The sequence below is a fragment of the Phoenix dactylifera genome, chromosome 4, assembly GCF_051530095.1.
Source record: "Phoenix dactylifera cultivar Ajwa chromosome 4, Ajwa_hap1_PhDact_Kaust_v1.1, whole genome shotgun sequence".
NCBI lineage: Eukaryota > Viridiplantae > Streptophyta > Magnoliopsida > Arecales > Arecaceae > Phoenix > Phoenix dactylifera.
Genome location: NC_143193.1, coordinates 26,106,711 through 26,178,799, shown reverse-complemented (window position 1 = coordinate 26,178,799; position 72,089 = coordinate 26,106,711). Strand labels below are relative to the sequence as shown.

Here is a 72,089-nt window from a genome sequence, read left to right as displayed (position 1 = left end):
GTGGTTCAGTGCACCCCAAGGCACCTACGTCCACTCCTCAAGCGTTCCCTTGGAAATTTTACTATAACTCCTCGGATTACAGTAGGATTGTTTTCTGGGTTCACAATCCAAAACCTTTACAATTGGTTTTCCAGGATCACCAATAAACCTAATTGTTGGTTTTACAGGCTCACCAACAACCAACGTTGGTTTTACGGGCTGACCAACAACCTACGTTGGTTTTACGGGCTGACGAACAACCTACGTTGATTTTACGGGCTGACCAACAACCTACATTGGTTTTACGGGCTTACCAACAACCTACGTTGGTTTTACGGGCTTACCAACAACCTACAATGTTGGTTTTATGGGCTTACCAACAAACCTTACAACAAGAATAAAGAACAAGGATCTAAAGCTCCTAAATGAGCAAATAAAACAATTATAAGCTACAAAGAAGAGTTTAGAATATAGTTATCGCTTTAATAAGGCTCTTTTCTTTTTTGTCAAGATTGCTTCACTCTACAAGAATTGGTGGAGCTCTTAATGTCTCTTGGAATCTGCTCAACCACTTTCTTTTGGCTCTTGAATGAAGCAATTGAATGAAGCTTGCCTTGCTAGGATTTTCTCTTGAGTGGACTTGATGATTTTCAAAAGATTGCTTCCTCTGATGAATACTCCCTCTTAAATACTTCTCCAACCTCCAAATAGACCTTCCTATTTGTTGGATTGAAGAAATTAGCCGTTTATAGCCGTTGGGAGTCCAAAAAATATTTCTGCACAACTAGCCGTTATGCTGTCAGTCGTACTCAGGTCGACCCCAATTCTGCTCGGGTCGACCCCACCTTCACTGGGGTCGACCCCTACTCTTTTGGGGTCGGCTCAACAGTGCTGGGGTCGGCCCTGACAGAAAATCCAGAGAGTATGTTTTTTTGCATTGCAGCTACAGTGTCTCGGGTCGACCCCAGCTTTTCTCGGGTCGACCCCGCTACAGTATTTTTAGGGAATACATTTTCTGCATTGCAAGCTTGGGATCGGCTCTGACTTTTCTGGAGTCGGCTCCATTGGGGTTGGCTCCAACATTCTTGGGGTCGACCCAAAACCTGTGCCAATGACTCAAAATATACCATTTGAGTGTCAACATGCTCTGAATGTTTCGGGATTGACTCCACTCCTCCTGGGGTCGACTTCAACTCTATCCCAAGTATTTTTGACTCAAGTTCAAGCTTCATGCCAAGTGTCCCACTTCGTGCCATTTCGTGCCAAACGTATCAGGGTCGGCTCCAAACCTCTTGGGGTCGACTCTAGCTATGATTCTCTGCATCTAAAAGTTAGACATGCACAAGGAATCCACAGAGAAATAATTTCAAGTAAAATAGAATGCATGGCACAATAATGTTTCATATTCTTAATAGTAAAAATTACAGAATTTCCCTTTTAGATATTCTTAACTTGAAACTTTGTCAAAATGAATATTTAATCTTTCTACCATTCTTTATTACAAATTTTATTTCGTTATTAATTCTTGAAAGTTGTTTTGACCTTATATTCATAATGTATCGTGAATGTATCGAGGGTGTGTCATTTATTAATGATGTATCGAGTTAATTTACATTTCTAATTTGATATGGCCTCAATGGTTATGTTAATCATCAAAATAACACTATCGTCCTCATCCTTCCACTATTTCTCAGATCTCTCACACTCCCCTTGTAAAGATACAGAAACCTGCGACTTAGGGTTTCGAGTGGGGTGCTGCGGTTCCACCAATCTACATGTCACCTCACCTAACAGTTATTGGAGACACATAGACGATGAGTGTACAACTCTTGTACAATGCTTCGTATGCAAATTGAGCTAACCTAGTCTCCAAGTCATAAGTGTAGGGTTCTAGCATGTTATAATGGGCAGCGGAAGCTAGGGATTTTAAAAATTTCTTAATAAAGTCTCCTAACATTAAACTCTTATAAGCCTAGATCACCTTAATACAAGAAATCAAATAATATAATATAAATATAGAAATAGAAGAGTACCTCTAACGCTAATCCAATGTGCATAATTTCCACTAGGTGCCCAAATGTTCACCCTCCAACGTTGATCCACATGAAAACTTAATTCAATTATTAAGCTCCAAAGACTTTGATCCTTAATGCAGAATTCTTCTAAAGAACTCTAATGACTTGCTTTCCTTCCTTTCTATTTTTCTTTAACCTTCTAAAATCACTTCTAATTCTTTTATCCTAAAGAAGACCACCTTGCCTTGGATTAAGACACCCTAGAAGCAATCCTAGAAAGAAGGAAACTAATGTAAGAAAGAAGAGATATGAGAGAGAGAGAGTTGGATTGATTTCCGATTATTAGAAAACACCGGGAGCATTCCCTATTTATAGATGGCGTATGGATGCATTGTAGCCATCCATTCATGCATGAAGAGGGGCGTGAGATCAAGGGAGGCATCATTTGATGTGAGGGCATATCAAATGTGGTTAGGATAAGATCAAGCGCTTATGATATGGCGCTTCATTCCCTAAGCACCTCTTCATGAAATGCGCCGTACTCTTCCCTTTCTTCACTTTTTCTCACGCATGAAAAATAGGAACCAACCTTATCCATTCATCAAGGGTTGATGATGATCCAAAGTCCATGAAAGAGGGTGCCATATATCCCCTAGGCGTGATGAAGAGAGAGAGAGTTCAAATGGATACAATCAAAGGAAGATTCATCCTTATCCATTTAAAATCTCATGCTATCCTCTCTTTTCCCTTCACGTATTTTTTATCATCACGCCTCCAGATGAGATCCATCACGCCATCATGATCTCCCATCATCCCATGATGAAGATCCAATGGCTCCAATCCATGGCGCCATCCATTTGATCCTTCTCTTCATCCAATGTTGATCCAACGGTCAAAATTAAATGATTTATCAAATCTAATCCAATTAAACTCAAACCAAGCCAATTAGGTGCCAACTCTTGGCTAACCCATATTAGAATATGATCTAATCAAATTAGATCAATTAAGAATTAGATTCGAATCCAATTCAAATCAGATTCGAATCCAATTTGAATCAGGAGCTAAGGTTTGCAACACCTGCTAGGATGTTTATCTTGCAAACATGATCTAATCCAATTAGATCCTTGATAAGTTTTCTTGTGTGTGACCCATTGGGTTCCATACTTAGCCAGCAATAGGTGTGAGTGCGAGTTGACCCAACTTGATTAGAACTCTTCTAATCGATTTAAGTCCAAACTGCGCGAACCCGAACTTAACAATTAGAATCCTTTCTAATTTGTGATCGAATTAAACTCTTTAATTCAATCAAATCTATAAGACAAGATTGACGTCTAGCAACGTGTCATATCTACCCGAAAAATATGGAATTTGGTGAAAATACCAAAAATACCCTTCAGTGGCAAGTTACCGTGCAATTCAATCCTTTAATCAAACTGCATCCCAAATATGTATATGAGTATGAATATATGTCAAACTCAATTTCATATTCATATTTTTCTCAATCTTTTAATGATAATTCAAATAATGAAACATTAGAAAATCTTTCTAATTTTCATTCTGCTTTGATCAAAGGCTTTCTGAATTATCATATGATTAGAATAAATAGGATGTTATCTTCTCTTACTAGAAGTGATTAATTCCTTGTTGACCTACTCATAATCTTCGTACACAATTCACCATATCCAGAAGACCTCGTACACAACTTATTATCATGAATGAGTGTAAACCAAAACATGAGTTCATGTGCACAAGATACCATGGTGATCTCAGGTCATAGGATTAGTTGCACAACTCCCACTAAGAGAATCATCCTTTGACATGTAAGTAAGACTTCATAAGATTTCTCTTTGTAGGTCAATTCAGTGAACTCTTTCTTCTAATAAGCACCCACATTTTTGTATTAGTGTCTCTACATAAATGATTGTGAGATCAATTACCCTCTGCATCGAGCATACATAAGACGTACCAGTCTTTCCGGTAATCATTGATCCCCGACTCAATGTACCAATGACTGGAAATATTTAAGATTAGGATTTTAGCATTTTAGGTCTCACTAGTATGATCTCATCATAGCCTCAAAACCATTGCTCTAATCTAAGGAGTTTATCACAAATATAATCAACAGCATATGATAAAACACAATGCCTTTATTCTTATTTAAATGTCATGTACATGATTTGGACAAATCAAAAGAAAAACCCTTCGCAATACATATTGCGATTGGCTTGTAGGGCATCTACTCTTTCAATCTCCCACTTGCACTAAAGCCAATCGCTCTTATATTTCATCTCCATACAATCAAGGTGGCGATCGAACTGCTGTTGTGGCAGAGCTTTAGTGAACGGGTCTGCTAAGTTGTTCTTTGTGTCTACTCGTTCAATGACTATGTCTTGTCTCTCGACAATCTCTCGAACAAGATGGAAGCGTCTTAGAATGTGCTTGGATTTGTGATGAGACCTTGGTTCCTTCGCTTGAGCAATAGCTCCAGTGTTATCACAATAAACTGGGACTGGTCCAGCAATCTCAGGAATTACTCCTAACTCAGAGATGAACTTCTTCATCCAGACAGCTTCCTTAGCGGCTTCACTTACAGCAATGTATTCTGCCTCAGTAGTTGAGTCAGCTACAGTTTGCTGTTTGGAACTCTTCCAGCTCACTACACCACCATTTAGGGTAAAGACATACCCTAAAGTGGACTTGCTATCATCTGGGTCTGATTGAAAACTAGAATCAGAAAATCCTTCTAGTTTCAACTCAGATCCTCCATAAACTAGAAAAATATCTTTAATCCTTCTCAAGTACTTAAGAATATTTTTCACAGCTATCCAATGATCCTCTCTTGGATCAGCCTGGAATCTGCTTGTTATGCCTAAGGCATAAGCAACATCAGGCCTAGTACATAGCATAGCATACATAATCGATCCTACTACCGAAGCATAGGAATTAGAATTCATTCTATTTCTCTCTTCAGATGTCTCCTAAGACATCTTCTTAGAGAGACGTATGCCATGACTCATAGGCAAGTAACCTCTTTTACTTCCTTACATGCTGAATCTTTTCAGTACATGATCTATGTACCTAGACTGGGATAAGCCTATCATCCTTTTAGATCTATCCCTATAGATCTTTATACCAAGTATATAGGATGCTTCTTCCAAGTCTTTCATGGAAAAGTTTTTTGACAGCCAAGTCTTGACTGATTGTAACATTGGAATATCATTTTCAATGATCAGTATGTCATCTACATACAATATTAAGAAGACAATGGCACTCCCACTAGTCTTCTTGTACACACATGGTTTATCCACATTTTTGATAAAACCAAACTCTTTGACTATTGTATCAAAATGGATGTTCCAACTCCTCGATGCTTGTTTTAATCCATAAATGGATCTCTTAAGCTTGCATACTTGATTTGCTCTCTTACTTGAGATAAATCCTTCTGGCTGTGTCATGTAAACCTCTTCCTCAAGATGACCATTAAGGAAGACGGTTTTGACATCCATCTGCCAGATTTCATAATCATAGTATGCAGCTATTGCAAGCAAAATCCGAATAGATTTGAGCATAGCTACTAGTGAAAAAGTTTCATCATAGTCAATTCCTTGCTTTTGCCTGAAACCTTTTGCCACCAATCTAGCCTTGTAGATTTCTACTTGGCCATCTGCTCCAATCTTTTTCTTATAGACCCATTTGCAACCTATAAGGTTTACACCCTCTGGTGCATCAACCAAAGTCCATACTTGGTTGGTATACATAAAATCTATTTCTGATTTCATGGCTTCTAGCCATTTGTCAGAGTTACTACTCATGACAGCTTTCGAATAGGTCATAGGATCATTATTCTGAACAATGTGGGCTTCATCATTCTCAATGATGAACCTATATCTCTTAGGTGCTCTTCGCACTCTATCTGACCATCAGAGAGGAGATGTGTGTTGTGGTTGTACCTTATTTATGGGTACATTTGGTTGAAGAATTTCTTATGTTTCTATTTGTAGGTCTTGAACTTTATTAAGTTCAATTCTTCTTTCACTGCCCTTTTCTAAGATAAACTCTTTTTCTAAGAAAGTGGCATGCTTACTAACAAATACCTTTTGTTCAGTAGGGTGATAGAAGAATCCAATACTTTCTTTGGAATAACCTACAAATGTACATTTATCTGATCTAGCACTTAGCTTATGTCCAAAATTTCTTTTGACATATGCTTGGCAGCCCCATATTTTAAAATATTTAAGATTGGGCTTTCTACCTCTCCATATCTCATATGGAGTACTAGATACAGATTTTGAAGGTATCCTGTTTAGCACATATGTGGCAGATTCTAAGGCAAAATCCCATAAAGAAATAGGAAGATCTGTAAAGCACATCATGGACCTTACCATATCTAATAGAGTACGATTCTTCCGTTCAGCTACACCATTTAATTGTGGCGTATACGGAGGTGTCCATTCAGAGAGAATGTCATTTTCTTTAAGATGATTTAAAAACTCACTAGAAAGGTATTCACCTTCTCGATCAGATCGAAGGATTTTAATACACTTTCCAGTTTGTTTTTCAACAATACTTTGATACTCTTTAAACTTATCAAAGGCTTCGGATTTATGTTTCATAAGATACACAAATCCGAACCTTGATAAATCATCAGTGAATGTGATGAAGTAAGAGTATCCACCTGTAGCTGGAGTTGTCATAGGACCACATACATCTGTATGTATAAGTCCTAATAACTCACTTGCCCTTTCTCCATGTCCAGTGAATGGAGACTTAGTCATTTTTTCCATAAGACAAGATTCACAAGTTCCTAATGATTCATAATCATAAGGATCAAAGAACTTTTCTTTGTATAACTTGTTGATTCTTGATTCACTTATGTGACCAAGTCGGCAATGCCAAAGGAGGGTATTATTCACTTCCTCTCTATTTCTTTTATTGCTTTTATTAATATGAAAGACATTGTCATTAAGTAATAAAACAAGAAGACCATTTTTCATAATGCCATTGCAAAGATGCTTATTAGAAAAATAAATAAAGCAACCATTGCCCTTTCTATTAATTTCAAAACCTTTCTTTAATAACAAAGGAATGAAAATTATATTTCTAATAATTTTGGGTATATAATAACAATCTTCTAATTGTAGGAGTTCTTCCGAAGGCAACTCCAAGTTGTAGGTTCTAACAACTTCAGCCTGGATGGACTCTCCTCCAGCGCCATACAGCTCGAAGTCACCTTTTTTCAAAATTTTAATTTTCTGTAGTTCGCGCAAAGATTTGCAAATATGAAAACTACAGCCGGTATCCAATACCCATGAATTTGAATTTGAAGAACTTAATGACAAGTTGGCATGTAACATAAACATACCTTTCGATGCAACTATTGCATCGGTCTTCATACTTGCAAAAAAACTCTTGCAATTTCTTTTCCAGTAGCCAGCTTTGCCGCAATGAAAATAGGTACTTGATCCGGAGTTTTTCTTTCCTTTTTTCTTTTTGATGCTACTCTTAGGGTTCAATCTTTTCTTAGAACCCTTATTTCCCGATTTCCTCTTAGAGGTGCTATCTATAAGAAGGAGTGAACCTTTATCCTTCTTAATATGGCCTTCAGCTATTTTGAGCATATTTAACAGCTCGGGCAGGGAGGTGTTCAACTTGTTCATGTGAAAGTTCACAACAAACTGAGAGAATGAATCAGGCAGTGATTGCAGGATCAAATCCTGACTGAGCTCACTATCCATAGCAAAACCTAATTGACTTAATCTGGTGATTAAGTCTATAACCATAAGAACATGGTTTTGCATTGGAGTTCCTTCATTCATTCTAGCACGGAACAACTGCTTAGATATCTCATACCTAGCAGTCCTGCTTTGTTCTCCATACAACTCTTTTAAATAGAGAAGTATGGATTGAGTGTCCATGCTTTCATGTTGCCTCTGTAATTCATTGCTCATAGAGGCAAGTATGATACATTTGACAGTCAAACCGTCATTTTTCCACATCTTATGTGTGGCAACCTACTCTTCTGTAGCATCATCCCCTAGATCTCCAAGATCAAGGGTTTCAAGTATATAGGAAATTTTCTCCTGAGTGAGTACTATCTTTAAATTCCTCAACCAATCCACATAGTTTGGACCGATCAACTTGTTGGCATCTAAGATGCCTCTTAGTGAAAGTGAAGAAGCCATTTAATAATTCTACATATGCAAGAACAAAACTAACATAAGCAGACCAATCATGATGACATGTTTGCAACTAGATAAGAACTTTAATCTAATTTGTCTCCTACTATTTTTATCGAATATCATAGCCCTCTCCTATGATAAACGTGAAAATATAATTTTTCTTAGTAGGGTTGAGATCCTAATTCATCATAAAAAGCCTTGTGGTTACACAACAAACCCTTATGAGTTCAAAGGTAGGAAACTCTTTCCAATTGCATCTCATGCAATTCTCAACTTTATCTTGTCCTCTTAAAACACTTATTGCCTTGTGTTAGCACAGCAAACAATAATATTTTAGTTAAGTCAAACCCTTCATTTCCATATAGTCATATTCGAATAATATTGCCCTTGTGGTTGCACAACAAAGCAATATATTAAAATATGCCATAAGCATCTTAATGCACCAAGACAATATAAAATCAGTTCCCATAACAAGCCTTGTGTTAGCACAACAAACTAGCATGGATCTTGACATAATAATATCGAGGCATGAAGGAAGGCTATCAATAGTGTTATATCAATATTAAGCTTATCCATAATAGGCAATCAAACAATTGGCCAGATAAGCAGGTGGGAAGCTCCCCTTACTTAGAGAGTAAAGTCCTAATTAGAGAACCACCTTTAGTGCTTTCCTTAGACACCAATTAGATTAATTGTTCTAGAATGGGTTAGCCCAAAGTTTTTCAACACTATGACTTAATATAATTTTTATTGAGAGCTTACTAGTCTCTAGCACATTCTTTAATTATAACATATATTTAACATGTCTAAAATAAACTATTATGCATCATGGCTATCTCATAGCATGTATAAATCATAAGCAATTAATTAACATGCTTCAACATATCTTCATATGGAAAATTTCATATCATGACATTTTATTACATATCATATCATATATGAATTATACATTTTAGCATTTCTCTAAGCATATGACATTACTATCTCATAGTAAATTAATAATCATACATCATGCATAATTATTTGATTGAACCAATTAAGGACGGCTCTGATACTACTGTAGGGGGAGTCTCCACTCCTACATAGGTTCGGTCCTATTAAAAATAGGGTGACACCCATGTATACCTATCAGAGCACGTATCTCTATATGCCTTCGGACGGAGAGCCATGCTTTGTCACACGATCATGCGTGAGAGTTCCCGGAGATCGGTCACAACTCTTGGACCTTTGCTCTGATACTACTGTAGGGTTCTAGCATGTTATAATGGGCAGCGGAAGCTAGGAATTTTAAAAATTTCTTAATAAAGTCTCCTAACATTAAACCCTTATAAGCCTAGATCACCTTAATAGAAGCAATCAAATAATATAATATAAATACAGAAATAGAAGAATACCTCTAACGCTAATCCAATGTATAGAATTTTCACTAGGTGCCCAAATGTTCACCCTCCAACATTGATCCACACGAAAACTTAATTCAAGTCTTAAGCTCTAAAGACTTTGATCCTTAATGCAGAATTCTTCTAAAGAACTCTAATGGCTTGCTTTCCTTGCTTTCTATTTTTCTTTAACCTTCTAAAATCACTTCTAATTCTTTTGTCCTAAAGAAGATCACCTTGCCTTGGATTAGGACAGCCTAGAAGCTATCCTAGAAAGAAGGAAACTAATGTAAAAAAGAAGGGATATGAGAGAGAGAGAGAGTTGGATTGATTTCCGATTATTAGAAAACATCGGGAGCATTCCCTATTTATAGATGGCGTATGGATGCATTGTAGCCATCCATTCATGCATGAAGAGGGGCGTGAGATCAAAGGAGGCGTCATTTGATGAGAGGGCATATCAAAAGTGGTTAGGATAAGATCAAGCGCTTATGATATGGCGCTTCATTCCCTAAGCACCTCTTCATGAAATGCGTCGTACTCTTCCCTTTCTTCACTTTTTCTCATGCATGAAAAATAAGAACCAACCTTATCCATTCATCAAGGGTTGATGATGATCCAAAGGCCATGAAAGAGGGCACCATATATCCCTTAGGCGTGATGAAGAGAGAGAGAGTTCAAATGGATAAGATCAAAGGAAGATTCATCCTTATCCATTTAAAATCTCACGCTATCCTCTCTCTTCCCTTCACGTATTTTTCATCATCACGCCTCCAGATGAGATCCATCATGCCATCATGATCTCCCATCATCCCATGATGAAGATCCAATGGCTCCAATCCATGGCGCCATCCATTTGATCCTTCTCTTCATCCAATGTTGATCCAACGGTCAAAATTAAATGATTTATCAAATCTAATCCAATTAGACTCAAACCAAGCCAATTAGGTGCCAACTCTTGGCTAACCCATATTAGAATATGATCTAATCAAATTAGATCAATTAAGAATCAGATTCGAATCCAATTCGAATCAGATTCGAATCCAATTCGAATTAGGAGCTAAGGTTTGCAACACCTGGTAGGATGTTTATCTTGCAAACATGATCTAATCCAATTAGATCCTTGATAAGTTTTCTTGTATGTGACCCATTGGGTTCCATACTTAGCCAGCAATTGGTGTGAGTGCGAGTTGCCCCAACTTGATTAGAACTCTTCTAATCGATTTAAGTCCAAACTGTGCGAACCCGAACTTAACAATTAGAATCCTTTCTAATTGGTGATCGAATTAAACTCTTTAATTCGATCAAACCTATAAGACAAGATTGACGTCTAGCAACGTGTCATGTCTATCCAGAAAATATGAAATTTGGTGGAAATACCAAAAAAACCCTTCAGTGGCAAGTTACCGTGCAATTCAATTCTTTAATCAAACTGCATCCCAAATATGTATATGAGTATGAATATATGTCAAACTCAATTTCATATTCATATTTTTCTCAATCTTTTAATGATAATTCAAATAATAAAACATTAAAAAATCTTTCTAATTTTCATTCTGCTTTGATCAAAGGCTTTCTGAATTATCATATGATTAGAATAAATAGGATGCTATCTTCTCTTACTAGAAGTGATTAATTCCTTGTTGACCTACTCATAATCTTCGTACATAACTCACCATATCCAGAAGACCTTGTACACAACTTGTTGTCATGAATGAGTGTAAACCAAAACATGGGTTCATGTGCACAAGATACCATGGTGATCTCAGGTCATAGGATCAGTTGCACAACTTCCACTAAGAGAATCATCTTTTGACATGTAAGTAAGACTTCATAAGATTTCTCTTTATAGGTCAATTCAGTGAACTCATTCTTCTAATGAGCACCCACATCTTTGTATTAGTGTCTCCACATAAATGATTGTGAGATCAATCATCCTCTACATCGAGCATACATAAGACGTACCAGTCTTTCCGGTAATCATTGATCCCCGACTCAATGTACCAATGACTGGAAATATTTAAGATTAGAATTTTAGGTCTCACTAGTATGATCTCATCATAGCCTCAAAATCATTGCCCTAATCTAAGGGGTTTATCATAAATATAATCAACAGCATATGATAAAACACAATGCCTTTATTCATATTTAAATGTCATGTACATGATTTGGACAAATCAAAAGAAAAACCCTTCGCAATACATATTGCGATTGGCTTGTAGGGCATCTACTCTTTCAATAAGGACCTTACCTAACAGTTATTGGACCCGTTCCTTGGTTAAGTCATACCCACCGTATATCCCACGAAAATAAAGCTGTGATTGGGTCCTCACCTAACAGTTATTGGAGCCCAACCCCACCTTTACCCCGTAACATCTCATGTTAATAGAGAGGTCCAATCCCCCGATGCAACTAGTCCACTGTATCCAGCCGAGACTAATCAACATCGGAAAGATCTTAGCAACTCTACTACGGTGGAAGACCAATCGATTTAATATTGGGTAATCAGATCTTAGTGATTCCAACTTTGAGCTTTCCACAGGAGGTAATCGATCAATTGGCCAGGTAAGCAGGTGGGAGGCTCTCCTTACTCAGAGAGTAAGGTCCTAATTAAGTAATCACCTTTGAGCTTTCCTAGACACCAATTAGATCAATTAATCAAATATGGCTAGCTCAATGTATCGTTCACTTTCGATTGATTTAGAAAAGTTTTAGGTCTCTTGGGATTTACATCTAATGTAACAATCTACCCCATACCATATGTCATTCGACTTACATCTTATGTAAATGTCATATTGGTTCAAGTTTACATCCTATGTAATTATGAAACCCTTTCATATATTATGTGATTACATCTTATGTAAATGACAATTGTTTCAGTTTACATCTTATGTAAATGTCCTATTGTTTAAGGGTTTTATTTACATCTCATGCAAATAAATTTTGTTTAACTAATACGTACATCTCATGCAAACATTGTTTTAAACATAACCTTAAACAAGTATGAACATTATGATTACATGCATCTTATGTATATTTTCAGATATGAAACTTTAAACTTATTATGCTATTCTCTGGATTTCAGATCATGCATTACTTGATTTAAAACATTGTAATCTAATTGCAATTCTAAAATAATTTGCAAGATCATAGCAAATAAAAATCTGCATGCTGAAATTTTCAGCAACCTGAAATTTTAGCACGCAGAAAATCCAGCAAGCATAATTTCTTTAAAAATCAGATTAAAAATATGGTAATCAATCCTTAAGTCCTAATCATGCTCCCTAGAACCTTGGATCTGATACCACTGCTGAATTATACTCCGTTCGATGCAACGTTCGCAGCGGAATTCGAACGAGACGTCGTTCATCGTATGAACGTACCTCGGATTGTGGAATTCAAAAAAAATTTTGGATCCAAATCCAGAAGATATTTGAACTCATTAGGAAGGGAAGATTAGGATCTGAGGAGAGTTGATTAAGATTTATAAAACTGAAACGAAATTAGAAGTTATTAGATTTGAAGATCTCATCTTCAAAAATTCTGCAGGTGTAGAACACCGTAACCTGATAATCTATTCTAGGTTCCTGTTTGAGCCACACTGTTGGCGGAGGCCTGAGGGGCCGAGTCAACGTTGGCGGAGGCCTGGAGGGCCGAGTCAGTCCTGCCGCCTGCCAACGTGGATGCGCTGGAGGAGTAGGGTGGGTTATACCACTAGGGGGTCCCTGAACCCACTGGCGAGGCCCTGTCGGAGTCCGGAGTTGGGCGAGGCTTGGTCGGAGTCGACTCGTGGCGCTATGGGCCCCTGCGCTAGTTTAAGGAAATAAAGTTGCGCCTTCACTAACACTTGCGGATTTTGGTGTAATGGTAGCGCTTGATCCTGACAATTGGTATCAGAGCCATAGGTCTCGAGTTCGAAATCCAGGCATCACGTTGGGGGGGAGGATTGTTGGCGGAGGCCTGAGGGGCCGAGTCAACGTTGGCGGAGGCCTGGAGGGCCGAGTCAGTCCTGCCGCCTGCCAACGTGGATGCGCTGGAGGAGTAGGGTGGGTTATACCACTAGGAGGTCCCTGAACCCACTGGCGAGGCCCTGTCGGAGTCCGAAGTTGGGCGAGGCTTGGTCGGAGTCGACTCGTGGCGCTATGGGCCCCTGCGCTAGTTTAAGGAAATAAAGTTGCGCCTTCACTAACACCTGCGGGTTTTGGTGTAATGGTAGCACTTGATCCTGACACACACAATTATCCGGCCTCTACAGGTATCCACACGAGGATCTAATCATCTGAGAATAGGTCTTACCGGAGTGCTAGCTCCTTGCAAAGATCTCTCATGACTATCATAATATTGGAAGATAAAAATCTGCAGCATACCTCTTTGAAGAAGAACGCTTTCTTCTTCAACCTTGCTCGCAATGGAGGAAGATGAGGGATGAAGCTTTAAGCGTGAATCTTCCTTGCCTTGCCCCCGTGGATGAAGAGGAAGATGAGGTCCCCTTGCTGCCGTGGAGAAGGAAGGAAGAAGAGAGGGAGAGAGGAGATGTGGGGAGGAAGAGGAGAGAATTGATTCATAATGTCTTCCTTGCTACCCTTTTATAGATTGGGTTTAGGGCCTCTACTAATCTTATTAGGAGTATGGGACTATAATCCACCCTTGGATTAATGCCAAGTGTCCAATCCTTGTGCTCATAGATGCATGACATGTGTCCACTTAATCAACTGATTAATTTTCTAATCATATTAGGATTCCTAATCTCATTAGAAGAATTAATTGATTTGGGAGCATGTATCCTACGATGCTATGTGGACTTTAAAGTCCGCACAATGTGAACATGACTTAAGTCATATTCATCCAACGATGATATGTGGTCTTTAAAATCCGCATAAATCTTGGTTTAATCAAATTGACCCAATCATGAACCCAAATCAATTTGGATTGAACCCAATTTAATTTGGCTCATTAAATCAGCCCAATTACAATCCAATTGCAATCAATTCCATTTAATTCTTCTTCCATTAACTCACTAACACTTAGTGGGTTAATTCAATCACCAATCATATTGATGATTGATTTCTATTATGATTCCAAATCATAATTATGATAGTCCGACTAATTAAATCCTCTATGTGTGTGACCTCGTAGGTTCTATTCTGACTGGTAGTGAGACATATTGAGATCTCCATCTCAATATCACTGAAACTTCTTTTAGTGGACTGAAACGATTTTAGTTCTACTCTCAGGGTTCACTGATTACCAAGTGAATGCCTTCGAGTCTCACAATCCACTAGTGACACCTAGCAGTATGTGGTGGCAACCAAACAGAATGAAATGTTTGAACCTCTAGGTGCAGTTAGTGTATGATACAGTCCCTCTATCATGGATCCCGACGTGGCGGAGGTTATGGATATCTCGTCAAACCCCATCATCCGTCATGTGTCAAATTTATACGACTTCCAGTTCGAGATATAAAAAAATCTTTTTCCAAAATACCTGGCCAGAAATTTATCGAACTCAGTCTCATAAATCACATAGGATCACTCCTAATCTATCAAGGTCGATAGATCCCTTCTAGATGTAACTCTATTCCAAAATGAACCTACTGTAGCCAATCCGCACTACAAGAATCCGAATGGCTAGGGCCCAAGTTCACATGCTCGTCAAACTATAGCAACCTCATACTGAATAGCTGAGGCATCGCAGGTCAAAGGACCAGTCATGCAACTGCAACATAAGTAGTCACTGGCGAGTGGATAGACATCCATGTGACTACTATCTTTGGTCACGCTCAGTACTTTGTTCTCTAACAAGTACTTGCATAATCACTTCAGTGTCTCTACACTGTTGACTCGAGACTCGTCCATCTGACTAAGTGATTTGTGCACTAATCTCAGCGGATCGATCACCGTCCCTCATGATGGATCCATCGATCAGAAGCATTTAGAAATTAATCCCTAATGACATATGCCTCAAATTCTCAACTCCTTGAGAATATGTGTCATCATCTATTAATTTCTTGGATGATTCGTGGACACATACAAACATGAATGAAAAACAAATTACCCAATCTTATTTATTAATAAGAGTCAAATTACAAATTTGTACCCCATATTACAAATATGCGTCAGCCACGTTGGCTTATAGGGCATACTTCTAACAGTGACCATCTAGCAATGGTACCCGACGTCCGGATAGGCCGAATTATTACGAAGCAATATTCTGGAACCTTGGACTATGGTTACCGTATAATTCATCCCTATAACTCCTAATGCCAGGATGACATCAGAGTTCTATCAACTCTGTAATAGTACATCCACTCTGTGATTCAATTTTTACAAATCTTGTGACACCTCACAAGGATTACTCTAGCCAAGGTTTTGCTAAATTGAACATAAGGGTATTATCTCCTATCACCAGGAGGTATCAATTCCATCTTGACTCACACACCGACTTTGCAAATACTTGACCGCACCCAGTGACCTTCCGTCCTTGAATTAGAAATTCAGTTAGTCCGGTATCAAAGTACAGTGAGTTGCTTATTAATCACCATGGTGATCTCAGGTCTGAGGGATACATGTACCCATATCCACTTGGAACATCTTTTGACAGCAGAGCATTCCGAAATTAGTCACGTTCAGTGAAATGTACTCCTACACTTCATTTGTGCGACATATTAGTGTCTCCACACTTCTTGGTTAAGAAGACAACCAACGTATATGTCACACAACGACCTAAACTCGATAATGCTGTTATCTTATTAACAGCATATCATTTGGTCGTGAACTGGTTTAAGGACTCACAGATAAATCCTCCTTTATCATAAAAGAATTCTAAGGATTTCATCATACTACAAGAGTTCATTTTAAAGATGTACAAAAAAAATGATGAATAATGCCAAAATAATACTTTATTAATTTGTTAATTCATTTACAAAATCGATCATCAACATGCTGATGATTGACTCTTAGGGTACAATTCCCAACAAGTACAATTCCCAATATTTTGTTCTTCAGCAAGGTAGAAATAATATCCTTTAGTTTCTTTAGGGTAACCGATAAAGAAACATTTGTCAGACTTAGCTTCAGGTTTGTCTGCTTTCAAACATTTGACATAAGCCGGACACCCCGAAATCATAAGGTGAGAAAGTACCGGTTTCCACCCCGTTCACATCTCATGTGGTATTTTATTCATAGATTTACTTAGAACCTTATTAAGAATATAACAGGCTGACTCAAGTGCATACCTCCAAAAGGATATGGGCAGATCAGCAAACCCCATCATGGATTGAACCAAGTCTAATAGAGTTCGATTTCTCCTTTCTGACACACCGTTATATTGCGGTGTACCAGGAGAAGTCCATTGGGAGAGAATGCCATTTTCTCCTAGATATGTCAAAAACTCACTGGAGAGGTATTCACCTCCTCGATTTGATCGAAAAATTTTAATACTCTTTCTAGTTTGCTTTTCTACTTCATTACGATATAATTTGAACATTGCAAATGATTCAGATTTATGTCTCATTAAATAGACATAACCATACCTAGCTAGAAAGGTCGTCTGTAAATATAATGAAATATAAATATCCATCTCTTGCATTTGTGCTCATTGGCCCACATACATTAGAATGTACAAGGGTCAACAAGTCACTTGCTCGTTTACCTTTTCTGGTAAAAGGTGATTTGGTCATCTTACCAAGAAGACATGACTCGCATGTTGTCAATGATTCACAATCATTAACATTGAGGATTTCCTCTTTAATTAACCTGTTCATCATGTTCTTGTTAATATGACCTAGCCTATGATGCTAAAGGTAGACATCCGTGACATTATCTATTATAGGGTGCTTGCTTGACTTGTACCTTACATTAACAGGCTGTGACAATATATAAATTTCATTGCTCAAATGTCCATGCATTACAGTAGACCATTCATAATGATATCACAATAATTTTTTTTATTGAAATCTCATAACCTTTCATGGCCAAAAAGCCTACAAAAATTATGCTCAATAGGAAAGAAGGACAAAAATGACAATCATCTAAGATAATTTCTTGAGAATTAAATACAAGTTTCAGACTTCCTAAAGCTAGAACTGGAACTGATCTTCCATCTCCAATATTTAGGAATCTTTCGCTTTCTCCAAATCTCTCAATGACTTGCAGTCTCTGCAACGAATTGCAAATGTTAAAAGGACTACTGATATCCAATACCCAAGTCAAATTATCACAAATGAAAAAATTACTAGGCGTTATCATATAAGTACATTGATTTGCAACAGATTGCACATTTCTCCTAAGCCTGTTTGGATCAAGTGTGGCAATGTATTGAGAATAATTCTATTAGATATATGCCCTAGAAGCCATCTGGCTGACACATTATTAATTTTGGAACATAGTTTTGTACTTGACTTTTTTATTATTGATTAATAAATGGGCATTCTTTTTTATTCATATTGTTTATGTGTCTATGAATCGCTCAAGAAATTAATAAGATGATGATACATATTCTCAAGATTTGAGCCATGTATCATTAGTGATTAATTTCTAAATGCTCCTGATTAATGGATCATCACCAGGACGGTGATCGATCCGATGAGATCAGTGCACAGATTGCTTTTCTTATGGATGGATGAGACTCGAGTCCACAGTGTAGGGATACTGAAGTGATAGTGCAGGTGCTTGTTAGAGAATAAGGGTACTGAGCATGACCAATACCCTATATAAAGGCTTGATGTAATCAGTTTTAGGAGTATCACTTGTATTATTTTCTGGAGAAATAAGAGCCACCAGAAAACTTTCTCCCACGTTCTCTCTTCTCTTCCTCTTCTTCTTCATGAAAACCCTAATTTGTGATTGTGGTTCTTCATCTCTTCTTTCTTCTTTCTCCACGCGGCCTGATGCCCTAGGGGATGCTCTAGGTTAGCGGTTATCAGGGATACACACGCTTTCGCACAGCGCCAACAATTGGTATCAGAGCGAGGTTTTGGCGTGGGAAAGAAGAAACGAAGGAAAGACATCAAGAGAAAAGCAGTCCGCTCATCTCCTTTCAAGGTAATTTCTCAAACCACTGTAGGGTTCGGATCATGTATAATGGGCAGTGAAAGCTAGGGATTTTAAAAAAATTTCTTAATAAAGTTCCTTAACATGAAACCCTTATAAGCCTAGATCACCTTAATGGTAACAATCAAACAATATAAATATAAATACTGAAATAGAAAAATACCTGTAACGCTAAATTCAAGTTTGTAGAATCTCCATGAGGTGTCCAAGTGTCCACCCTCCAACGGTGATCCACACGAAAACTCGATCAAGATTTTAGCCCCAAAGATTTTTGATCCTTAATGCTGAATCCTTTCAAAGGATTTAAATTGGCTTGCTTTCTCTCCTCTCGTATTTTTCTTTCACCTTTCTAAATTACTTCTAATCTTTTTGTCTTAAAGAAGACCTCCTTGTCTTGGCTTAGGACACTCTAGAAGCAATGCTACAAAAAGACAAAGGCTTGTAAGAAAGAAGGGATAAGGGAGAGAGAATGCGGTGGAGTTGGAATGAAGAATGCGGTGGAGTTGGAATGAAGTCTCTAGAAGCAATGCTACAAAAAGACAAAGGCTTGTAAGAAAAAAGGGATAAGGGAGAGAGAATGCGGTGGAGTTGGAATGAAGAATACGGTGGAATGGCTCCCTATTTATAGATGTGAAGGGATGCATCCTAGCCATCCCTTTATGCATCAAAGGGTGTGATAAGAAGGCGCCAACAAGAGGGGAGGCCTATCTAGAATGGGGCGCAAGCAAGAGAGAGAGGGAGGCGTATCAAATAAGGATTCATCCTTATCCATCCAAGAGACGTATTTACGATACGTCTCTTCATACTTTGAGCCGTACTCTTCCCTTATTTTCTTTCTTCTCACGCATGAAATGTAGGAGCCATTCCCATCCATTGATCAAGCCTTGATGATGATCCAAAGGCTATGAAAGAGGGCACCACATTCACCTTAGCCGTGATGAAGAGAGGAGAGAGAGAATGGATAAGATCAAATAAATGGTTCATCCTTATCCATTCAATTTTCATGTATTCTCTCTCTCTTTCCTTCATGTATTTTTCATCATCACGCCTCCTGATGTAATCCATCATGCCATCATGATCTCTCATTATCCTATGATGAAGATCTAATGGCTCCAATCCATGGCGCCATCAATTTATCAATTAAGTCTTCATCCAACGGCTTGAGGAAGATCCAACGGACTAAATTGAATGATTAATCAAATCTAATTCAATTAGGCTGAAACCAAGCCAATTAGGTGCCAACTCTTGGCTAACCCATATCATGATATGATCTAATTAAATTAGATCAATTAAGAATCAGATTTGAATCGAATTCGAATCAGATTCGAATTCAATTCGAATCAGGAGCTAAGGTTTGCAACACCTGCTAGGATGTTTATTTTGCAAACATGATCTATTCCAATTAGACCTTTGATAAGTTTTCTTGTGTGTGACCCATTGGGTTCCATACTTAGCCAGCAATATGTGTGAGTGCGAGTTGACCTAACTTGATTAGAACTCTTCTAATCGACTTAAGTCCAAACTGCGTGAACTCGAACTTAACAATTGGAATCCTTTCTAATTGGTGATCGAATTAAACTCTTTAATTCGATCAAAAAATATGCAATTTGGTAGAAATACCAAAAATATCCTTCAGTGGCAAGTTACCGTGTAATTCAATCCTTCAATCAAACTGCATCACGAATATGTATATGAGTATGAATATATATTAAACTCAATTTCATATTCATATATTTCTCAATCTTCTAATGATAATTCTATTATAAGTATGCCCTAGAAGCCAATGTGGCTGATGCATATTTGTAATTTGGGGCACAAATTTGTAATTTGACTCTTATAAAAAAATAAGATTGGGCAATTTATTTTTCATTCATGTTTGTATGTGTCCATGAATCATCCAAGAAATTAATATATGATGACACATATTCTCAAGGAGTTAAGAATTTGAGGCATGTGTCATTAGGAATTAATTTCTAAATGCTCCTGATCGATGGATCCATCACGAGGGACGGTGATCGATCCTCTGAGATTAGTACACAGATCACTTAGTCAGATGGACGAGTCTCGAGTCCACGGTGTAATGACACTGGAGTGATTATGCAAGTACTTGTTAGAGAACAAGGTACTGAGCATGACCAAAGATAGTAGTCACATGGATGTCTATCCACTCGTCAGTGACTATTTATGCTGCAGTTGTATGACTGGTCCTTTGACCTGCGATGCCTCAGCTATTCACTGTGAGGTTGCTGTAGTTTGACGAGCATGTGAGCTTGGGCCCTAGCTATTCGGGTTCTTGTAGTGCGGATTGGCTACAGTAGGTTCATTTTGGAATAGGGTTGCATCTAGATGGGATCTATCGACCTTGATAGAATAGGAGTGATCCTATGTAATTTATGAGACTGAGTTCGATAAATTTCTTTCCAGGTATTTTGGAAAAAGAGTTTTCCATATCTCGAACTGAAAGTCATATAAATTTGACATATGACAGACGATGAGGTTTGACGAGATATCTATAACCTCGTCATGTCGGGATCCATGATAGAGGGACTGTATCATACGCTAACTGTACCTAAAGGTTCAGACATTCCATTCTGCTGGGTTGCCACCACATACTGCTAGGTGTCACTAGTGGATTGTGAGACTTAAAGGCATTCACTTGGTGATCAGTGAACCCTGAGAGTAGAACTGAAATCATTTCAATCCACTGAAAGAAGTTTCAGTGATATTGAGATGGAGATCTCAATATGTCTCACTACCAGTCAGAATAGAACCTACGGGGTCACACACATAGAGAATTTAATTAGTCAGACTATCATAATTGTAATTTGGAATCACAATAGAAATCAATCATCAATATGATTGGTGATTGAATTAACCCACTAAGTGTTAGTGAATTAATAGAAGAAGAATTAAGTAGAATTGATTGCAATTGGATTGCAATTGGGCTGATTTAACGAGCCAAATCAAATTGGGTTCGACCCAAATTGATTTGGATTCATGATTGGGTCAATTTGATTAAACCAAGGATTGTGCGGATTTTAAAGAGTACATGTCGTCATAGGATGAATATGATTTAAGTCGTGTTCACACTATGCCAACTTTAAAGTCCACATGGCATCGTAGGATGCATGCTCCCAAATCAATTAATTCTCCTAATAAGATTAGGAATCCTAATGTAATTGAAAAATTAATCAATTGATTAAGTGGACACATGTCATGCATCTATGAGCACAAGGATTGGACACTTGGCATTAATGCAAGGGTGGGTTATAGTCCCATACTCCCAATAAGATTAGAAGAAGCCCTAAACCCAATCTATAAAAGGGTAGCAAGGGAGATATTATGAATCAATTCTCTCCTCTTCCTCTCCACGCCTCCCTTTCTCTTTTCTTCTCCCTTCCCATGGCAGCAAGAGGCTTCCCTTCTTCTTCCCACGGCAGCAAGGGAGATCAAGTTCATCTTCTTCCAAGTGTTGGAAAGAAAGAAAGAAGAAGAACCTAGGAAGAGATCAATTCGCCCAAGGAAAGAAGGAGTTCTTTCCTCCACGCCCAAGCCCATTCTTCCTCCTTCTCCACGACAGCAAGGGGGTCCTCTGCATTCTCTTCTTCCACGGCATCAAGGCAAGGAAGATCCACGCGCAAAGGTTCCTCCTTCCTCTTCCTCCGTTGTGAGTAAGATCAAAGAATAAAGGTTTTTTCTTCAAGGAGATATGTTGCAGATTTCTTCCAATTTATTTGATAGTCATGAGAGGTCTTTGCAAGGAGCTAGCACTCTGGTAAGACCCTATCTCATATGATTAGATCCTCGTGTGGATACCTGTAGAGGCCGGTGATAGTCAACTTTAAAGACCACGCAATTGCACGTATCTGGTAGGATAGTGATTAGATCCATAGGGATTGGGGTACAGTTGTTTTCTTAAAAAAAATATTTAAAAAGAAAGTTTGGGAAGACTATTGAACTAAATAATTTAAGAAAAATGCAATTAAAAAAATATCAGTTTGGAAGAACCTAGGGCAAGAAATTCACCACTAACAAAACGACAAGGATTAATTGTATTTTAATTTATTCTTGGATTAACATGCAAATTGGCTACAAGCCTAATAACCATTCAAAAAAAGTTTCACAAAAATAATTTAGGAACATCCATCTTCGGTTGGCATGAAATGTTAACCCTAAACTAATGTGGTAGGACACTGCATCTTTCCTAAGCATGGATGATCTTTTATTAACTTAGTGATCATGAAAAACGGTTGTATAAACGTCACATTTAAAATCACAGAAATTAAACATGAGATAAAAGAAAATATTCATTAAGAACAAAATAAAGTTTATACAACTCCAAGAATAGAAATCAAAAATACAAAATCCTTGACCCTTCATTAGGGCTGCATCTAGCCCTAGTGAAGAGCTCAGCCCTGCATGATATGGGAGGTGATAGCGGCGACGCATAAGGCTTCCATCTCTTCGACGTCTCCTTCCCTCCTAGGCATCTATGGGATCTCCCTTCCGGTGAAGCGTCTCCCAGATAAGAGAATGATGGATGGGAACCTCGGGTGAGTGGAATGGGTGAGAAGAATGCCTCCTCCCCTTCACATCTTGACTCCTTTTATAGGCTGCCCCCCCTCCCCCTGTTCCGAGTGCAGATAAGGATCAACGGCTGCGGGATAAGGCCGATATCTCTTGATCCTTGAACGCGGAAGATATGCTGTTAGGAGCGGGAATGATGCGGAAGAAGGTGATGATCTCGATCATATCTCGATGCAGTTGGCTTTGGAGCTTATCCCGTGTGACTCTGTTCTGCTGGGAGAAGGTGATCCGGAATGCTGGGATGCTGGGATTAATCCAGAACACTGGCTGGTTCGGAAGTAGTGGATAGGCTGGGATCTGGGGTGAATCCGTAGATGAGATGAGCTGGGCACTGCTTTGGAAGGAACTCACGGATGCTGGGATGAATCCGTGGGCACTAAAGGATTGGATATGGCTAAGAGAAGATGCTCGTGATGGTTCTATTCCGCTGAAACAGGGGATGCGCGGGTGGATGAAGGCCATTACGAATGGGAGACACACGTAACAGGGGATTATCTTGGATGAAGTTACGAAATAAGGATGTAATCCGAGATGCAGGGGATTTGATGCGGTCGTGGGATGAAGATAGATCACGAACACATCCGGAGGGAGGCTGGGATGGGCTCTGGATTTGGTTTGCAAGAAGGATACGGCTGGAATGCTCATCCTTGGAGCTCGGGGATGTTGCTGTTGGCTGGATGTGGATGCAGTGGGCGAGAAGAAGATGGGATTCGAAGCAGGGGATAAGCTTGTATTTGCTGGGATTGGAGTGGTTAATTGCAAACGGGATAAGAAAGCAAGCTGGGTGCCCAAACGCGGAAGGAGCTGGGAGCGTGGAGTTGGGATTAATTCGGAAGAAGTGGGTTTTGATTTTATCCCACGGGTCATGTGACTTTATTCCATAACAGGGGAAGAAAAATGACGTGGAAGGAGCTTTGGATGTGGAAGGGAAGAAATCCGGAAGAAAAGCTCTTCCGTGGTGCTCGGGGAGGAAGGTTGCTCGATTGGTTTTGTTCATGGGATATGGGAGGAAAGGAAGTGCTCTATTTTGTTTCCGTGAAGATGAACGGTTGGGATGCTGGGTTTATCCGTGGGAGGATGGAGCTAGATCCTACGCGAACAGTGAAGTGATGCTGGATTCGAACTGATCTTGAAGCAGGGGATGTTTGGATGAAGCTCACGGCTGAGAAGAGGTGAGGCTTTGGGATCCGTGCAACTATAGATGGTATGCTTTGAGATCTGAGAGACAAATAATTGAAGGGATTTGATTGTTTTTGAGATTAAAATAGGGGAATTGGATCATGTGGAAAAAGAGTTGGAACGATTGGGAAGAAATTTAGGTGAACTTGTGAAAAGTCAGAAATTAATGGGAAGCACTGGGTTTTGGAGAAGAGTTCTTGGAGTCGACTCCGGAGGATATGAAATTGTGAAATGATGCAGTGTCAGTTTAGGCTTTACCTAATTAAGCTTGACTCGACCTGCATACATTAAGCTTAATCAGTAAATAAATAAGTAAAACTCGAATTACCTTTAATAATTTATTAAAATGCAATGATGAAGGTAACATAATTTTTTTAGTTGAATTTACAAAATATGTGAATTAAAATAATGATAAGTGCTATGAATAAGATATTAATTTATGCATTATTTAGCACTTATCACACCCTCCAACCTACATTTTGCTAGTCCTCGAGCAAAATAAAACTAACTCACTTTTGTAGGAATCGCGATTGCATTTACCATATGCGATTAGGCTTTAAACCTCTAGGTGGCCCTAGTGGACGAGTTTTGTCTTGTGAGGGTTTCCGGCGCAGATACCCACAAACTGCTGTCTCTACCTAAAGAATTTGTTTTATTACTTTATAAAATCTAATTTCAAATACATAAGTGCTAAAAATTTCAAAAGCACACAAAGTTTTAATTACTAAGTCAGCCCAAATTCTAGGTCAGTATGCAATTTAAGTTGAAGTTATTAAGTTTCCGTTAGGAAGTTGTAAGGCTCATTTATACTTGGGTGCTCGGTGATATCTGGACCATACACAAGCTAAGGCTTTAGATTCCCAAGATACTGCTAAAGCTAGTAGTTTCCAAGAATTTGTCAGATAAGACCTATTCACTGATTCAAAATCATCCTATCTTGCAGGATTTCAAGAGTTGTGGATGTTTACTTTAATACCTCATGGGCTTTATCTATAATATTCCAGTTTACTCGAATTTTTACAACGACGGCTTTCACACTATTGTCTTTTTTCAAGGTCAATATTATTTTCTCTTTTTTTTAAAATTTATAAATAAACTACGCACTTTTACTCTTGTAATGATTTCTCCGTGTAGCGAGCATTCAGTCAACACTCCCACACCAGATGGTATAAGGTGTTGGGCATCAAGACTCCCCTACGGACCTATGCTCGTGTTCCTCATGCAAGTCCGCTGATCTTTGACAATAGCTAGCCCTTTTCGATGTACCTGACTAAATTCACTCTTTTTTTAAAATAAATATGGGAAAGTAGCGAATTAGATAGGTATGATTCATCAGGACTCAAGGTTGCTACCAGACTTAACAATATAATGTTGAACCTAACCCTTAGAAGTGCAGGCCATGTGTGTTATGAAATTCCAAAGTAAAAATTATCTTACAACTCACTAAAATTTTTTTTAATGAAAAGAACTCAAATTGACTTACTCCTGACTAATCATTAGGCTTTTAGATTTTATATACTTTGTGTATTTATCATTTCAGCAATAAGGCATAGAAATTAGGATTTTTTTTTTTAGAAATGAAAAATTTATTCGAAAATGTGAAAAATTTCTGCAAAAATTCGAATCCTATACCCCCCAACCTAGATCAAACATTGTCCTCAATATTTATTATTATTATTATTATTATTATATTATTTTATTTTGAATGAAAATATGATGCATATGGAGGATAGAAGCATTTTACCTTAGTTGCATCAGCAATATGAGGATTCCTGTTAAAAAAATGCGACAAGAAAATGTGAAAAAATAACCTATGAGAATTGGGTTGCCTCCCAACAAGCGCTAGGTTTAACGTCTTCAGCCAGACGCAGTGCATCCTTAATCATCCTGATAAATAGGATCCGTCAAATCAAGGGATTCAATCAACTGTCCATCTGCAACACACTCTATATAAAGTTTCAATCTTTGACCATTTAAGTCAGGACACGACCATCACTGATGTTCTGAATTTCTACTGCACCATGAGGAAAAACCTTTCTAACTAAAAAGGGACCATCCCACCTAGAGCGAAGTTTACCAGGGAAGAGACGCATTTTATAATGGAATAGCCAAACCTTTTGATTAGGCTCGAAAGACTTATGCTTAATGTATTTGTCATGAAAAGCCTTAGTCCTTGCCTTGTAAATTTTGGCATTTTCATATGCTTCATTGCGTAACTCTTCAAGCTCATTGAGTTGAAGTTTCCGATTAGAACTAGCTGCTGCCATATCAAAGTTAAACTTTTTAATAGCCCAAAAAGCTCTATGCTCGAGTTCTACGGATAAGTGGCAAGCTTTTCCAAAAATCAGTCGATAAGGAGATATGCCAATAGGAGTCTTATAGGCAGTACGATAAGCCTAGAGAGAATCGTTTAATCTTTGAGACCAATCTTTCCTATCAGGGCATATTGTTTTCTCTAAGATGTGTTTTATCTCCCTATTGGAAACTTCAACTTTTCTGCTTGTTTGGGGATGGTACGGGGTGGCAACTTTGTGGGTGATTGAATATTTACGAACCAAAACTTCGAAAGATCGGTTGCAGAAATGTGATCCCCCATCACTAATGATAGCTCGGGGTGTGCCAAAGCGACTAAATATATTGGTTTGTAAGAACAACCTTGTGATCATTAGTCCTAGTGGCAACAGCTTCTACCCACTTCGAGACATAATCTACCCCGACAAGAATGTACTCAAAACCAAAAGAATGCGGGAAAGGACCCATGAAGTCAATACCCCAGACATCAAAAATTTCTATAATTAAAATGGGGTTGAGTGGCATCATATCTCTACGGATGATTGTACCCATTTGCTGGCATCGCTCACAAGTCTGGCAAAAATTATGAGCATCAATGAACAATGAGGGCCAATAAAATCCACTTTGTAAGACTTTAACTGCAGTTTTTCTATCCCCAAAATATCCCCCGTAGGCTTGGGTATGACAAAAATCAAGAATACTCTAAAATTCACATTCAGGCACACATCGACGGATTACTTGATCAGGGCAATACTTAAAAAGATCGGGGTCATCCCAAAAGTAGAACTTAACTTGCGAAAAGAATCGATCCTTGTCCTGCTTGGACCAATGATCGGGAATTTATCATATGGCAAGATAGTTCACTATATTGGCAAAGGCTACCTGAACTGAAGGAGTTCCCGCAATACCTGTGAACACTCGCCAGGTAGGCCTTCGGCTCACCAATAGTTCAAATTCCTCAAGCTACCAAGGTGTTTTCACTTGTTGTACCTCAAACAATTGTTCATCTGGAAAGGAGTCATGAAGTGGTGAAATGTTATGAGGAGGTTCGAGAAGGATTCTAGATAAATGGTCCGCTACAACATTTGTGGTGCCTTTCTTATCACGAATTTCTAGATTAAATTCTTGTAACAATAGGATCCATCGAATTAGGTGAGACTTGGTGCCCTTCTTTGAAAGGAGGTATCGGAGAGCAGAATGATTAGTGAACACAATAACCTTGGACCCTAAGAGATAGGACCAAAATTTGTCCAGAGCAAATACTACTGCTAGTAATTCTTTTTCAATAGTAGTGCAGTTCAATTGTGCAATGAGAGTGTTTTACTAGCGTAGTAGATGACATGAGGTAACTTATCTAGTCGTTGCCCTAAAACCGCCCCAATGGCATAGTCAGAAGCGTCACACATAAGTTCGAATGGAAGGGTCCAATTGGGAGGTTGTATGATAGGTGCTGTAGATAACTTAGATCGGAGCTTTTCAAAGGCTCCTTTACATGCTTCATCAAAGACAAAGGGTATATCCTTGGCAAGGAGATTGCACAAGGGCCTAGAGATTTTGCTGAAATCCTTAATGAAACGACGGTAAAAACCAGCATGGCCAAGAAAAGAACGGATTTGTTTCACAGATTTGGATGGAGGAAGATTAGAAATAAGATCAACGTTTGCTTTATCTACCTCAATACCCCTTCTGGACATAATGTGTCCCAAGACTATACCCTCTTGAACCATGAAATGGCTCTTTTTCCAACTTAGCACTAGATTGGTCTCCTTACATCTTTTTAGAACCAGGGCTAAATTATTGAGACAGTCAACAAATGAGGGGCCAAAAACTGAAAAATCATCCATGAATACTTCGAGAAATTTTTCTACGATGTCAGAAAAAATTGCTATCATGCATCGTTGAAATGTCGCGGGTGCATTGCAGAGTCCAAATGGCATTCTTCTATACGCAAATGTCCCAAATGAACATGTGAAAGTGGTTTTCTCTTAATCATCGGAATACCCGGCCACTTGGTTATACCCAGAATAACCATCTAAGAAACAGTAGAAACCCTGACAGGCTAGCCTTTCTAATATTTGGTCAATAAAAGGCAAAGAAAAATGATCCTTCCTAATCATGGAGTTAAGCTTTCTATAATCAATGCAAACACACCAGCTAGTGGTCGTGCGTGTGGGCATCAACTCTCCTTCTATATTTTCAACCACAGTAATGCCCGACTTCTTTGGTACTACTTGAGTAGGACTCACCCAGTTGCTATCAGAGATAGGGTAAATGATTCCGGCATCCAACAGCTTTACTACTTCTTTCTTGACTACCTCTTTCGTGTTAGGATTGAGTCTCCTTTGCATTTCATGGGTAGGTTTCGCATCTTCTTCTAGGTGAATTTGATGCATGCAAATGGAAGGGTCAATCCCCTTCAGATCGGTTACGGACCATCCAATTGCATGTTTGTGTTCCCCTAGCACACTCAAAAGTTGACTTTCCTGGTTGTCCGACAAGTCAACCGCGATGATTACAGGTAGGGTGTCTTCGGATCCTAGAAAAGCATACTTAAGGGTTACCGAAAGTGGCTTTAACTCAAGTTTGGAAGGAGACTCGATGGAGGAGCACTGTGGCGTACTAGAAAGGGTAGGAAGAGGTTCATATCGGATTCGCCAAAGATGAGAATTTGTGGGAGATGGATTGTCAAGTAGGACATTGACTTCTTCTATGGCCTTGTTTAAATTAAAGTTATCAATGTCAAAATGGGCTAAACATGCTTCCAAAGGGTCATCTGCCAGAATATAGGGAAGGGCTTCTTCTATAAGATCGTCCATTTTGTCTACTAGGAAGCACTCATCTTCCCTTGCGGGTTGATCGGAGGCGTGGAATACATTCAGTTTGACTTTCATGTTTCCAAAAGATAAATCCATTACCCCAGTTCTACAGTTAATACATGCATTGGCTGTAGCGAGGAAGGGATGACCAAGAATCATAGGGATCTGTTTCTTAAGGTTCGGCACAGGTTCCATATCAAGGACGATAAAATCAACTGGAAAATAAAATTTATCTACCTTGACTAGGACATTTTCAATTGTTCCTCATGGTATTTTAACAGATCGATCAGCCAATTGCAGGGACACCGAAGTAGGCTTTAATTCACCTAATCCGAACTTTTCATAGACTGAATAAGGAAGAAGATTAACACTTGCCCCTAAACTAATAGTGCACGATCAATCGAATTGTCTCCTACCACACAAGAGATGGTAGGGGCACCAGGATCTTTGAACTTGGGAGGAGTTTTGTGCTGGAGGATGGAGCTCACTTGTTCAGTTAGGAAGACCTTTTTAGGCACATGTGTCCTAGATTTTCGTTTCTGGGTGCAAAGGTCTTTGAGAAATTTGGCATAAGATGGAACTTGTTTTATAGCATCAAGGAGAGGGAGGTTGATTTTGACTTGTTTGAATACCTCCATTATTTCTTCCAACGAAGTTCCTTTCTTGCCAAAGGAAGAAGGTGCATTCAGACACTGAGGGAAAGGAGCCTTCGGTGTAAAAAGTGTGGTCGATACTGGACTAGATGGAGACAAGAAAGTGTTTGGATTCTCGTTAGGCACAGTCATACTCTTGTCTTCATTTTTCTTATGTTCTTTTTCTCCAACCTTATTATCCACTACACGTCTGCTTCTTAAAGTAGTCATGGCATTAGCTTGTTCATGGTGAACATCATTCGGGTGAGTCTCTTGAGCCATGTACTGCCCTCTCGGGTTACTCACTGGTTGGCTTGGAAGCTTGCCTTCCTCTCTTTTATTTAGTGCACTCGCTAGCTGCCCTAGCTGGATTTCTAATTTGGCAATAGACTGGGTGTGGAAGTGCAATAATTGTGTATTAGCTTCGAATCCTTGAAGGGCAGTCAAAATTTTTTGCTCAAAAGCCATATCTCTTTGGGATGCTGGAGGAGGGACATGTTGAAATTGTGAATAGTGAGTTCGGATGAACATTCTAGAATGGTTGAAAGTTTTGGGAATAAAGTTGGGAAGTATTGGGAGTCTGCTGCTTTCAAGAGAAATTCAGATGGTTGCGCCATCCCGGATTGTAAGTGGTAGAATATGGATCATTACCGGGTCGGGATTGTGTTTGGGCAGCATTTACTTGTTCTTGCACAAATTCAGGAAATTGTGCTGCCGAAGGGCACTCAAAAACAGTATGAGACGGACTAGAACAGAGAGCACACACTTGTGCTTGGGAAAGTTTGGAAGCTGTTCTCTAGACATTAGCTGGTCCAACTTGCGGGATAGTGCATCTACTTTGTCAGATAGACCTATGGACGGGCTAACTTCATATATGGTTCATTTTCTTTGAGAACTCGGGGGTGCTTGACGAGTGGAGGAGGCATGGTGGAGGGAGTTTTCATTAAGATTTTCAAATAATTGCCATGCCTCATATTCACTCTTAAGCATGAAAGTTTCCCTACAAGAAGCATCAACCATCTGACGGTTTCGTTCAGACAACCCGTCATAAAAGCATTGCACTAATTGCCACTTGGGTATTTAATGATGCGGGCATTTTCGGATTAGGTTTCGAAATCTTTTCCAAGTTTCATGAAATTCTTCTTCCTCAGTTTGGGAGAAGCTTGTGATGGCACGTCTAAACTGGTTCGTTCTTCCTATAGGAAAGTATTTTTTAAGGAATTTTTGTTGCATTTGATCCCAGGAACGAATCGAATCGGCTTCTAAAGAATTCAGCCATTGCTTGGCTCTGTCTTTAAGGAAGAAGGAGAATAATCTAAGTTTTAGAGTATCATCAGTGAAGTTCTGAATCTTGACAGTGGTGCAGATTTCAAGAATTCATCTAGGTGTTTATATGGGTCTTCGTTGGTGAGCCCATAAAAAGATGGGAGCATTTGGATCACACTAGACTTTATTTCATATTGTACAGCTGCTACTTCAGGTAATCGAATGCAAGATGGGAAAGTATAAATGGTGGGAGTAAAGTACTCCCTCAGGAGTTTGGGTTGTTCTTCAGCCATCTGAGGAGATGGGGATGATTCTAATGTTCTGATCTCAGCTCGAATATTCCTAAGGGTCCGTTCTATTTCAGAGTCTAAAGGTAATAGGTCACGCACTCTAGAACGACTCCCTTGCATAAACTAGTACTTGATCAGTCAAGCATGCAATAAGAGAAAAACACATCAAATCCTTATATTTGCCCTAAAATCACTAGACAGCTCCTAACTGGTTTGAAGAGGGCACCTAAGCCTCCAATCCGGTCTAATGAAATGAGTTGACCAGGTAAGCTCCCAAGTAAGTGGGGGGGTCACGATGCATTCGCAAAGGTCCCACTTAAAAACCACTTGCCTTGAGCAGATGAACTATTTCCCTTATAGGGACAAAGCTTGCCTAGACATCAACTGAGCCACAGAGCGAAATTGGTGCAACTTTCGGTGATCTTCGTCCTATTGAGCTCGAATGTTCCTAAGGGCCAATATCTAATTGATTTTAATTAAAATGATAGCTATGTAAGAATTGATTCATCTAATTTGGGCAAGAATCTGGTGATGAAATCCAGTTCTTATCTTGTTGGGATGATTGCTCTTACTATGTGCGGATTAATTGGTGTAGGTGTATGAAGCATGCATTCACACTTTTGCTGAAATTAAAATCAAACAATCACCATAAAATTTCAAGCTAATTTGAAATCAATTTAAATAAGAAAGGTTCAGATGTTACCAAAGGAAATTTTTCCAGCAATTTTTTTTATTTTAAAGCAAACCTCTACAACATTCCTTTTCCAGCGATTTTCTTTTTGATCGTCCTAGATTTTCTCTTCAATTCCTGATCAAATAATACCAAGAGAAAAATCAAAAATTAGTAAGAGAGAAAAAAGAGATAAGGAAAGTAACAAAAATATAAAATATTTGTATATATATATGTATATTTTGAAAGTTTAATTTATGAAAAAAAATAACTATGCTGGCAATTCTCGGCAACGGCGCCAAAAATTGATAGTCAACTTTAAAGACCATGCAATAGCACGTATCTGGTAGGATAGTGATTACGGGTATCGATCCACAGAGATTGGGGTACAGTTATTTTCTTAAAAAAAATATTTAAAAAGAAAGTTTAAGAAGACTATTGAACTAAATAATTTAAGGGAAATGCAATTAAAAAAATATCAGTTTGGAAGAACCTAGGGCAAGGAATTCACCACTAACAAAGTGACAAGGATTAATTGTATTTTAATTTATTCTTGGATTAACATGCAAATTGGCTACAAGCCTAATAAGCATTCAAATAAAATTTTACAAAAGTATTTTAGGAACATCCATCTTCGGTTGGCATGAAATGTCTACCCTAAACTAATGTGGTAGGACACTGCATCTTTCCTAAGCATGGGTGATCTTTTATTAACTTAGTGATCATGAAAAACGGTTGTATAAACGTCACATTTAAAATCACAGAAATTAAACATGAGATAAAAGAAAATATTCATTAAGAACAAAATAAGGTTTATACAACTTCAAGAATAGAAATCAAAAATACAAAATCCTTGGCCCTTCGTTAGGGCTGCATCCAGCCCTAGTGAAGAGCTCAGCCCTGCATGATATGGGAGGTGATAGCGGCGACGCAGAAGGCTTCCATCTCTTCGACGTCTCCTTCCCTCCCAGGCATCTATGGGATCTCCCTTCCGGTGAAGCCTCTCCCAGATAAGAGAATGATGGATGGAAACCTTGGGTGAGTGGAATGGGTGAGAAGAATGCCTCCTCCCCTTCACATCTTGACTCCTTTTATAGGCTTCCCCCCTCCCCTTGTTCCGAGTGCAGATAAGGATCGATGGTTGTAGGATAAGGCCGACATCTCTTGATCCTTGAACGCGGAAGATATGCCGTTAGGAGCGGGAACGATGCGGAAGAAGGTGATGATCTCGATCATATTCCGATGCAGTTGGATTTGGAGCTTACCCTATGTGACTCTGTTCTGCTGGGAGAAGGTGATCCGGAATGCTGGGATGTTGGGATTAATCCGGAACACTGGCTAGTTCGGAAGTAGTGGATAGGCTGGGATCTGGGGTGAATCTGCAGATGAGATGAGCTGGGCTCTGCTCTGGGAGGAACTCACGGATGCTGGGATGAATCCGTGGGCGCTAAAGGATTGGATATGGCTGAGAGAAGATGCTCCTGATGGTTCTGTTCCGCTGAAATAGGGGATGCGTGGGTGGATGAAGGCTATGTTGGGTTGTGGAGCCTGATCCATTCCCTTTTTTTCTAGACCCCTATGTGCGCTATGGTGGTGGAGGATCAAGGGAAGACAAGCCGGAAAGAGTTCGAGAAGATTCAGAGTTGAATCAGCAAAGAAAAAATCTTCAGCAAGGTTTGGAGTCGACTCTGGCACGCAGGTAGACTTGGCACAGCTTTTGGAGTCGACTCCAGCAGACTTGGAGTCGACTACCTAATGTTGGAGTCGACTCGAGAACTCCAGGAGTCGACTCCCACAGGCAGACAGAGAGGCATTTTCTGTGGACTGTTGCTGAGTCGACTCGCAGAATTGTGGGAGTCGACTCGAGCACGATTTTCACGCGAGGCTGAGTTATGAACCGGGTCCAAGCCAAGGTTTTTTGAGCCCTAATCAAAGTAAGAGATTGGGAGGTATATATAGACTTCTTGAGGGACACGAGAGGTATGTTGCAACCTAGAGAAACTCTAGAACTCATCAACGAGAGGTTCCAAAAGTAGATCCTTTGTGTGCATCAGGAAGACGACGTGTTGCTCGTCTTGAGAGAGATTGTTTGCTGTGAGAAAGAGAGTTTGTTCTCTTCTCTTAAATCTCTGTAACTTTCTTTGATCATATAGTGAAATATTGGTCTGTGCGGCTGTGGACGTAGGAGCAAGTGACTCCGAACCACATAAACTTGAGTGTCTTATGCGTTTGCTATTGTTTTTTACCGTGTTCTTCTTTCTCCTACTATCCTTTATATTCCGCAATCGTAGGGTTGATCCCTAACAACTGGTATCAGAGCTATCTGGTTCGAAGGAAAAAGTGGGAGCAATGGCGGCTGAAGAAGGCAAGGTCAAGATTGACAGATTTGACGGCAAAGACTTTGGTTTCTGGAAGATGCAGATCGAAGATTATCTGTATCAGAAGAAACTTCATCTACCTCTTGAAGTTATGAAACCGACAGATATGTCACAGGCCGACTGGGATTTAATGGATCGCCAGGCTTTGGAAGTTGTTTGCTTGACATTGGCTCGAAACGTTGCGTTCAACATTTTGGAAGAGAAGACAACAACAGGTTTGCTGAAAGCACTGTCAAATATGTACGAAAAACCCTCGGCCTCCAATAAGGTGTACCTGATGCGCCGTTTATTCAATCTGAAGATGAGTGAAGGTTCCTCAGTTACAGATCATATCAATGAGTTCAATCTGATTACGAGCCAGTTGAGTTCGGTGGAAATCAGTTTTGAGGATGAAGTTCATGCTCTAATTCTCCTATCCTCCTTGCCAGAAAGTTGGGGTGCAATGGTGACAGCTGTAAGCAGTTCCTGCGGCTCAAACAAACTGAAGTTTGGGGAGGTCCAAAATCTGATACTCAGTGAAGATATCAGAAGGAGGGAGTCTGGTGTGAAATCTGGTTCGATTCTGAACACATCTGAAGGTAGAGGAAGAACTGTGCAACGCAGTGATAACCGTGGCAGATCGAAGTCTAAGAGGAGGAGCAAGTCTAGATCGAAAGGTGATGGCTGCTGGCATTGTGGCAAGATGGGCCACACGAGGAAGAATTGTTGGCTCAGAAAGAAGAATCCAAGCAAGGGGCAGAATGAGGAGTCCGTGAATGCAACCACAGATGAAGCCAACGATGCTTTGATTCTTAGCGTGGACAGTCCTATGGAATCGTGGATACTAGACTCTGGAGCTTCGTTTCATTCTACCTCACGGAAGGAGTGTATGCTAAATTACACTGCAGGAGACTTCGGAAAGGTTTATCTCGCTGATGATGAGCCTTTAGATATTGTGAAAAAAGGTGAAGTTCATATCAAGATGCTGAATCAGTCAGTGTGGAAACTGAAGAATTTGAGGCATGTCCCAGGCTTGAAGAGAAACTTGATTTTTGTTGGGCAGCTTGACAGCGAAGGGTATGTTACTACCTTCGTAGGTGGTTCATGGAAAGTTACCAAAGGAGCTATGGTGATAGCACGTGGGAATAAGTTGGGGACACTCTACATGACCAATGACACCAAGGATATGGTGGCATTAGCAGAGACAGGTGCAGATAGTTCTCTTTGGCATCGCAGACTCGGATATATGAGTGAGAAAGGTATGAAGATAATGGTGAAGAAGAACAAGCTAGCAGATCTGAAAACTGTTGATGTAGGTCTCTGTGAAGACTGCATATTTGGAAAGCAGAAAAGAGTCAGTTTCTCAAAGGGTGGAAGAACACCGAAGACAGAAAAGCTAGAGCTTGTACACACAGATGTGTGGGGGCCTTCACCGATTGCATCTCTTGGAGGCTCACACTATTATATCACGTTCATCGATGACTCTACCAGAAAGGTTTGGATTTATTTCATGAAGCACAAATCGGAGGTATTTGTCACCTTTAAGAAGTGGAAAAGTCTAGTGGAGAATGAATCTGGTGCAAAGATAAAACGACTAAGGTCTGACAATGGCGGTGAGTATGACAGCAGTGAGTTCAAGGAATTCTGCGCAGTAAATGAAATCCGAATGGAGAAGACAATACCGAGCACACCGCAGCACAATGGGGTGGCTGAGCGAATGAACAGAACCCTGAATGAGAGAGCCAATAGTATGAGGATCCATGCTGGTTTGCCCAAGATGTTTTGGGTTGAGGCAGTCAACACCGCAGCGTATCTGATAAACAGAGGCCCGTCGGTTCATCTAGATTGCAAATTGCCTGAAGAAGAGTGGACAGAAAAAATAGTAAATTTGTCACACTTGAGGGTCTTTGGGTGTGTCTCCTTTGTGCACATCAATGCAGAGAAAAGGGATAAGCTAGATGCAAAGTCCAAAAAGTGTTTCTTCATTGGATACAGTACAGATGATTTTGGTTACAAGTTCTGGGATGCGCAGAACAAGAAGGTCATCAGAAGCAAGGATGTAATATTCAATGAGCGAGTTCTCTATAAGGATAAGAATACTTCAGATCTTGAGAATGTAGGGGAGCAAAGCAAGGAAAAACAACAAGTTGAGTTGCAAGAGATTACAGAAGAAGACGTTGCCAAAAGAGCTAAGAGAAATCCTAAAAATTTAGAAACTATTGTGGCACAACCTCAACCAAGTATACCGCAGCTGAGAAGATCTACAAAAATCTCGAGACAATCGAATAGATATTCATCCTCTTTACATTATCTGCTATTGACAGATGGAGGTGAACCCGAGTGTTATGAAGAAGCCATGGAAAGTGAAGATTCGGTGAAGTGGGAGTTAGCCATGAAGGACGAGATGAAGTCCTTGGATAGAAATTAAACTTGGGAACTCAGTTCACTACCAGAAGGCAAGAAGGCTTTACAGAACAAGTGGATCTACAGTGTTAAAGAGGAACATGGTGGTAGCAAAAGGTACAAAGCAAGGTTGGTTGTGAAAGGCTTCCAACAGAAGGAAGGTATCGACTACACTGAGATTTTCTCTCCGGTAGTCAAATATTCAACAATTAGAGTGATTCTGAGTATTGTGGCAGCAGAAAATCTATATTTGGAGCAGTTGGATGTTACGACTGCATTTTTTCATGGAGAGATTGATGAAGACATCTACATGCAGCAACCTGTCGGCTTTGCAGTCCCTGGCAAGGAGAACCTTGTATGCAAGCTAAAGAGAAGTTTGTATGGTTTAAAACAGACCCTGAGGTTGTGGTACAAAAAGTTCGATGCATTCATGATCAACAATGGTTTTGCAAGATGTCAAGAAGATCATTGCTGTTATCTTAAGGTACTTGATGGCAGTTTTATCATCTTACTATTGTATGTTGACGACATGTTGATAGCCGGACCGAACCTACAAGAGATTGAAAGATGGAAGAAAGAACTATCAAGGGAGTTTGCAATGAAATATATGGGTGCAGCAAAATAGATGCTTGGGCTGAGGATTGAAAGGGACAATGTGGCTGGAACACTAAAGCTTTCTCAAGCTAACTATATTGATAAGGTGCTGAATAGATTCAATATGACAGATGCAGATCCTGTGAAGATACCTTTGACGAGCCACTTCAAACTTTCAAAAGAGCAATCACCCAAGGATGATGAGGAGCTGAAGAAGATGTCAAGAGTACCATATGCTTTAGCCGTAGACAGCTTGATGTATGCTATGATATGCACGAAACCCGACATTGCACATGCAGTGGGAGCTGTGAGCAGATACATGGCCAATCCGGGTAGACAACATTGGGAGGCTGTCAAGTGGATCCTAAGATATTTGAAAGGTACCAGAAATGTAGGCTTGTATTATAGAAAAGGCAGTCAAACACTATAAGGTTTTGTGGATGCAGACTTAGGAGGTGATACTGACACTAGAAGAAGCACCACAGGGTATGTTTATACCGTAGGCGGGACAGCAGTGAGCTGGTTCTCACAACTACAAAAGATCGTTGCTCTTTCGACAACTGAGGCAGAATATGTTGCCATTACAGAAGCCAGCAAGGAGATGATTTGGCTGCAGAACCTTCTGAAAGAGTTGGGCAGAGAACATAACTGTAGTGTATTATTCTGCGACAGTCAGAGTGCTATTCACTTAGCTAAGAACCCAATGTTTCATGCGAGAACGAAGCACATTGATAAGTGCTGAATAATTTATAATTTAGTTATGTTTTCATAGCACTTATCAATGTTCTTAAACTGATAAATACATACTTTACCATGAAATTGAATAAACATTGAAATAAATTTAAAATGTGGCAAGAGGTAAATAATTCTTTTATCAAAACAGACTCTGTACTTGTCTCTCTTCTGGTTGTAATCTTTCATGAAAATATATATGGAGGAGATTGTGTTGACCCGGTTTAGTAACTTGATGGAGTTGTAATCAAGCTAAGGCTATGATTAAATAGGTTTTGGTCCTGATTAGATAATTATTCTTGTATGAGGAAAAAGGTTTGATTAACCCTTTTTATTAAGTCACGGTCCTGCTTTTAGCCTTGTTGAGTCCGGTCTCAAGCTGTTTAGCAAGAATTAAATTTAAACGATATTGGGCTCGAGAACAAGTTCAAGCAAATCAACGATCATAACCCACCTCAAATCCAAAGCCAATTCCCAAACCAATCCCATTCCTTTCCCGCGACCATTATTCAAGCAATCCAACGGTTCAGAAACTCCCGTCTCCGCATCACGTTTCCAAACTAAGCAAAATAGAGGAAACCCTTGTTTTAAATTCATATATGCCCATTTTCACGTCAAAATTAAGCAAGAAAAACAACTTTTTCCAAAATTACTGAAAACACTGTTCATATGAACAGTGTTCCGAGATGACACTGTTCATATGAACAGTGGTCCGTGAAAACACTGTTCAAATAAACAGTGTTACGAAGACCAAAACCCATCTCACTATTCATCTTCTTCCTCCCGTAATCATCACGGTCGTTCGTCTTCATCCAGGATCCAGCTCCTCCGCCATCAGCCCATTCCAGCGCATCCCCTCCTCCCCCAAACTTCCAAAACAGGCAGCGATCCGTTGCGAAGCAAGGGAAAGATCTCTTCTCCCAGCGTATCACGTGGTGAACCAGCCCGCCGTCCGTGCATCCAGCCATTTTCCAGATCCTCCCAGATCTCCTCTTATCCCACGGTGCAGCCAGCGAATCAGGCGTTCGTCCGAAGCATCTTCAACGCGTCCATGGCACGATTCAAGGCTGCAGCGCATCTCCGGCCATCCTTCCGTTTCGAACACAGCCGTGGCGTCCCAGATTTCAGATCCCTGTAATCATCGCGACCAGATCAGCAGAGATCGTGCCGGCACGCCTCACAGCTTCCGCGATCACCGTGCGTATCATCCAGCAACGTCTCCAGCCAGCCGGACGACTCCCGCATCAGGCATCCGCCTGCATCCCCGCCTCCTCACAGCTGCCATTCCGAGCGAGATCCAAGATTCAGCGCATCCAGCTCCTTCCCTTCCATCCCCACGCCCAAAATCGGGGAAGATTCGATTTTATTCGATGCTGAACCGACGCCCGGGGATATTAAAAGGAGGAGGGTGGCCATTGGGGAGGGAGGCTCGGTTCGAAAGAAAACAGGGGAGACCCCCTGTTTCGGTGAAAAGAAGAAGAAAGCCGAGAGGAGAGAAGAGAAATAAAAAAAAAGAGAAAGAGGGGGGAGGAAAGAGAATGTTTTGTGATGTTCTGGGAGGTCATCCAGAAGCCATGCTCAGCTAAACATCCAATCTAGGGCTGGATGAAGCCCTAGCAATGTATCAGGGCATTGTAGTTCTTACTCTTTTAATATTTTTGGAGCTTGTTTAAATTCTAATTTTCAATGAAATATTCCTTTATGATATTTAAATTTTGAGCATGCTAGTTACTAATCATGTTTGCTAAAGTATCTAAGATGATCCATGCCTAGGAAGATGAGGTGTGCTGCACCCTAGATTAGCATACTTAGGTAGACACTTCATGCTATACCGAAGATGGATCTTCTGCGGAGATGCGCTGCAGCCTTGAATCGTGCCATGGACGCGTTGAAGACGCTTCGGACGAACGCCTGATTCGCTGGCTGCACCGTGGGATAAGAGGAGATCTGGGAGGATCTGGAAAATGGCTGGATGCACGGACGGCGGGCTGGTTCACCACGTGATACGCTGGGAGAAGAGATCTTTCCCTTGCTTCGCAATGGATCGCTGCCTGTTTTGGAAGTTTGGGGGAGGAGGGGATGCGCTGGAATGGGCTGATGGCGGAAGAGCTGGATCCTGGATGAAGACGAACGGCCGTGATGATTACGAGAGGAAGAAGATGAATAGTGAGATGGGTTTTGGTCTTCGTAACACTGTTCATTTGAACAGTGTTTTCACGGACCACTGTTCATATGAACAGTGTCATCTCGGAACACTGTTCATATGAACATTATTTTCAGTAATTTTGGGAAAAGTTGTTTTTCTTGCTTTATTTTGACGTGAAAATGGGCATATATGAATTTAAAACAAGGGTTTCCTCTATTTTGCTTAGTTTGGAAACGTGATGCGGAGACGGGAGTTTCTGAACCGTTGGATTGCTTGAATAGTGGTTGCGGGAAAGGAATGGGATTGGTTTGGGAATTGGCTTTGGATTTGAGGTGGGTTATGATCGTTGATTTGCTTGAACTTGTTCTCGAGCCCAATGTCGTTTAAATTTAATTCTTGCTAAACAGCTTCAGACCGGACTCAACAAGGCTAAAAGCAGGACCATGACTTAATAAAAAGGGTTAATCAAACCTTTTTCCTCATACAAGAATAATTATCTAATCAGGACCAAAACCTATTTAATCATAGCCTTAGCTTGATTACAACTCCATCAGGTTACTAAACTGGGTCAACACAATCTCCTCCTTATATGTTTTCATAAAAGATTACAACCTGGAGAGAGACAAGTTCAGAGTCTGTTTTGAGAAAAGAATTATTTACCTCTTACCATATTTTAAATTTATTTCAATGTTTATTCAATTTCATGGTAAAGTATGTATTTATCAGTTTAAGAACATTGATAAGTGCTATGAAAAGATAACTAAATTATAAATTATTCAGCACTTATCACACCCCCAAACTTATGTTTTGCTAGTCCTCGAGCAAAATAAAACTAGAAAAGAAGAATTCTAACTCACTTTCGCAGGCATCGCGGTTACATTTACCATATGTAACAAGGCTTTAAACCCCTAGGTTACCCTAGTGGACGACTTATAGTCTCGTGAGGGTTTTTAGTGAAGATACCCACAAACTTCAATAAATCATTTATTATTATTGTTATTATTAATTTCTTCTTTTTTTTAGATCGATTGATCTATGAAGTGAAAATCAAATTCCAAATGCATACTAGTAAGGAATTTCAAAAACTCTTTTTTATTATTATTATTATTAAAATCTAATTTAAGATACATAAATGATAAGAATTTTAAAACACACACGGTTTTATTTACTAGGTCAGCCCAAATCCTAGGTCAAAATGTAATTCAAGTTGAGGTCATTAAGTTTCCGTTAGGGAGTTGTAAGACTTATTTATACTGGAGTGCTCAATGAAATCTGGACCGTACACAAGCTAAGGGTTCGGATCTCCAAAATATTGCAAAGACTAGTAGTTTTCAAGGATTGGTCGAAGGGACCTACTCACTAATTCAAAATCATCTTATCTGCAGGATTTTGAGAGTTGTGGATATTTACTTTAGTACCTCACGGGCTTTATTTGTAATATTCCAGTTTACTCGAATTTTTACAACGACGGCTCTCACACTATTGTCTTTTTCAAGGTCAATACAGAGTTTTTTTTTCATAAAAGATATATAAATTGTGCACTTTTACTCTTGTGGTGATTTCTCCGTGTAATGAGCAATCAGTCGACAACTCTCACACCAGTTGGCATAAGGTGTCGGGCATCGAGACTCTCCTACGGACTTATGCTCGGAGTCCTCATCACAAGCCCATTTGACCTTTGACAATAGATAGCCCTTTTCGATGTTCCTGACTAAATCCATTTTTATTGATGAATTTTTTTTTTGGGATTCGATAAATATGATTCATCAGGGTCCAAGGTTGCTACTATACTATCAACATATTGTCGAGCTTAGACCTTAGAAGGGTCGGCCAGTGTGTAGTGAAATTCCAAAGTATTAATTAGCTTACAACTCCCTAAGAGAGACTTAATAAAACGAACTTAAATTTGTATTACTTCCGACTAGTCATTGGGCTTTTTAGATTTTATATACCTTGTGTGTTTATCATGCTCGCATAAATGTATAGAAATTAGGTTTTTAAAAACAAAAACTTTTTTATTTATTTAATTTTTTTTTTATTATTATTTATTATTATTTTATAAAAAATGAAAATGAACACACATTTTTTCTAAAAGATTTTTTTATTTTTTATTTTTTATTTTTGAAAATGAACACATTTTTTAAAAGATATTTTTATTTTTTATTTTTTATTTTTTCGATAAACCTGAAATTATGAAGTGAAAACGAATACAAGAGATGCAAACAAAAAAAATACTTAAAAATACCCCCAAATCTAAACCTAACATTGTCCTCAATGTTAAAGAAATCTAAAAGAATTGGGTTGCCTCCCAACAAGCGCTAAGTTTATTGTCTTTAGCCAGACATAGTGAGATAGTTTTTGCATCTTCTTTTATGAGGTCATCTATTTTGTCTATCATAAAACACTCAACTTCCCTCGCGGGTTGGTCGGCCGCATTGAACGCATTTAATTTTACCTTCATGTTTCCAAATGATATGTTCATTACCCCTGTTCTACAATTGATGCATGCATTGGCTATTGCTAAAAAGGGCCGCCCAAGGATCACGGGGATTTGTTTCTTAGGATTAGGCTCATGTTCCATATCAAGGACAATGAAATCTACTGAAAAATAGAATTTGTCTACCTTGACAAGAACATCTTCAATTATTCCACGTGGTGTTTTTACAGATCGATCAGCCAATTGAAGGAATACCGAGGTTGGTTTTAACTCACCTAAACCAAGTTTCTCATAAACTGAATAAGGTAAAAGGTTGACACTTGCCCCTAGATCTAAGAGTGCTCGATCAATGAAATTATTTCCTAAGACACAGGAGATGGTGGGAGCACCAGGATCTTTGAATTTTGGAGGGGTGTTGTGTTGAAGAATAGAACTCACTTGCTCAGTTAGGAAGACCTTTTTAGGCACATGTGTCCTAGATTTTCGCTTTTGTGTACAAAGGTCTTTGAGAAATTTGGCATAGGAGGGAACTTGTCTAATAGCATCAAGAAGCGGAAGGTTGATTTTCACTTGTTTGAAAACCTCCATCATTTTCTCTAGTGAAGTTCCCTTTTTGCCAAAGGGAGAGGGTGAATTAAGAGCTTCAGGAAATGGGGCCTTTGGGATGTGAGTTTTGGCAGAAGGTGGACTAGCTGAAGAAGAAGAAGAAGATTTTAGATTTTCATTTGACACATTTCTATCCTCTTCTTCACCTTCCTTATTGTTGTCCTCCCCAATCTTATTGTCTACTACACGTCCACTCCTTAGGATAGTCAAAGCATTGGCTTGTTCATGATGAATTGCATTTAATTGATTTTCTCGAGCCATGTATTGTCCCCTAGGATTACTTAGTAGTTGGCTTGGAAGCTTTCCTTCCTCTTGCTTGTTCAGTGCATTAGCTAGTTGCCCCATTTGGGATTCTAGCTTGGCGATGGATTGCGTGTGAGAGTGCACCAATTGTGTAATGGTTTCCAAACCTTGAAGGGCGTTCAACACTTTCTCCTCAAAGGCTGTGTTTCTTTGGGGTGGAGGAGAAGTGTGTTGAAATTGAATCGAGTGACGGTAGGGATGAATATTTTGTGGGGTTTGAAACTTCTAAGGATTTTGAAAATTTTTGGGAATAGGGTTGGGCTGTGTTCGAAGCTTGCTGCTTCCAAGAAAAGTTTAGATGATTTCGCCATCCCGGGTTATATGTATTGGAAAATGGGTCAGTACCCGGTCTAGGCTGTGTTTGAGCAACATTGATGTGTTCTTGCACGAGTTCGGGGAATTGGGGCGCTGAAGGGCACTCATGAATAGGGTGGGATGGGCTAGAATAGATAGTACATACTTGTGCTTGGGAAGAGTTCATGTAATGCCCACCTATCATCAGTTGGTCAATCTTATGGGACAATGCATCTACCTTGCTAGACAGGTCCATAGAATGACTTATTTCACAAATGGTCCATTTTCTTTGATAACTCAGGGGTGCTTCACGAGAACAGGAACCATGGTGGAGGGAGTTTTCATTTAGATTTTCAAATAATTGCCATGCTTCATGCTCATTTCGAAGCATGAATGTCCCCCCGCATGCGGCATCAATCATCTGACGGTTTCGTTCAGTCAATCCGTCATAGAATCATTGCACTAGCTGCCATTTAGGTATTTGATGATGTGGGCATTTACGGATTAGGTTCCGAAATCTCTCCCAAGTTTCATGAAATTCTTCTTCCTCAGTTTGGGAGAAGCTTGTAATGGCACGTCTAAACTGGTTCGTTCTTCCTATGGGAAAGTATTTTTTAAGGAATTCTTGTTGCATTTGATCCCAAGAACGAATCGAGTTAGCTTCTAAAGAATTCAGCCATTATTTGGCTCTATCTTTAAGGAAGAAGGGGAATAATCTAAGTTTCAGAGCATCATCAGTGAAGTTCTGAATCTTGACAGTGGTGCAAATCTCAAGGAATTCATCTAGGTGCTTATATGGGTCTTCATTGGTGAGCCCATAAAAAGATGGGAGCATTTGGATCACACTAGACTTTATTTCATATTGTACCGCTGCTACCTCAGGTAATCGAATGCAAGATGGGGAAGTGTAAATGGTGGGAGTAAAGTACTCCCTCAGGAGTTTGGGTTGTTCTTCAGCCATCTCAGGAGGTGGGGATGATTCTAATGTTCTGATCTCAGTTCGAATATTCCTAAGGGTCCGTTCTATTTCCGGGTCAAAAGGTAATAGATCACGTACTCTAGAATGATTTCCTTGCATACACTAGTACTTGATCAGTCAAGCATGCAATAAAAGATAAACACATCAATCCTTGTATTTGTCCTAAAATCACTAGACAGCTCCTAACTGGTTTGAAGAGGGCACCTAAGCCTCCAATCCGGTCTAATGAACCGAGTCGACCAGGTAAGCTCCCAGGTAAGTGGAGGGGTCACGATGCGTTTGCAAAGGTCCCACTTAAAACTCACTTGCCTCGAACAGATGAACTGTCTCCCTTATAGGGACAAAGCTTGCCTAGACATCAACTAAGCCACAGAGCGAAATTGGTGCAACTTTCGGTGATCTTCGTCCTATTGAGCTCGGATGTCCCTAGGAGCCAACGTCTAATTGATTTTAATTAAAGTGGCACTATGTGAGATTGAGTTCACCTAAGTTGGGCAAGAATCCGGTGATAAAATCTGGCTCTTATCTTGTTGGGGTGATTGCCCTTACTATATACGGATTAATTTGTGTATGTGTATCAAGCATGCATTCACACTTTTGCTGAAATTAAAATCAAACAATCACCACAAAATTTCAAGCTAATAATTAATTTAAATAAGAAAGGTGTAGAGGTTACCAAAGGAAATTTTCCCAGCAATTTAAATTTTTTAGGCAAACCTTTACAGCATTCCTTTTCATCCCAGATTTTTCCTTCGATTCCTGATCAAATAAGACCAAAAAAAAATTGAAAAAAAAAATTAGTAGAAGAGAAAAAGAAGATAAGAAAAGTAACAATAATAGAAAATAATTATATATATATATATTTTTAAAAGTTTTTTTTAATTAATTTTTTTTAATGATAGGAAAAATAACTATGCAAGCAATCTCCGGCAACAGCGCCAAAAATTGATTGGTTATTTTAATTTCAAAAATAAACCACGCAATAGCACGTATCCTGTATGATAGTGATTACGGGTGTCGGTCCCCAGGAATTGGAGATAAGTTATTTTTCTTTTAAAAATAAATCACGAAGAAGAATTTGCTAACTTGATTTAACTAAATTAATCTATGAGTACGAATTGAAATTTATCAAAGTAGATGGATCTAGGGTTTGGAATCCACCGCGTAGCATTGCATTAGGGACTGTGTTCTTAATTTTTATCTTTTGGAGAGGCATGCAAAATTGGCTACAAGCCTTTTAAAATAAAAACATAAAGAGTATTAGGAAGATCCATCTTCGGTATAGCATGAAGTGTCTACCTAAGTATGCTAATCTAGGGTGTAGCACACCTCATCTTCCTAGGCATGGATCATCTTAGACTACTTTAGCAAACATGATTAGTAACTAGCATGCTCAAAGTTTAAATATCATAAAGGAATATTTCATTGAAAATTAGAATTTAAACAAGCTCCAAAAATATTAAAAGAGTAAGAACTACAATGCCCTGATACATTGCTAGGGCTTCATCCAACCCTAGATTGGATGTTTAGCTGAGCATGGCTTCTGGATGACCTCCCATCTGCAAATGAAAGCCTTCACCTCCCATCATTCCCAAAATATCACAAAACATTCTCTTTCCTCCCCCCCTCTTTCTCTTTTTTTTTTATTTCTCTTCTCTCTTCTTCCACGCACGGCTTTCTCCTTCCTTTTATTCACCGAAACAGGGGGTCCCCTGTTTCTGTCGGAGCCTCCCCCTGTTTCTGTCAATAAAAGGAAGGAGAAAGCCGTGCGTGGAAGAAGAGAGAAGAGAAATAAAAAAAAAAGAGAAAGAGGGGGGGGGGAGGAAAGAGAATGTTTTGTGATATTTTGGGAATGATGGGAGGTGAAGGCTTTCATTTGCAGATGGGAGGTCATCCAGAAGCCATGCTCAGCTAAACATCCAATCTAGGGCTGGATGAAGCCCTAGCAATGTATCAGGGCATTGTAGTTCTTGCTCTTTTAATATTTTTGGAGCTTGTTTAAATTCTAATTTTCAATGAAATATTCCTTTATGATATTTAAACTTTGAGCATGCTAGTTACTAATCATATTTGCTAAAGTAGTCTAAGATGATCCATGCCTAGGAAGATGAGGTGTGCTACACCCTAGATTAGCATACTTAGGTAGACACTTCATGCTATACCGAAGATGGATCTTCCTAACACTCTTTATGTTTTTATTTTAAAAGGCTTGTAGCCAATTTTGCATGCCTCTCCAAAAGATAAAAATGAAGAACACAGTCCCTAATGCAATGCTACGCGGTGGATTCCAAACCCTAGATCCATCTACTTTGATAAATTTCAATTCGTACTCATAGATTAATTTAGTTAAATCAAGTTAGCAAATTCTTCTTCGTGATTTATTTTTTTTAAAAAAATAACTTATCTCCAATCCCTATGGACCGACACCCATAATCACTATCCTACAGGATACGTGCTATTGTGTGGTTTATTTTTGAAATTGAAATCACATTAAGCTGAGATATCACTTCATCAAAAAGTTGCTAAAAGATGGCAGTTTGTTACTTGAGAAGATTCAAGGAGTACAGAATTCAGCTGATATGTTGACTAAGACAGTCACTACAGAGAAATTAAGGCGATGCATGGCCTCAATTGGCCTCCAAAGATAGTTGAATGGAGGTGCTGCACAGAGAATACAGATCAAGATATGGAAGTTTGTTTATTTTTAAGATAGATGCACGACTGGATGTATCAGTCTCCAAGTGGGAGAGTTGTTGGGTTGTGGAGCCTGATCCATTCTCTTTTTTTCTAGACCCCTATGTGCACTATGGTGGTAGAGGATCAAGAGAAGACAAGCCGGAAAGAGTTTGAGAAGATTCAGAGTTGAATCAGCAAAGAAAAAATCTTCAGCAAGGTTCGGAGTCGACTCCAGCAGACTTGGAGTCGACTCTGGCACGCAGGTAGACTTGGCACAGCTTTTGGAGTCGACTCCAGCAGACTTGGAGTCGACTCCCCAGTGTTGGAGTCGACTCGAGAACTCCAAGAGTCGACTCCCACAGGCAGACAGAGAGGCATTTTCTATGGACTGTTGCCGAGTCGACTCGCAGAATTGTGGGAGTCGACTCGAGCACGATTTTCACGCGAGGCTGAGTTATGAACCGGGTCCAAGCTAAGGTTTTTTGAGCCCTAATCAAAGTAAGAGATTGGGAGGTATATATAGACTTCTTGAGGGACACGAGAGGTATGTTGCAACCTAAAGAAACCCTAGAACTCATCAACGAGAGGTTCCAAAAGTAGATCCTTTGTGTGCATCAGGAAGACGACGTGTTGCTTGTCTTGAGAGAGATTGTTTGCTGTGAGAAAGAGAGTTTGTTCTCTTCTCTTGAATCTCTGTAACTTCCTTTGATCATATAGTGAAATATTGATCTGTGCGGCTGTGGACGTAGGAGCAAGAGACTCCGAACCACATAAACTTGAGTGTCTTGTGCGTTTGCTATTATTTTTTGCCGTGTTCTTCTTTCTCCTACTATCCTTTATATTCCGCAATCGTAGGGTTGATCCCTAACAGGCCATTGCGAACGGAAGACACACGTAACAGGGGATTATCTTGGATGAAGTTACGAAATAAGGATGTAATCCGAGATGCAGGGGATTTGATGCGGTCGTGGGATGAAGATAGATCACGAACGCATCCGGAGGGAGGCTAGGACGGGCTCTGGATTTGGTTTGCAATAAGGATATGGCTGGAATGCTCATCCTTGGAGCTCGGGGATGTTGCCGTTGGCTGGACGTGGATGCAGTGGGTGAGAAGAAGATGGGATTCGAAGTAGGGGATAAGCTTGTATTTGCTGGGATTGGAGTGGTTAATTGCAAACGGGATAAGAAAGCAAGCTGGGTGCCCAGATGTGGAAGGAACTGGGAGCGTGGAGTTGGGATTAATTCAGAAGAAGTGGGTTTTGATTTTATCCCACGGGTCATGTGACTTTATTCCAGAACAGGGGAAGAAAAATGACGTGGAAGGAGCTTTGGATGTGGAAGGGAAGAAATCCGGAAGAAAAGCTCTTCCGTGGTGCTCGGGGAGGAAGGTTGTTCGATTGGTTTTGTTCATGGGATACAGGAGGAAAGGAAGTGCTCTGTTTTGTTTTCGTGAAGAGGAACGGTTGGGATGCTAGGTTTATCCGTGGGAGGATGGAGCTAGATCCTACGCGAACAGTGAAGTGATGCTGGATTCGAACTGATATTGAAGCAGGGGATGTTTGGATGAAGCTCACGGCTGAGAAGAGATGAGGCTTTGGGATCCGTGCAACTATAGATGGTATGCTTTGAGATCTGAGAGACAAATAGGGATTTGATTATTTTTGAGAATAAAATAGGAGAATTGGATCATGTGGAAAAAGAGTTGGAACGATTGGGAAGAAATTTAGGTGAACTTATGAAAAGTCAGGAATTAATGGGAAGCACTGGATTTTGGAGAAGAGTTCTTAGAGTCGACTCCAGAGAATATGAAATTGTGAAATGATGCAGTGTCAGTTTAGGCTTTAACTAATTAAGCTTGACTCGACCTGCATACATTAAGCTTAATCAGTAAATAAATAAGTAAAACTCGAATTACCTTTAATAATTTATTAAAATGCAATGATGAAGATAACACAATTTTTTTAGTTGAATTTATAAAATATGTGAATTAAAATAATGATAAGTGCTATGAATAAGATATTAATTTATGCATTATTTAGCACTTATTAGCCGGACACATGTGCGGCTTAACCAGGAACCTAGAAAGATTATCAGGCTATGGTGTTCTACACCTGCAGAATTTTTGAAGAAGAGATCTTCAAATTAGAAACTTCTGATTTTTGTTTCAGTTTTATAAATCTTAATTAACCCTCTTCAGATTCTAATCTCTCCTTCCTAATGAGTTCAAAGATCTTCTGGATTTGGATCCAGAAAATTTTTGAATTCTACGATCCGAGGCGCGTTCATACGATGAACGACGTCCCGTTCGAATTCTGCTACGAACGTCGCATCGAACGGAGCGTAACTCAGCAGTAGTATCAGAGCCATGGTTCTAGGGAGCATGATTAGGACTTAAGGATTGATTACCACATTTTTAATCTGATTTTTAAAAGAATTATGCTTGCTGGATTTTCTGCGTGCTGAAATTTCAGGTTGCTGAAATTTTCAGCATGCAGATTTTTATTTGCTATGATCTTGCAAATTATTTTAGAATTGCAATTAGATTACAATGTTTTAAATTAAGTAATGCATGATCTGAAATCCAGAGAATAGCATAATAGGTTTAAAGTTTCAGATCTGAAAATATACATGAGATGCATGTGGTAATCATAATGTTCATACTTGTTTAAGGTTATGTTTAAAACAATGTATGCATGAGATGTACGTATTAGTTAAACAAAATTTATTTGCATGAGATGTAAATAAAACCCTTAAACAATAGGACATTTATATAAGATGTAAACTGAAACAATTATGTCATTTACATAAGATGTAATCACATAATATATGAAAGGGTTTCATAATTACATAGGATGTAAACCTGAACCAATGTGACATTTACATAAGATGTAAATCGAATGACATTTGGTATGGGGTAGATGGTTACATTAGATGTAAATCCCAAGAGACCTAAAACCTTCCTAAATCAATCGAGAGTGAATGATACGTTGAGCTTACTAGGATCTCATGCATGTCACAGAAAATTTCAAAAAATTTCAGATCGCAGCGGAAAGGCATGCAAGATCCCGTTCATCACATGAACATATTTTTAAAACTTCGTTTGTAGATAGATTAGGATTAAATTCTTATGAACCAATTTTAAATCATTAAGAATGTCAGATCTTCACCTTGTGTTGGTAGATGGTCTCCGCAAATCTGATATTCGTGGATTTGTAGAAGGTTCGATGGAAACCGTACATGCGTTCGACCTCTACGGGTATCCACACGAGGTAGTGAACCGATCGAAGCTTTTGGATCTCTTCGGGGTGCTAGCTCCCTTGCAAAGATGGCTATTGATGGCTGATATCCTCTCCTTTGAATCAACTCTTGATTGCCTAGAAAGGAGGAAGAAGAAGGAGGGATGTAGGTGTAGGGAATATCTCCCGAGTTGTCCGATAAAATCGAATGCCAGGCATGAAAATCAGTTTTAAAATTTTTTTATTTATTTTATTTATAATAATTATAAATATTTAATTTAACTTTTATGTAAAATTACCTCAAGCACGCAGCGGAAGTTGGTCGAGGTAATCTGGATCTGGATCTGGATTTGGATATCTGAAGGTAGCTCTGCGAGGCCTGGATCTGCAAGCCCTCTACTTCGCACGCATGTCGAGCTTCGTAGGAAGGTTGGACGATATCTGTATTTTGCAAAACCACTTTTTGCAAAAAGGACCCTAGAAGAAACACTTTTCTTTTCTTCTCCTTCTTCTTCTTCCTTCTCTCCCGTTTCCAACCCGAGAGCTTCAATTTTGGACTGATCGCAGAGGAGAAGAGAGGAGACTAGAAAGTGATAAGTGCTTAATAATTTATTATTTAGTTATCTTTCCATAGCACTTATCAATGTTCTTAAACTAATAAATACATATTTTACCATGAAATTGAATAAACATTGAAATAAATTTAAAATATGGTAAGAGGTAAATAATTTTTTTCTCAAAACAGACTCTGAACTTGTCTCTCTCCTGTTTGCAATCTTTCATGCAAACATATAAGGAGGAGATTGTGTTGACCCGGTTTAGTAACCTGATGGAGTTGTAACCAAGCTAAGGCTATGATTAAATAGATTTTGGTTCTGATTAGATAATTATTTTTGGAAAAAGGTTTGATTAACCCTTTTTATTAAGTCACGGTCCTATTTTTAGTCTTGTCGAGTCCAGTCTGAAGCAGTTTAGCAAGAATTAAATTTAAATGACATTGGGCTTGAGAACAAGTTCAAGCAAATCAACGATCATGACACTACAACAAAAAATCTGTTTGCCGACCCTATATTGCCGACGCTAGATAAAAGCGTCGGCAATTTTTTTTCTTGCAACAGTAAATGCCGACGCTTTTGGAAAGCGTCGGTACAAAATCTTCTGCCGACGCTTTTGATAGCGTCGCATTGTTTAATCACCGACGCTTATAAGCGTCGGCATAAGGGATAAATGCGACGACGCTTATAAGCGTCGTCAGACTTCATTTCTCCCACAACAAAACCTGATCGACCCTCTCCCTCCGCAGCCTTAAATCCCTACTATCCCTAGCTCGCTCACGCCGACCGACTCCCCCCTCCCTCCGCCGATCTCAGCCATTCCCCTCCTTCGAGCGACCCCAAATCGCGTTCCTCCGCCGCATCTCCTTCCCCTCCTCCCCCTCTCCGTTGGCCTCCTCTTTGTGGATATCTCCCGCCTCCTCCGCCGCAGAGCACTCACGCGGCGTTTGAAGTTTGGAGCCGGCAAGGACAGGGACAAGGCCAGGTTTGGGATCTTCTTCTCTTGCTTCGATCTTTAAATTCTAGATGTTCTGGATCTTTAAATCCGTGCTTGCCACCGCCATCCACACCGGCAGAGCCTGAGGGTAGCTATCCTCCTCCGCCGCCTGGGATGCTGAATTCTGAATACTACCCTCCATCATCAGGTTCATGGGTTTGCTCACATTGTTACTGGGATTTCTTCTATGCTAGTCCATATATATGTTGTGTTTTTCTTTCTACTAGTTCGTAACTTCTGTTTTTTTTTTTAAATTTGAAGAACTATTGGTGCTTTTGGTTGATGTATAACTATAGAGTAAGGTGGTTTTCTTCTGCATATTTTCAAATTACTGCTCATAGATTACGTATTAGAAGCTAAATGATTGAGGAGGTGATCGCAGATGGGAAAAAGATGCTGGAATGTTTGAGTGAAAATCTGACCTTGCCTACGGGACTCCTTCCCCAATTCATGGTGGAAATAAGCTTTATATTTTTTTTTTGTTTTTAATTTTGATATGATTTTGCATGACAAAATAAGCTCCAGGTTCAGGTTCTATTCTGATACTGGTGTCCTTGTCGTATTTTCCAAAAGTATTATCCTATCATAAAGCTGATTATCGATTAGATGCAAAAAATATCAAATTTTAAATAAACTTAGATCGAAACCCATCAAAATAAATATAGTTTAGGCCTGATGCCCCTCCGCTATATTTGGTCATTAACTCCTTCAATTTTTTTTTTTTTAGATTTATAAGTAGTATCTAAGTTTATAGTCATCATCTGACCAAAGATATTTATATACTACAAACAAGAGAAGTTCATGGTTCTGTTGGTTCTTCTGGTGGTCCTGATGTGGTGCTGACGGTCCTACTATAGTTCTCAAAAAGTAATTGATCCTTAGGTCTACCTAAACCATCTTTTTAGCTTTATAATTAGCATCTAATTTTGCAATTATCATCTGACACAGAACATTTGTACTAATGCACTATAAAGTAATGTAAGAGAGAACTCCTTTCGAAAGTGAATTAGTACGTTATCAAATCAAAGCCATAATTATATCTCAAACAAAACCGTAGTTTATTTCCTACAAAAGTGGATGTCAGACAAGTAACTGCAGTTAAACATCGTGCTTCTGTAGCAGTGATGCGAGCAATTCCTTAACCCTTCATGCTTCGAGTCTAGACCCCATAAAACAGAGTCAACCACATTTAGTATTTATTTTCATAAGTACATAAGTACTAAAGGGTCTCAAAAAAATCTATTTTGAGAATACGACCATGGCAACCACATTTGGTCCAGACATCTACAGGCTGTAGAAATTTGAAAAATATATTAAAATGGTCTCACTTTGAAACACCAGTCAAAACACCATGCTATTAAACTGAGAGCAATATTTGACTTGCCTTGAACCATCTGACATCATCAGGATTGTGAAACATAAAACGCACAGTGGCCTTCTTCTTTGACACTCTTTGGGGGTAACTGCAACAACAAAAAGAAGCAAAACACCTTAACTTGCAACAAAGCCATAACGAAAATGAGATCAATGGACAAAATGCAGAAGCATACAAAATGAAGATTTTAGGGGTTGCTAATTATACTTTACTATTTTGTGACCATTCGCTCATATTGCACACGCAAGAGAAAAAATTGAAAATGCAAAGCAAGGACATCACTTTCAGTTTATAAAAAAGTGAATTTTTGCTCTTCAAAGTACAATCTGAATCCTAAAAGACACGGAAATCATGCCTTGGAAAAATGAACAAACCCCTCCATATGAAGGAGGTTTGACGGTTCTTTTTTATTCAAATCTTGGCTGCATAATTTCTCATGTATTTAGCCTGGATAATTCTAACAGGCGGTACTCCTGTCGTTATTCCCATAAAGGATCCAGCACCATTTCCAAGGTTTTAGAATGTGGTGCATGCAGCTACATAAGCAAATGTGGCCCCCTGATTGCAGAGAATCATCTATATATAGTTAGAGTTGTCATACTGCATAAGGGCCAAAAAAGCAGTCCACTACGAACTGTCCAGCAGCATTGCAGGTTTAAGCTATTGGTTAGGTTGGACATGTCTTTCAGGTAGCTAGTTACATGGATAAATAATGTTATTGTTATTAACTATATTATAACTATTGATATTAGATATTAAGAACTAACAAGCACTGATTAATAGTTATCATTGTTACTATTACTACTATTTATGCAAAAGAAGAAAAAAAAAGATTACTATTGTTGCCTTATTTGTATTATTGTTTATTTTCTAATTATTTTAATTAATTTGCCTCCAATGTTTTAATTATTATTTTTTATAGATGAACAAGTGAGAGTGAGGTTGACACGGGGTTCCTCTCGAGCACGAGATGTGTGGCAGCTTCGTGAGGATGAGAAGATGGTCGTCGAATGCAACAAACTAGGGCAGCCCATCAAGAGGGCTGGAAGCCTTTTATCAAGTTTCTTAGGATCAGTTGCGCGTAGGGGTCAGTTGTGTCCGCTCAACTATCATAAGTGGAATGATATGCTTCCTTCTTATAAAGTTGAGCTTCTTAAATTTGTACAGGTAAAGAATTGAATTTAATATTATTAATTTGATAGCTACTGTATGTTAATTTGCTTACTATTATAAATTTAATTTTTTGATTTAATATTATTATAACATTCTTTTGTTTTGGTGTAGAAAAAGTTTGTGCTCCCTCCAGAGAGCCATGATTGGGTGCTAAAGTCCCTCAACCGCAAATGAAAAGAATATAAGTCGAAGTTGAAGGCCGACTGGAAGCGCGAGGGTATGACAGAGGAGGAGGTTGCTCGTGTTTGTCCTCCTGATGTATACCATCATCAGTGGAGGGAGCTTGTTCACTATTGGTTTTTCGAGAGAGGACAGGTTGTGTATTCTCTCTCAATACCTTATATAATATTTAATATATTTAATATATTACAATGTTTAATTTTTTCGTGGTAGACATATTCTGACATTGGTCGAGCCGCACGAGCATCTCAGACAATTCCTCACACTTCAGGCTCGAAGAGTTATGCGAGGCTCAGAGCTGAATTCGTAAGTTTTTTTGAAACTTTTTGAAACTCTTGTATCATATAGCATGTATCATGATATAGTTCTATAAGATGAAACTCTTCCAATATACTTTTTGTTGTAGATGGAAGACCATGGGAGGAAACCTGGTGAGGTGGAGTTCTATAAGATGACTCACACCCACCGAGATGGCAGCTTTGTCCGAGAGGAGTCGAGAGATATAGTTGTATGTATTTATTAATAATTTCTGCAATGATTTTTTATATATTTTAATTTTTCAAAAATTAATTTGATTGTTTTTGAGAGATATAGGACAGAGCTACATCCCTTATTTCAGAGCGTATCGGAGAGTCATCTTCAATCGGCAACACCAGAGGTGTCGAAGCTCAGGTGTTTACCGAGTTGATGGGCTCGGAGCGTTATGGTCGAGTGAGGGGTTATGGCGTTGGAGTTACCCCCACTCAGTTGTCTGCAGTGGGTAGATATACTCAAGATGTTAGACAGAGTAGTAGCACTGCAGAGGTTAATGATCTGAAGGCAGAGATAAAAGAGTTGAAGCAGAGCCACCAGACAGAGATGCAATCTTTGAGGGCTCAGATTAATCAGATTACATCTTTGTTGCATCAGTTTGTCCCTCCTCAGGTAAATTACTACATCTACTTGAATATTTTGCATAAGTATCATATTTTTCTTAAAGAGTTTAATAATTTTCGTATTCTTAACTGCTTTAGTTTTTTTATTACAGGTTCCTGATAGTTCATCTGCACGTAGAGATGGTGATGCTAGCGACCCCTGAAACATTTATTTTGGAGTTTATATGTATTTTTTTATGCTTTTTGAAGTACATTGTAAACGTAAATTGATAGTATGAATGTAATTTGACAATATGAATGTTTAGATAAATATGTTTGATTTTGTGTATATCTCGCTTAGTTGTGTGGCTTTGATTTTGTAAACAGGGTTTAGAAATTTGGTGCCTCCCTTTTCAGGAATGGCCTGAAGAAGATTATCCACCATATGCAAATGGTCCTGGCTATGTTGTGTCTTCTGATATTTCAAGCTTTATTGTATTAGAATTTGAGAAACAAAAATTGAGGGTACGCCTTTTTCTTTTTTTTAATCTTCTTATGCTTTGAACATTCTGGAATAGTTAATTTCTTTAGACAGGTTTAGGACTGCTTGAAACCAAATCTTACGTGCGTGCATGATGTTTTTCATCTTTGAAATGATCTTTGTGATGGCTGTCTGAAATCAAAAGACAGTCTCCCATGTTTTTGTGGATTTCTTTACTATTTAATCTGTTAAACGTGCATTCTTGCCTAGGATGTGGGTTCAAGGATCATGTGAGGTTGGTGTCTTTGCATGTCTAAATTACCTTGGAAGTGAGGTAACCTTGTTGTCACTTACATATCTGTAACTCCTTTCTTATGCATTTTTTATATTAACTATATGGAGATTTGAACTGTATTCTCAATTGCATGAAGGGCATAACTCATGCTATCAAATGTAAACCTGTCTGATCTGATTGAGTTATCTGAGTTGCATTTATAATGCATGGAAACATAATTTATAGCATTATTACAATACATGGTATAAATAAATTGTATATGTGAGTCCAGATAGTTGCTGTGATAGTTGTTGCACTCTGATAGTTACAATGAGATTGCCGGCATCAACAATTTCTAGTATCTTTTCATGCTCTGCTGGTACATTCTTCGGAATATTTTGCATGGCTGTTGATTGTGGAAGTGCCATCTTGTTCAGCCTTTCCCTTCACTTTTCTCTTCACAGCTATACTGAGACTTCTGAAGGTTCTCCTAGTCGCCGTCACTAGATTCCATGAGAAGTCCTCTAGGATGCTTCCTGATGTTTGAGAGTTTCTGAGCTGCTCACAGCACTCATCAAAGTTTCAATTGATTCGGCATTTTCCTTCAATTTGAGAGGCTTACCTGGTTTGATAGAGAGAACCAGGTGAATGCCTGGTTCTCCTCCGCTGCAAGGACTCTCATGGAGCAATGAGTTGTTGATGCTCTGCACATTGCTATTGATGCTTGCAGTGATTGCTGGATTTTTATTACCTGTATGATTCAACAACTGTTTCTGGATCTCTTTATTACCGCTGCTTGCCTCGGCTTTGTTGTTGTTAAGCCTGCGGCCTCTGCGAGTGTGGAGGATGCCTTGCATGTTTGCGGTCTCATGTCCTATTAACATGGTAGCCCCTTTGTTCTCACCTGCTAAGGTTATGATTCTTGTTGTGCCCTCGCTTCCCCAGCTGCTGCAACTGCCCAAGATTCAGCTTTTGGACCAATTTGGGCTCCTGAGTTGTTGCTTCTTGTTGTGGCTCGGAGGTTTCTTGGGGTGGTGAGGGAGATCTTGACCTTGTTGGAGTTGGAGATGGCTCTGAAGATCTTCTAGAAGATGGTGATGGTTGCTGCAGCTATGTTTGTTCTGCTGGCTGCTTCTGAGATGATTTCTGTGACAGCGACGGTGAGGGCGATGGTGGTGGAGCTCGAATCCTCCTGATCGGTATTTCTGTTGGAGTGGCTGATGGGGATCGGGATGGTGATGGAGGCCTTGATTGAGGTGGGGATGGGGGCTGAGGCTGGGTTGCTGGCTGTGGTGGTGGTGGTTGTGGTGGAGCATGAGCAGCTGGCCATAGCGTAGCCACTGGTGGACGTGGAGGTGGTGTGGGATTGGTCCAGCATGGCTGCTGCTGCCGGGTTGGTTGGCCATGGCTGCTGCTTCAATGTTTTGCTCTGTGGTAAGGACGAGGAGAAGGGGAAAAAAAAATGGAAGCTTTAGAAAGAGAATTGATGGATGAATGGGACTCTCCATGACGGAGAGATGGTTCCGTTTGTGTGGCAAACTTGTTCTAATAAGTTTGCATCCGATTCTTCAGGGACTCGTGGTAGTTTGATTTCTAGGCAAGAATTAATATTAAAAGCCTTTTATTTTTAAAAAAAAATTTAATATTCTAACGACGCTTTAAAGCGTCGCTAAAATGTCGACCAATTAGCGACGCTTTAAAGCGTCGTTACATTACAGCTAGCGACGCTTTAAAGCGTCGCTAAGTTTGCAATTGCCGACGCTAAAAAGCGTCGGGAAAACCTTCGACGTTTTTCGATGCGTCGGAAAAAATTTTCTCCACTGTAGCATAGGCGACGCTTTGCCGACGCTTACGAAAGCGTCGGGAAGGTTTTTAGCGACGCTTAAAAGCGTCGTTAAAGGCCAAAAAATGCGTCGCTAATGACCATTATTCTTGTAGTGTGACCCACCTCAAATCCAAAGCCAATTCCCAACCAATTCCTTACCTGCCTTCATATAAAATTTATAATTTTAAAACAAAAAAAATAAAAATCCACAATAATTTCAAGAAAAATTACTAGATTCACTGTTCATATGAACAGTGTTCCGTGAAAACACTGTTCATATGAACAGTGTTACAAAAAAATATATATATATAAAAGATAAAAACACTGTTCATCTTCTTCCCCCACTCCCCACAGTGTATCACAGCCGAGATTTAGGAGATGGCGTCTCCTGAGAGATCTTCCACGAAATCCTCCACGCGGCGCAGCCACCTCCCGTTCCCCCGCCTCTTCATCCGCAGTTGAGATCCCGCTCTTCCGCATCAGTCCATTTCAGCTGCATCCAACGAGCACACCAGCGACCAGCATCCTGTTTCTCCGCCATCAGCCGGTGCAGCCTCTCTTCCTAGCTCCTCCGCCATCAATCCCTGTGATTCAGCCTTCTCCACGATCATCGTCTGCCCAGCCATCCATGATCGGCTCGTCCAGCTCCATTCCATTGATCCGGCAATCTCACCTTATTCCGTCTGCACGTCAACATCCCGTCGATCCAACGGCCAGCTCCATTGATCCGGCCATCTGCATTCAACTCAGTGCTCCACGGATCATGCTAACATCCCGAGATCCAGCCATTCGCCATCCGTTCGCGATCTGTCCTCCGCTTCTTCTTTCGCGATGCATCTGGAGCCCGCCATCACGTTGATCCCGCGGCTCCTCCCACCGAGTATCTCGGATTCGCATCCCCAACAGCACGCTCCCAAGGGATCCATCACCGGGTGAGAGGGTCTATATGAAGAAGCCATCGGCAGGGAGCTTGGGGGGGAGCTCGGTTGGGAGAAAAATAGGGGAGACCCTCTGTTTCGGTGAAAAGAAGAAGAGAGCCGAGAGGGAAGAAGAAAAAAAAAGAAGAAATAAAAAAAGAGAGAAAGGAGGGGGAAAGAGAATAGTTTTGAATATTTTGGGAATAATGGGAGGTGATCAATTTCATTTGAAGATGGGAGGTCGTCCGGAAGCCATGCTCGGCTAAACATCTAGTCTAGGGCTGGATGAAGCCCTAGCAATGTTACAGGGCATTGTAGTTCTTATTTTCTTTATTATTTTGGAGCTTGTTTAAATTCTTATTATCAATAAAAAATCCTTTTATGATGTTTAAACTTTGAGCACGCTATTTATTATTCATGTTTGCTAAAGTAGTCTAAAATGATCCATGCCTAGGAAGATGAGGTGTACTGCACCCTAGGTTAGCATAATTAGGTAGACACTTCTTGCTATACCGAAGATAGATTTTCTTAAAACTCTTTATGCTTTTATTTTAAAAGGCTTGTAGCCAATATTGCATGCCTCTCCAAAAGATAAAAAAATAAAGAATACAAACCCTGATGCAATGCTATGTGGTGGACTCCAAACCCTAGATCCATTTATTATGATAAATTCTAATTCGCACTCATAGTTTAATTTAGTTAAATCAAGTTAGCAAATTCTTCTTCTTGATTTATTTTTTAAAAAAAATAACTTATTCTTCAATCACTGTGGACCGTCACCCGTAATCACTATCCTACAGGATACGCGCTATTGCGTGGTTTATTTTTGAAATTGAAATAATCGATCAATTTTTGGCGCCGTTGCCGGAGATTGCTAGCATAGTTATTTTTTCTATCATTAAAAAAATAATTAATTAAAAAAATTTCAATATATATATCTAAAATAAAATAAAAAAATTATTTTCTATTATTGTTACTTTTCTTATCTCTTTTTTTTTCTCTTCTACTATTTTTTTTTAATATTTTATTTTGGTCTTATTTGATCAGGAATTGAAGGAAAAATCTGGGATGATCAAAAGGAGAATAGCTGGAAAAGGAATGCTGTAAAGGTTTGCCTAAAAAAATTTAAATTGCTGGAGAAATTCCCTTTGGTAACCTCTAAACCTTTCTTATTTAAATTAATTAATAGCTTGAAATTTTGTGGTGATTGTTTAATTTTAATTTTAGCAAAATTGTGAATGCATGCTTGATACATATTCACCAATTAATCTGCACTTAGTAAGGGCAATCATCTCAACAAGATAAGAGCCGGATTTCATCATCGGACTCTTGCCCAACTTAGGTGAACTCAATCTCACATAATGTCACTTTAATTAAAATCAATTAGACGTTGGCTCCTAGGGACATTCGAGCTCAATAGGACGAAGATCACTGAAAGTTGCACCAATTTCGCTCTGTGGCTTAGTTGATGTCTAGGCAAGCTTTGTCCCTATAAGGAAGATAGTTCATCTGTTCGAGGCAAGTGGGTTTTAAGTGGAACTTTTGCGAACGCATCGTGACCCCTCCACTTACCTGGGAGCTTACCTGGTCAACTCGGTTCATTAGACCGGATTGGAGGCTTAGGTGCCCTCTTCAAACCAGTTAGGAGCTATCTAGTGATTTTAGGACAAATACAAGGATTGATATGTTTATCTTTTATTGCATGCTTGACTGATCAAGTACTAGTGTATGCAAGGGAGTCGTTCTAGCGTACGTGACCTATTACCTTTTGACCCTGAAATAGAACGGACCCTTAGGAATATTCGAGCTGAGATTAGAACATTAGAATCATCCCCACCTCCTGAGATGGCTGAAGAACAACCCAAACTCCTGAGGGAGTACTTTACTCCCACCATTTACACTTCCCCATCTTGCATTCGATTACCTGAGGTAGCAGCTGTACAATACGAAATAAAGTCTAGTGTGATCCAAATGCTCCCATCTTTTTATGGGCTCACCAACGAAGAACCATATAAACACCTATATGAATTTCTTGAGATTTGCACCACTGTCAAGATTCAGAACTTCACTGATGATGCTCTGAAACTTAGATTATTCCCTTTCTCCCTTAAAGATAGAGCCAAACAATGGCTGAATTCTTTAGAAGCTAACTCGATTCGTTCTTGGGATCAAATGCAACAAGAATTCCTTAAAAAATACTTTCCCATAGGAAGAACGAACCAGTTTAGACGTGCCATTACAAGCTTCTCCCAAACTGAAGGAGAAGAATTTCATGAAACTTGGGAGAGATTTCGGGACCTAATCCGTAAATGCCCTCGTCATCAAATACCTAAGTGGCAGCTAGTGCAATGTTTCTATGACGGATTGACTGAACGAAACCGTCAGATGATCGATGCTGCATGCAGGGGGACTTTCATGCTTCAAAATGAGCATGAAGCATGGCAATTATTTGAAAATCTTAATGAAAACTCCCTCCACCATGCTTTCTGTTCTCGTCAAGTACCCCCGAGTTCTCAAAGAAAAGGGACCATTTGTGAAATAAGTCATTCCATGGACCTGTCTAGCAAGGTAGATGCATTGTTCCATAAGATTGATCAATTGATGATAGGAGGACATATCGTTAGCTCGTCCCAAGAACAAGTGTGTGCTATCTGTTCTAGCCCATCGCACCCTATTCATGAGTGCCCCTCAGCACCCCAATATCTCGAACTCGTGCAAGAACACATCAATGCTGCCCAAACACAGCCCAGATCATGTAATGACCCATTTTCCAATACATATAACCCGGGATGGCGGAATCATCCAAATTTTTCTTGGAGGCAGCAAGCTTCGAATAATGCCCAACCCTACTCCCAAAATTTTCATCTCTACCATCCCTCAACTCAATTTCAACACCCTCCTCCTCCAACCCAAAGAAATACAGCCTTTGAGGAGAAAGTGTTGACTGCCCTTCAAGGTTTGGAGGCAAACACACAACTATTGCACTTCACACGCAATCAATTGCTAAGCTAGAATCCCAAATGGGTCAACTAGCCAATGCATTAAATAAGCGAGAGGAAGGTAAGCTTCCAAGTCAACCAATGAGTAATCCTAGGGGACAATACGTGGCTCAAAAAACTCGACTAAATCATGAGCAAGCCAATGCTTTGACTACTCTAAGAAGTGGACGTATAATAGATAATAAGGTTGGGGAGGGTAACAATAAGAAAGATGAAGAAGAGGGAAGGAATGTATCACATGAAATCCAAAACCTTCTTCAGCTAGTCCACCATCTGCCACAACCCACATTCCAAAGGCTCCATTCCCTGAAGCACTTAATGCACCCTCTCCCTTTGGCAAGAAGGGAACTTCATTAGAAGATATGATGGAGGTCTTCAAACAAGTTAAAATCAACCTCCCACTCCTTGATGCCATCAAACAAGTTCCCTCCTATGCCAAATTTCTCAAAGACCTTTGCACCCAAAAGCGGAAATCTAGGACACATGTGCCTAAAAAGGTCCTCCTAACTGAGCAGGTAAGTTCCATTCTCCAACACAACATCCCTCCAAAATTCAAAGATCCTGGCGCTCCCACTATTTCCTGTGTCATAGGAGATAACTCCATTGATCGAGCACTTTTAGATCTAGGAGCAAGTGTGAATCTTCTACCCTATTCAGTCTATGAAAAATTTGGGTTGGGTGAATTGAAACCTACCTCGGTATCTTTACAATTGGCTGATAGATCGGTGAAGATGCCAAGGGGGATGATTGAAGATGTTCTTGTCAAGGTAGACAAATTCTATTTTCCTGTAGATTTTATCGTCCTTGACATGGAACATGCGCCCAACCTAAAAAAACAAATCTCTGTGATTCTTGGCCGTCCCTTTTTAGCGACAGCCAATGCATGTATCAACTGTAGAATTGGGGCAATGGATATATCATTTGGGAACATGAAAATTAAGTTAAATGTGTTTCATGCTGCTGACCAACATGTGAGGGAAGACGAGTGTTGCCTAATTGACGAAATGGATGATCTTGTAGAGAACGCCCTTCCCTATATCTTAGCAAATGACCCCTTAGTGGTATGTTTGGCCCATTTTGACATTGACAACTTTGATATAGACAAGGCCGCAGAAGAAGTTAATATTTTACTCGACAATCAATCTCCTATGAGTTCCCTTCCTTGGAAGATCTGACCTGAACCCTTTCCCCCCATTGCTAGCACACCACTTTGTCCTTCCATTGATTCTCCACCTAAACTTGAGTTGAAGCCACTTCCGACAAATCTTAAGTATGCCTTTCTAGGACCAGAAGATAGCCTCCCTGTAATCATCGCAGCCAACTTATCTACTGAACAGGAGGGTAAACTTTTAAGGGTGCTAGAAGAGAATAAACATGCCATAGGATGGTCTGTAGCCGATTTGAAAGGGGTTGACCCCTTTGTTTGTATGCATCGAATTCATCTCGAAGATGATGCAAAGCCCACCCGAGAAATGCAAAGAAGACTCAATCCTAACATGAAGGAGGTAGTCAAGAAAGAAGTGGTGAAGTTATTAGATGCCGGAATCATTTATCTAATTTCTGATAGTAAGTGGGTGAGTCCGACACAAGTGGTACCCAAGAAATCAGGTATCACTGTGGTTGAAAATACGGAAGGAGAATTGATACAAACACGCACAACCACGGGTTGGTGCGTGTGCATTGACTACAGAAAACTTAATTCAATGACTAGGAAGGACCATTTTCCTCTACCTTTCATAGATCAAATTTTGGAATGGTTGGCTGGTCAAGGTTTCTACTGCTTCTTAGATGGTTATTCTGGATATAATCAAGTACCTGTTTACCTGGACGATCAAGACAAAACCACTTTTACTTGCCCATTTGGGACATTTGCATATAGGAGGATGCCTTTTGGACTATGCAATGTACCCGCAACTTTTCAACGATGCATGATGGCCATTTTTTCAGATATGGTGGAAAACTTTCTAGAAGTGTTCATTGATGATTTCTCAGTTTTTGGCCTATCTTTGACGATTGTCTGGACAATTTGACCTTAGTTTTGAAAAGATGTAAGGAGACCAACCTAGTATTAAGTTGGGAAAAGAGCCATTTCATGGTTCAAGAAGGCATAGTTTTAGGACACGTCGTATCCAAGAGGGGCATTGAAGTAGATAAAGCCAAAGTCGATCTTATTTTCAATCTCCCTCCACCCAAAACTGTGAAACAAATCCGATCATTCCTTGGCCATGCTGGTTTCTACCGTCGCTTCATTCAGGATTTCAGCAAGATTTCCAAACCCTTGTGCAATCTTCTTGCTAAGGACACTCCCTTTGTCTTTGATAAAGCATGCGAGGAGGCATTTAAAAATCTTCGCTTGAAATTAACCACTACACCTATCATACGGCCCCCTAATTGGACCCTTCCATTTGAACTGATGTGTGACGCATCCGACTATGCCATTGGGGCAGTTTTAGGGCAACGGCTAGATAAGGTACCTCATGTTATCTACTACGCTAGTAAAGCACTCTCAGATGCACAATTGAACTACACCACCACTGAGAAAGAATTGCTAGCTGTAGTATTCGTGCTAGACAAGTTTCGATCTTACCTATTAGGATCCAAGGTTACCGTATTCACTGATCATGCTGCCCTTCGACACCTTCTTGCAAAGAAGGACATCAAACCCCGTCTGATTCGATGGATTCTTTTACTACAAGAATTTGACCTAGAAATTCGTGACAAGAAAGAAACTGCAAATGTCGTAGCAGACCACTTATCTAGGATTCTTCTTGAGCCCTCTAAGAATACCTCAAACTTACATGATGCTTTCCCAGATGAACAATTATTTGGGGTACAAGGAATGAAAACGCCATGGTTTGCAAACATAGTGAATTACCTTGCCATAGGACGAATTCCTGATGATTGGTCAACTCAAGACAAGAATCGATTCTTTTCACAAGTAAAATTCTATTATTGGGATGATCCCGATCTATTCAAGTATTGTCCCAATCAAGTAATCCGTCGATGTGTCCCCGAATGCGAATTTCAAAGTATTCTTTCATTCTGCCATTCACAAGCTTGTGGGGGGCATTTTGGGGGTGGAAAAACTGCAGCAAAAGTTTTACAGAGTGGATTTTATTGGCCCACACTTTTCAAAGATGCCCATAACTTTTTCCAAACTTGTGAACGGTGCCAACGGATGGGTACCATCTCCCGTAGAGATATGATGCCTCTCAATCCTATTTTAATTGTAGAAATCTTTGATGTATGGGGTATTGACTTCATGGGCCCTTTCCCACCATCTTTTGGTTTCGAATATATTCTTGTAGGGGTTGATTATGTTTCAAAATGGGTATAAGCTGTCGTCACTAAAACTAATGACCACAAGGTTGTGATTAAATTTTTACATGAAAATATCTTTTGTCGTTTTGGCACACCCAGAGCCATCATCAGTGATGGGGGATCTCATTTTTGCAACCGGTCTTTCGAGGCTTTGGTTCGCAAATATAACATCACCCACAAAGTTGCTACCCCATACCATCCCCAAACGAGTGGACAAGTCGAGGTGTCTAATAGGGAGTTAAAACACATCTTAGAGAAAACGGTACGTCCCAATAGAAAAGATTGGTCTCAAAGGATAAATGATGCACTCTGGGCCTATCGTACTGCCTACAAAACTCCTATTGGCATGTCTCCCTACCGATTAGTTTTTTGGAAAAGCTTGTCACTTACCGGTAGAACTTGAACATAGAGCTTTTTGGGCTATCAAAAAGTTTAACTTAGACATGACAGTAGCTGGTCCTCACCGAAAACTCCAACTAAGTGAACTTGAAGAATTGCGCAATGAGGCTTGTGAAAATGCTAAAATTTATAAAGCAAGGACTAAGGCTTTTCATGATAAAAATATCAACCGTAAGTCCTTCGAACCTGGTCAAAAGGTTTGGCTGCTCAATTCCAAGTTGCGACTCTTCCCGGGTAAACTTCGCTCTAGGTGGGATGGACCATTCGTAGTGAAAAAGGTTTCTCCTTATGGTGCAGTAGAGATCCAACACCTCAATTGTGGACATGTTTTAAAAGTCAATGGTCAAAGGTTAAAACCTTATGTGGACTATGTTGCCGATGGGCAATTGATCGAATCCCTTAATTTGACGAACCCTGTTTATCAAAATAATTAAGGATGCACTGTGTCTAGCTGAAGACAATAAACTTAGCGCTTAATGGGAGGCAACCCAATTCTTTTAGTTTTCTTTAACATTGAGGACAATGTTAGGTTTAGGTTTGGAGGTATTTTTAAGTATTTTTAATCATTTTTGTTTTGTTTGCATCTCTTGCATTCGTTTTCACTTCATAATGTCAGGTTTATTGAAAAAAATAAAAAAATAAAAATAAAAATAAAAATATTTTTTTTAAAAAAATTGTGTTCATTTTCATTTTTATAAATTAAAAAAAATAAAAAAATAAATAATAATAATAATAATAATAATAATAATAATAAATTTTAAAATATATATATATATTTTTTACCTAATTTCTATACATGAATGCGAGAATGATAAACACACAGGGTATATAAAATCTAAAAAGCCCAATGACTAGTCGGAAGTAATACAAATTTAAGTTCTTTTTATTAAGTCTCTCTTATGGAGTTGTAAGCTAATTAATACTTTAGAATTTTCCTACACACTGGCCGACCCTTCTAAGGTCTAGGCTCGATATTATGTTGATAGTATAGTAGCAACCTTGAACCCTGATGAATCATACTTGTCTAATCCAAAAAAAAAATAAAAAAAAATAATTATCAATAAAAATGGATTTAGTCAGGAACATCAAAAAGGGCTACCTATTGTCAAAGGTCAAGTGGGCTTGTGATGAAAACTCTGAGCATAAGTCCGTAGGGGACTCTTGATGCCCGACACCTTATGCCAACTGGTGTGAGAGTTGTCGACTGATTGCTCGTTACACGGAGAAATCACCACAAGAGAAAAAGTGCACAATTTATATATTAAAAAAAAAACTTTGTATTGACCTTGAAAAAGACAATACTATGAAAGCCGTCGTTGTAAAAATTTGAGTAAACTGGAATATTACAGATAAAGCCCGTGAGGTACTAAAGTAAACATTCACAACTCTTGAAATCCTGTAGATAAGATGATTTTGAATCAGCGAGCAGGTTTTTCGACCAATTCTTGGAAACTACTAGTATTAGCAATATTTTGGAGATCCGAACCCTTAGCTTGTGTACAGTCCAAATTTCACCGAGCACTCCAGTATAAATGAGTCTTACAACTCCCTAAACGAAAACTTAATGACTTTAACTTAGATTGCATACTAACCTAGAATTTGGGCTGACTAGGTAAATAAAACCGTGTGTGCTTTGAAATTCTTATCATTTATGTATCTTAAATTAGATTTTAATAATAATATTAATAATAATAATAAAAGAGTTTTTGAACATCTTAGCTAGTATGCATGTGGAATTTAATCTTCATAGATCAATCGATCTAAAAAATAAAAAAAATATAATAAATAATAATAATAATAATAAATGATTTATTTTAAGATTGAAGTTTGTGGGTATCTTCACTGGAAACTCTCACGAGACTAAAACTCGTCCACTAGAATGACCTAGGGGTTTAAAGCCTTGTTGCATATGGTAAATGCAAATGCGATGCCTGCGAAAGTGAGTTAGAGTTTTTCTTTTTTTAATTTTGCTCGAGGACTAGCAAAACATAGGTTTGAGGGTGTGATAAGTGCTTAATAATTTATTATTTAGTTATCTTTCCATAGCACTTATCAATGTTCTTAAACTGATAAATACATATTTGACCATGAAATTGAATAAACATTGAAATAAATTTAAAATATGGTAAGAGGTAAATAATTCTTTTCTCAAAACAGACTCTGAACTTGTCTCTCTCCTGTTTGTAATCTTTCATGAAAACATATAAGGAGGAGATTGTGTTGACCTGGTTTAGTAACCTGATGGAGTTGTAACCAAGCTAAGGCTATGATTAAATAGGTTTTGGTCCTGATTAGATAATTATTTTTGGAAAAAGGTTTGATTAACCCTTTTTATTAAGTCACGGTCCTGTTTTTAGTCTTGTCGAGTCCTGTCTGAAGCAGTTTAGCAAGAATTAAATTTAAATGACATTGGGCTCGAGAACAAGTTCAAGCAAATCAACAATCATGACCCACCTCAAATCCAAAGCCAATTCCCAACCAATTCCTTACCTGCCTTTATATAAAATTTATAATTTTAAAACAAAAAAATAATAATCCATAATAATTTCAAGAAAAATTACTAGATTCACTATTCATATGAACAGTGTTCCGTGAAAACACTGTTCATATGAATAGTGTTACAAAAAATATATATATAAAAGATAAAAATACTGTTCATCTTCTTCCCCCACTCCCCACAGTGTATCACGGCCGAGATTCAGGAGATGGCGTCGCTTGAGAGATTTTCCACGAAATCCTCCACGCGACGCAGCCACCTCCCGTTCCTCCGCCTCTTCATCCGCAGCTGAGATCCCGCTCTTCCGCATCAGTCCATTCCAGCTGCATCCAACGAGCACACCAGCGACCAGCATCCTGTTTCTCCGCCATCAGTCGGTGCAGCCTCTCTTCCCTGCTCCTCCGCCATCAATCCCTTGATTCAGCCTTCTCCGCGATCATCGTCTGCCCAGCCGTCCGTGATCGGCTCGTCCAGCTCCATTCCATTGATCCGGCCATCTCACCTTATTCCGTCTGCACGTCAACATCCCTTCGATCCAGCAGCCAGCTCCATTGATCCGGCCATCTGCATTCAACTCAGCGCTCCATGGATCATGCTAACATCCCGAGATCTAGCCATTCGCCATCCGTCCGCGATCTGTCCCCCGCTTCTTTTTCCGCGATGCATCCGGAGCCCGCCATCATGTTGATCCCGCAGCTCCTCCCACCGAGTATCCCGGATTCGCATCCCCACCAGCACGCTCCCAAGGGATCCATCACTGGGTGAGAGGGTCTATATGAAGAAGCCATCGGCAGGGAGCTTGGGGGGGTAGCTCGGTTGGGAGAAAAATAGGGGAGACCCTCTGTTTCGGCGAAAAGAAGAAGAGAGCCGAGAGGGAAGAAGAAAAAAAAAAGAAGAAATAAAAAAAGAGAGAAAGGAAGGGGAAAGAGAATAGTTTTGAATAGTTTGGGAATAATGGGAGGTGATCAATTTCATTTGAAGATGGGAGATCGTCCGGAAGCCATGCTCGGCTAAACGTCTAGTCTAGGGCTGGATGAAGCCCTAACAATGTTACAGGGCATTGTAGTTCTTATTTTCTTTATTATTTTGGAGCTTGTTTAAATTCTTATTATCAATAAAAAATCCTTTTATGATGTTTAAACTTTGAGCATGCTATTTATTATTCATGTTTGCTAAAGTAGTCTAAGATGATCCATGCCTAGGAAGATGAGGTGTACTGCACCCTAGGTTAGCATAATTAGGTAGACACTTCTTGCTATACCGAAGATGGATTTTCTTAAAACTCTTTATGCTTTTATTTCAAAAGGCTTGTAGCCAATATTGCATGCCTCTCCAAAAGATAAAAAAATAAAGAATACAAACCCTGATGCAATGCTATGTGGTGGACTCCAGACCCTAGATCCATTTATTCTGATAAATTCTAATTCGCACTCATAGTTTAATTTAGTTAAATTAAGTTAGCAAATTCTTCTTCTTGATTTATTTTTAAAAGAAAAATAACTTATTCTTCAATCCCTGTGGACCGACACCCGTAATCACTATCCTACAGGATACGTGCTATTGTGTGGTTTATTTTTGAAATTGAAATAACCGATCAGAAAGCCGGATCTGAATGCTTGCCACTGGGAGAAGATTGAGAGAGAAGGACCACTTCTTCTCTCTTCCTCTTCTCCTTTAGAAAAATCCCACCGAAGCCGCCTCTGTCTGTGAAGTTTCTTCCCAAAATTTCACAGACAGATTCACTCCTTTTTCTCTCTGATTCGTTCTGTATTCAAGAGGAAAAATGTTGGTCTATCTATAGGCCAACGCAGAGAGGATTTAAGAGGAGTAATGACTATCTTTACGAATCCATACGTTATGAATTCATAATGTTCTTTCAAAAACAAATGTGGGAAAAAAACAGTAAATCCATCCGATAACAGCTGGATTTCAAAAATCAAATTTAACCGGAATGTAGCCGGTTCAAAACCGGACATTCCGGTCCAGGCGGCAAAGCGGCCAGAGGCCAGACGGTGGCACGGTGTGGAGACGAAGCCGGGAGGAAGAAGGCTCTATTTTCTCCTCCCAGGCATTTCACCATTGCGGTTCACAAAAAAATCCTTAAGGGTCCATGAGGGAAAGTGGTCCACGGGTCCATGGGAGTTTAAAAACAAGTCAGCCGTAACCATTTAAATGGGATTAGTCAAATAGGAAATGGTTTAGCCCATTTTGAAATAAAGCAAGCCTATTTGGTTCTCAACCAAATTGACAGCCCATTTGAATGATTTTTGACCCGAAAAAATTCCACATGAGTCCGACTCATGGGCGATTCAATTAGGTCTAGTTTTGGCTCGATCCAAGTCCGGCTTAGATCAGAACAAATACGAAATTAAATCCCAATTAAATCATGATCGAGCCCAATTACATTAATTTAGACCCAATCAAATCCAATCTCAACAATTGAGTCCTGATCAAGTTCAATTATATTAATTAAAACTTGATTGACCCAAAATATAGACTTAATTAGTTGTTCATCCATGAAATTAAGCATGTACCTCATGTTCAGTGCTAGCTGAACATAGACAGAATCAAATTCCAAATGACCCACAATTTAATTTTTAATTAAATTGGGTCAAGACCTTCCTACTTAGCTTGACTAATGTGCGTGACTCCGATAGGTTCGAACACTAAGCTGGTAGTACATGGACTACTCCATGCACTAATCGAGGTGACCATCTAGCAATGATACCCGACGTCCGGATAGGTCGAATATGCAAAGCAACATTCAAGAACCTAGACGTATGGTTGTTGCATAATTCATCCCTATGACCATCGATGCTCAAGATGACCTCAGAGTGGACTGTCGAACTCTGGGTCCGGTCATTCATAGTATATTTCAATTAATCAAATCAAGTGACTTATCACTTGGTTTACCCTGGCCAAGGTTTTACTGAATTGAAATACAGTGAGACATCAACTCCTAAAATCTGGAGCGGTCAATCCCATCTTGACTCATACACAGATTTTGCGAGTACTTGACTGCACCCAGCATCCTTCCGATCCCTGAATTAGAAATTCAGGTCATCCCGTGCCTAAGTACAGTGAGTTGCTTGCAAGTCACCGTGACAGTCTCAGGTCTAAGGGGTACTTATACCCATACGTTTTAC

The 72,089-nt window shown here is 39.4% G+C and overlaps 1 protein-coding gene and 1 non-coding gene across 2 annotated transcripts; one reads left to right on the top strand and one right to left on the bottom strand.

Moving 5' to 3' along the window:
• The first annotated feature begins 55,027 nt into the window (after positions 1 to 55,027).
• LOC149753754 (uncharacterized) lies at positions 55,028 to 56,454 on the top strand. The gene is made up of 6 exons (XM_089930378.1): positions 55,028 to 55,190; positions 55,308 to 55,511; positions 55,590 to 55,682; positions 55,783 to 55,884; positions 55,971 to 56,300; positions 56,404 to 56,454. Exons 2-6 carry the CDS (start codon positions 55,416 to 55,418, stop codon positions 56,452 to 56,454), a joined length of 672 nt encoding a protein of 223 aa, XP_089786504.1. The 5' UTR covers positions 55,028 to 55,190; positions 55,308 to 55,415.
• A 5,494-nt stretch (positions 56,455 to 61,948) lies between these two features.
• LOC120105976 (small nucleolar RNA R71) lies at positions 61,949 to 62,054 on the bottom strand. The gene has a single exon (XR_005508224.3). It is a non-coding gene; the product is annotated as a small nucleolar RNA R71 (small nucleolar RNA).
• Between the last annotated feature and the right edge of the window lie 10,035 nt (positions 62,055 to 72,089).

Coding starts and splice junctions, on each gene's coding strand:
- LOC149753754 (XM_089930378.1), top strand. CDS start 55,416: ATGACAGAGGAGGAGGTTGCTCGTGTTTGTCCTCCTGATGTATACCAT. Junction 55,885..55,970: donor AGGAGTCGAGAGATATAGTT/GTATGTATTTAT, acceptor TGAGAGATATAG/GACAGAGCTACATCCCTTAT. Junction 56,301..56,403: donor ATCAGTTTGTCCCTCCTCAG/GTAAATTACTAC, acceptor TTTTTATTACAG/GTTCCTGATAGTTCATCTGC.